Source organism: Macaca thibetana, chromosome Y (assembly GCF_024542745.1).
Source record: "Macaca thibetana thibetana isolate TM-01 chromosome Y, ASM2454274v1, whole genome shotgun sequence".
NCBI classification, from domain to species: Eukaryota; Metazoa; Chordata; class Mammalia; order Primates; family Cercopithecidae; genus Macaca; species Macaca thibetana.
In genome coordinates this window covers 6,114,941-6,187,029 of record NC_065599.1, presented here as the reverse complement: position 1 = coordinate 6,187,029, position 72,089 = coordinate 6,114,941, and positions in this window count along the sequence as shown.

The following is a 72,089-nucleotide window of genomic DNA, read 5'->3' as shown; positions in this document are numbered from 1 at the left end:
ATTTACTTGTCTGTAAAGGATTTTATTTTTCCTTCACCTATGAAACTTAGTTTGGCTGGATATGAAATTCTGGGTCAAAAATTCTTTTCTTTAAGAACGTGGAGTGTTGGCCCCCACTCTCTTCTGGCTTGAAGAGTTTCTGCCGAGAGATCTGCTGTTACTCTGATGGGCTTCCCTTTGTGGGTAACCTGACCTTTCTCTCTGGCTGCCCTTAACATTTTTTCCTTCATTTCAAGTTTGGTGAATCTGACAATTATGTGTCTTGGAGTTGATCTTCTCGAGGAGTATCTTTGTGGTGTTCTCTGTATTTCATGAATTTGAATGTTGGCCTGCCTTAGTAGGTTGTGGAAGTTCTCCTGGATGATATCCTGCAAGTGTTTTCCTACTTGGTTCCATTTTCCCTGTCACTTTCAGACACACCAATCAGATGTAGTTTAGTCTTTTCGCGCAATCCCATATTTCTTGGAGATTTTGTTCATTTCTTTTTACTCTTTTTTCTCTACACTTCTCTTCTTGCTTCATTTCATTCATTTGATCTTCAATCGCTGACACTCTTTCTTCCAGTTGATTAAGTCTGTTACTGAAACTTGTGCACTTTTCACGTAGTTCTCGTGTTATGGTTTTCATATCTATCAGTTCTTTTAAGGACTTATCTGTCTTGGTTATTCTAGTTAGCCATTTGTCAAATCTTCTTTCAATGTTTTTCATTTCTTTGTGCTGGTTATGTGGTTCCTCTTTTATCTCTGAGAAGTTTGATTGACTGAAGCCTTCTTTTCTCAACTCATCAAAGTCATTCTGCATCCAGTTTTGTTTCATTGCTGGCAATGAGCTGCATTCCTTTGGAGGGGGAGATGCACTCGATTTTTTTAATTTCCAGTTTTTCTGCACTGCTTTTTCCCCATTTTTGTGTTTTTTTCTGCCTTTCGTCTTTGATGTTGGTGACGTACTGATGGGGTTTTGGTGTGGCTGTCCTTTCTGTTTGTTACTTTTCCTTCTAACAGTCAGGAACCTCAGCTATAGATATGTTGAAGTTTGCTTGAGGTCCAGTCCAGGCCCTGTTTGCCTGGGTATCAGCAGTGGAGGCTGCAGGAGATAGAATATTGCCGAACAGCAAGTGTTGCTGTCTGATTCTTTCTCTGGAAACTTCGTCTCAAGGGTGTACTCTGCCATGTGAGGTGTGAGGTGTCAGTCTGCACCTAGTGTGGGATGTCTCCCAGAGAGACCCACTTGGGCAGGCAGTCTGTCCATTCTCAGATCTGAACCTCTGTGCTGGGAGATCCACTGCTCTCTTCAAAGCTGTCAGACAGGGGCATTTACCTCTGCTGAGGTTTCTGCTGCCTTTTTTTTAGCTTTGATCTGTACCCAGAGGAGGAGTCTACAGAGGCAGGCTGGCCTTGAGGTGTGGTGGGCTCCACCCAATTCGAGTTCCCCAGGGAGTCTGTTTACCTACTTAAGCCTCAACAATGGTGTGCACCCCTCCCCCAGCCTCGCTGCCACCTTACAGTTAGATCTCAGACTGCTGTGGTAGCAATGAGGGAGGCTCTGTGAGTGTGGGTTAGATCTCAGACTGCTGTGGTAGCAATGAGGGAGGCTCTGTGAGTGTGGGACCCTCTGGGCCAGGTGTGGGATAAAACCTCCTGGTGTGCCATTTGCTAAGACACTTGATTAAACGCAGTATTAGAGAGAGAGTTACACGATTTTCCAGGTGTTGTGTCTCAATTTGCTTTGGCTAGGAAAAGGAATTCCCTTCCACCTTTCACTTCCCAGGTGATGCCTCACCCTGCTTCAGCTCTCACTGGTCGGGCTCCACCTGCAGACCAGCACCAACTGTCCAACATGCCCTAGTGAGAGAAACCCGGTACCTCACTTGAAAATGCAGAAATCACCTGTCAGAATTCTGTTTCGCTCACGCTGGGAACTGGAGACTGGAGCTGTTCCTATTCAGCCATCTTGGGTGTGCCCTCTGCTCTCATTCTTGAGAGTAATATTATGTGTACAGAAACCTGTATTTCAGGAAATGCATATATGTAACATTGAGAAAAGAAATGCAAAACTACTTGTTAGTAGAAACAGATTGAAAAAGTCTACTTGGATAGGTAACATTTCCTGGGTTTTTTTTGTTTTTGTTTTTGTTTTTTTTTTTTGCTTTATAATTTTATTTTATTTTTTATTGTACTTTAGTTTCCAGGGTATATGCACACAATGTTCATGTTTGATAAATAGGTATACGTGTGCCATGTTGGTTTGTTGCACCCATCAACTCATCATTTACATTATGTATTTCTCCTAATCCTATCCCTCCTCCAGGGCCCCACCACCTGACAGACCCTGATGTGTGATGTTCCTCGCCCTGTTTCCAAGTGATCTTATTGTTCACTTCCCATCTATGAGTGAGAACATGTGGGATTTGGTTTTCTGTCCTTGTGATAGTTTGCTGAGAATGACGGTTTCCAACTTCCTCCATGCCCTTGCAAATGACATGAACTCCTTTTTTATGGTTACATAGTATTCTATGGTGTGTATGTGCTACCTGTTTTCTATTTATTTATTTATTTTTGAGACGGAGTCTTACTCTGTCACCTGGGTTGGAGTATAGTGGCACAATCTCGGCTCACTGCAAGTTCCACCTCCTGGCTGCATGCCATTCTCCTGCCTCAGCCTCAGGAGTGGCTGGGACTACAGGGGCCTGCCACAATGCCAGGGTATTTTTTTTGTATTTGTAGTAGAGATAGGGTTTCACCATGTTTGCCAGAATGGTCTCAATCTCCTGAGACCATAAGGAGATGATGATCATCAAATTTCGTGATCCACCAGCCTCTGCCTCCCTGCCACACATTTTCTTAATCCAGTCTATCATTGATGGACATTTGGGTTGGTTCCAAGTCTTTGCTATTGTGAATAGTGCCACAATAAACATTCGTGTGTATGTGTCTTTATAGCAGCACAATTTATAATACTTCGGGTATATACCCAGTAATGAGATTGCTGGGACAAATGGTAATTCTAGTTCTAGATCCTTGAGAAATCATCGCCACATAGTCTGTCATAATGGTTGAACTAATGTACACTTGCACCCAGTGTAAAAGCATTCCTATTTCTCCACATCCTCTCCAGCATCTGTTGTTTCCTGACTTTTTAATGTTTGGCATTCTAACTGGCATGAGATGACATCTCATTGTGGTTCTGATTTGCATTTTTCTGATAACCAGTGATGATGAGCATTTTGTGTGTGTGTGTCTTTTGGCTGTATAGATGTCTTCTTTTGAGAAGTTTCTGTTCATAACCTTTCCCCATATGGAGTTGTTTGTTTTGTTCTTGTAAATTTATTTGAGTTCTTTGTAGATTTTGAATATCAGCCTTTTTTTCAGATGGGTAGATTGCAAAAATTTTTGCTCCTTCTGTAGATTGCCTGTTCACTCTGATGGTAGTTTCTTTTGATGTACAGAAGCTCTTTAGTTTAATTAGATACCATTTATCTGTTTTACCTTTTGTTGCCGTTGCTTTGGTTGTTTTAGTCATGAAGTCTTTGACTATGCTTGTGTTCTGAATGGTATTGACTAGGTTTTCTTCTAGGGTTTTTATGGTTTTAGGTTTAATATTGAGTCTTTAATCCATCTTCAATTAATTTTTGTATAAGGAGTAAGGAAGGGATCGACTTTCAGCTTTCTACATATGGTTAGCCAGTTTTCCCAGCACCATTTATTAACTAGGGAATCCTTTCCCCATTTCTTGTTCTTGTCAGGTTTGTCAAAGATCAGATAGTTGTAGATGTGTGATGTTATTTCTGAGACCTCTGTTTTGTTCCTTTGGTATATATATCTGTTTTGGTTGCTGTAGCTTTGTAGTATAGTTTGAAGTCAGGTAGCATGATGAGCATACTGCCTCCAGCTTTGTTCTTTTTACTTAGGATTGTGTTGGCAATGAGGGCTCTTTTTCAGTTCATATGAACTTTAAAGTATTTTTTCCCAATTCTGTGGAAAATGTCATTGGTAGCTTGAGGGGGACGGCATTGAATCTATAAAGTACTTTGTGCTGTATGGTCATTGTCATGACATTCATTCCACGTATCCATGAGCATGGAATATTCTTCAATTTGTTGATGTCTTCTTTTATTTCATTGAGTAGTAGTTTGAAATTCTCCATGAAGAGATCCTTCACATCCCTGATAAGCTGGATTCCTGGATATTTTATTCTCTTTGTAGCAATTGTGAATGGAATTTCACTCATGATTTGGCTGTCTGTTTTTCTGTTAATGGTATATAGGAATCCATGTGATTTTTGCACATTTATTTTGTATCCTGAGACTTTGAGGAAGTTGCTTATGAGCTTAAGGAGATTTGGGGCTGAAAATGATAGAGCTTTCCAAATATACAATCATGTCATCTCCAAACAGGGATAATTTGACTGTCTGATTTCCTAACTAAGTACACTTTGTTTCTTTCCCTTGACGGATTGTCCTGTCCAGAACATCCAACACTATGTTGAATAACAGTGATGAGAGAGGGCATCCTTGTCTTGTGCTGGTATTCAAAGGGAATGCTTCCAGTTTTTGCCCATTCAGTGTGATATTGGCTTCGGGCTTGTCATAAGTAGCTCTTCTTATTTTGAGATAAGTTCCATCAATACCTAGTTTATTGAGAGTTTTTAGCATGAATGACTCTTGAATTTTTTTGAAGGCCTTTTCTGCATCTATTGAGAAAATCATGTGTTTTTTGGTGTTGGCTCTGTTTATGTGATGGATTATTTTTATTGATTTGTTCATGTTGAACGAGCCTTGCATACCAGGAAAGAAGCCAACTTGATTGTGGTGGATAAGCTTTTTGATGTGGTGCTGGATTTCATTTGCCAGTATTTTATTGAGGATTTTCACGTCAATGTTCATCAGGGATATTGGTCTAAAAGTCTCCTTTTTTGTGGTGTCTGCCAGGTTTTAGTATCAGGATGATGCTGGCCTCATAAAATGAGTTAGGGAGGATTCCCTCCATTTCTATTCATTGAAACAGTTTCAGAAGAAATGGTTCCAACTTGCCTTTGTACCTTCAGTAGAATTGACTATGAATCCGTCGGTCCTGGACGTTGTTTGGTTGATAGACTATTAATTATTGCCTCAATTTCAGAGCCTGCTATTGGTCTATTCAGAGATTCAACTTCTTTCTGGTTTAGGGTTGGAAGGGTGTATGTGTCCAGGAATTTATCCATTTCTTCTAAATTTTCTAATTTCTTTATATAGAGGTGTTTATAGTATTACCTATGGTAGTTTGTATTTCTGTGGGATCAGTGGTGATATACCCTTTATCATTTTTTATTGTGTCTATTTGATTATTCTCTCTTTTCTTCTTTGTTTGTCTTGCTAGCTAGTGGTTTATCAACAGTGTTGATCTTTTCCGGAAAAACCAGCTCCTGAATTCATTGATTTTTTTGAAGGGTTTTTTGTGTCTCTATCTCTTTCAGTTATGCTTTGATCTCAGTTATGTCTTGCCTTCTGCTAACTTTTGAATGTGTTTGCTCTTGCTTCTTCAGTTCTTTTAATTGTGCTTTTAGGGTGTAGATTTTAGATCTTTCCCACTTTCTCTTGTGGGCATTTATTATTATAAATTTCTCTCTACACACTGGTTTAAATGTGTCCCAGAGATTCAAACCAAAACAGATGTTGTGTCTTAGTTCTCATTGGTTTCAAAGAACATATTTATTTCCGCCTTCATTTTGTTATTTACCTAGCCATCATTCAGGAGTAATATGTTCAGTTTCCATGTAGTTGTGTGGTTTTGAGTGAATTTCTTAATCCTGATTTCTAATTTGTTTGCACTGTAGTCTGAGAGAGAGTTTGTTGTGATTTCTGTTCTTTTACATTTGGGAAGGAGTGCTTTATTTCCACTTATGAGTTCAATTTTAAAGTAAGTGTGATGTGATGCTGAGTAGAATGTATGTTCTGTTGAGTTGGGGTGGAGAGTCCTTTAGATGTCTATTAGGTCAGCTTGTTGCAGAGCTGAGTTCAAGACCTGGATATCCTTGTTAAGCTTATGTCTTATTGATCTGTCTAATAATGACAGTGGGGTGATAAAAATCTCCCAGTATTATTATGTGGGAGTCTCAGACTCTTTCTAGGTATCTAATGACTAGCATCATGAATCTGAGTGCCAGTGTATTGGGTGCATATATATTTATCCCTTTACCATTATGTAATGACCTTCTTTGTCTCTTTTGATCTGTTTTGGTTTAAAGTCTGTTTTATCAGAGGCTAGGATTGCAACCTCTGCTTTTTTTTCTTTTTCTTTCTATTTTCTTGGTAGATTTGCCTCCATCCCTTTATTTTGAGCCCATGTGCATCTCTGTACATGAGATGGGTCTCCTGAATGCAGCACACTGATGAGTCCTGACTCTATCCAATTTTTGTGTCTGTGTCTTTTAATTGAGATATTTAACCCATTTACATTTAAGGTTAATGTTGTTATGTGTGAATTTTCCCCTTTCATTATGATGTTGACCGGTTATTTTGCTCATTAATTGATGCAGTTTCTTCATAGCATTGATGGTTTTTACAATTTGGCATGTTTTTGTAGTAGCTAGTCCAGGTTGTTTCTTTCCACATTTAGTGCTTCCTTCAGGAGTTCTTGTAAGACAGGTCTAGTGGTGACAAAAATCCTTCAGTTTTTGCTTGTCTGTAAATAGTTTGTTTTTTTTTTTTTTTTTTTTTTTTTTTTTTCTCTTTCACTTATGAAACTTAGTTTCGCTGGATATGAAATTCTGGGTTGAAAACTCTTTTCCTTAAGAATATTGAATATTGGCCCCAACTGTGTTCTGGTTTATAGGGTTTTTGCCAAGAGATCTGATGTTAGTCTGATGGGCTTCTGTTTGTGGTAATCTGACCTTTCTCTCTGGCTGCCCTTAACACTTTTTCCCTCATTTCAACCTTGGTGAATCTGACAATTATGTGTCTTGGGGTTGCTCTTCTCAAGGAGTACCTTTACAAAGTTCTCTATATTTCCTGAATTTGAATGTTGCCCTGCCTTGCTATTTTGGGAAAGTTCTCCTGGATAATATCCTGAAGAGTGTTTTCCAATTTGGTTCTATTCTTCCCAACAATTTTAGGTACACCAATCAAATATATATTTAGTCTTTTCACATAGTTCCATATTTCTCGGGGCTTTGTTCATTTCTTTTTATTCTTTTTTGCCTGTAACATTGTTTTCTCACTTTATTTTATTAATTTGGTCTTCAACCACTGATAGCCTTTCCTCCGTTTGATTGAATTGGCTATTGAAGTTTAGGCTTGTATCACAAAGTTCTTGTGCCATGATTTACAGCTCGATCAGGTCATTTAGTGTTTTCTCTACATTGTTTATCCTAGTCAGCCATTCATCTTAATCTTTTTTCAAGGTTTTTAGCTTCCTTGAGATGAATTTGAACATCCTCCTTTAGCTCAGAGACGTTTGTTATTACTGACCTTTTAAAGCGTACTTCTGTCAACTCATCAAAGTCATTTTCTGTCCAGTTTTGTTCTGTTGCTGGTAAGGAGCTCAAATCCTTTGAAGGAGAAGAGGTTCTGTGATTTTTAGGATTTTTAGCTTTTCTGCTCTGGTATCTTTCTATCTTTGTCATTTTATCTACCTTTGGTCTTTGATGTGGATGACCCACAGATGGAGTTTTCGTGTAGATGACTTTTTTGTTGATGTTGATTTTTCTTTCTGTTCATTAGTTTTCCTTCTAACATTCAGGTCCCTGAGCTGCAGGTCTGTTGGAGTTTGCTGGAGGTCTACTCCAGACACTGTTTTCCTGGGTATCACTAGCAGAGACTGCAGAACAGCAAATATTGCTAACTGATCCTTCCTTTGAAAGTTTTGTCCCAGAAGGATAGATGCCTATATGAGGTGTCTGTTGGCACCTCCTCTGAGGGGTCTCCCATTTAGGCTACATAGGGGTCAGGGACCAACTTGAGGAGGCAGTCTATCTGTTCTCAGAGCTTGAACACCAGTGCTGGGAGAACCACTGCTCTCTTCAGGGCTGTCAGACAGGAATGTTTAAATCTGCAGAAGTTGTCTGTGGCCTTTCATTCAGCTACGCCCTGCCCAGAGAGGTGGAGCCTAGAGGCAGTAGGCCTTGGTGAGCTGCAGAGGGCTCTGCCCAGTTCAAGCTTACCAGCCACTTTGTTTACCTACTCAAGCCTCAGCAAGGGTGGATGCCCATCCCCCAGCCAGGCTGCTGCCTAGAAGATTGATCTCATACTGCTGTTGTAGCAGTGAGTAAGGCTCCTTGGGTGTGGGACCGACCTGCTGAGCCAGGCACAGGAGAGAATTTTCTTCTTTGCCGATGGCTAAGACCTTGGGAAAAGTGCATTATTTGCGTGGGAGTGTCCATTTTTCCAGGTAGTCTGTCACAGTGTCCCTTGGCTAGGAAAGGGAAATTCCCCGACCGTGTCATGTTCCCAGTAAGGGGATGCCCTGCCCTGTTTCAGCTCACCCTCCGTGGGTTGTACCCACTGCCCAACCAATCTCAGTAAGATGAACCAGTTGCGTTAGTTGGAAATGCAGAAATCACCCATATTCTGCATCAATCATGCTGGCAGATGCAGACCAGAACTGTTCCTATGCAGCCATTTTGGAACACCTCCTCTTGGATGCCTAGCATTTCTATTCCTCGAGTCAAATACTTTTTTTTAATGTTAGATACTGATGGTTTGTCGCCTCATAGTTTTCCCCAGTACTTTAGCGTCCTCCACTGCTCACTTTCTGTCTGCAAAAGTTCAAAACTAACGTTACATGTACAGTCACTCATGACCATTCAATTTCAATCAAGGAAAAATAAAAGTAACCACTCAAAAGATGTACACACATGTTAAAAGCAGCATTGTTTGTGAGATCTCAAAAGTAGAAAAAAATTCAGTGTGATTGTTGGATGAATGCCAACACAGAAGTTAGTCTATCCACTCAAGGGAATATTATTCAGGTATGCCTGGGCATGGATCACTAATACATATTACAACATGGACTTTGAAAACACTACATGAAGCAAAAGAAGTGTCATGAAAGGCCATATATTACATGATTTCATTTACATGAAATGTCCAGGAAAGGCCAATCCACAGACAGTAAGTAGATTAGTGATTACTAGGAACTGGGGAAAGGTAAATGTGAATAGACTGCTAATGGTTATTGAGTTTCTCTTTGGGATGATGAAAAGTGTTCTGTAACTAGAGAGTGGGGTTGGGTGCACAATATTGTGAACACAATAAAAACTGCTGTACTGTGCAATTTGAAATAGTGGCATGTATGGTTTGTGAGTTAAATTTCACTTTAAAAATGCATGATTATAGAAAAATAGATTAAGGTTTATTAGGTTGAAGAATTCTAAATCCATCCAAATTCAGGGAAGTCAGAAAAATTATGAATTTTTATTGACTTCAACATAATAAAAAGGCATGTTTTAATTTCAAGAAGATTGAGTTGAGTAATGGCAAAAAAAAGAAAAAGAAAAAAAACCTTGTAAAACAAACTAGCAAATGGCTAAAAAAGTATGAATATGAACTTTGAGAAAAAAATAAAAATTATTGATAGAAGCTATTGCACAGCAGAAGAAGAAACAAAACACAGGCAAGAAAACACATAATAATCAAATAATAATATAATAAAACAAATAATACAATTAATAATATAATACATAGGTAATATGCTTAATTCAAATATGTCAGTAATTATGCTAGATGTTAGTTATCTGATAATTCAAAATTTATTTTAAATATTTTCATAGTAGATTAAAAAGAAAACTATGATTTTATGCTGCTTACTAGAGAAATATATTAAACATGAAGGCAACACAACATTTTGAGTAGAATAGAAAAATATGTTTAATGTCATATAAACATTAACCAAGTCAGATTGGAATAATTATTTTAATGTTGTTCTATTAGACTAGAAAGCAAAATTGCCAAAAAAAAAAAAATTAAAAATTCATAGGAAATTCAGTACAGACATAATGATTTTTATTCAAATGACAAACCTCCAAAAATCATGATTGACCAAAACAAAAGGTAGATATATCCAAAATCAGAGTGATTGATCCTAACACAGAAACTGATATACATTTACCAAAAACAAGACAAAAACCAGTAAGGATAAAGACAATTTTAACAACATGATTAACAAAACTGGTCAGTATGCATTCATTTTCACCATACTTGGAACATCTGCTTAGTTTGATTATATGCTGGAACACAATTCAAGGTTAGGCAATTCTCAAAATGCTGAATTTACAGTGAACCATCTCTGGTCTCAGTAAAATTAACTTAGAAACAAACCAGATAAAACTAAATACCCAATTATTTGAAAATTAAACAATGCTATTCCAGATAACTTACTGATCAAATAAGAAATTACAATGCAAATTAGAAAAAAAAAAAAAAGAACTGTATAATAATAAAAAATAAAATGTGTCCATGCAGGTGTTATGAAGCTCCAATGGAATTTAATGAAAATGTATGGATGCTAATAGATACATCAGAAAAAAAGGAAAAGTCAAAAAACAAGTATGAATTATCTATATCATGCATGGGGAAGAAATTCTAGCAGATAGTATGCAAAGAAAGCAAAAGGGAGAACATATATTGTAGTTAAGAGGAGATATTAAACAAATAATAAACTGTCCAAATAATGGTGTGAAACAACAGTGCAATAAGTTTTGTCTTTGCATAAAGTAATATAACATAAGCTTCCTATAAGGCTATCACTAGAAAAAAATAGAGATGACCCCATTAATAAACTAAGAAATCAAACAACATGATTTTACATTAAACTACTTTAAAAGAATCCATGTATAAATACGTGGTTATTTAGTAAAAATCTAGATGACATGGACAAATTCTTTTATAATTTTATAATTCTTTCTATTTATTCTGGCCTGAGGATTCTTTTTGGTGTTTTAAAAGTTTTATTTTGTTTTAAATTAACAAACAACAGTTTGATGTATTCATGGGGTACAGTGTCATGTTTTTGCACACATAGACATTGTATAATGGAACAGTATACATTATTGTGGACTATAGTCACCCTACTGTGCAGGAGAATACAAGAACTTATTTTTCCTATTTGTAATTTTGTGCTCAAGACCAATCTCTCTTCCTCCCACCTCCCTTGCCTAGTAGTTATGTGCATATCTACTGTTCTATTCTCTGCTTCAATGAACTCAACTTTTTTAGTTTCCACATGTTAGTGAGATACTGCAGTATTTGACCTTCTGTGCTTTGTTTCGCTTAACGTAATACCCTGCATGTTAATCCATGTTACTTCCAGGGACAAGAATTAATTCTTTTTTATGGCTGAATACTATTCTGTGGTGTACATACACCACATTTTCTTCATTCATACTCATTGATGGACACTTAGGTTGATGCCATATCTTTGCTGTTGTGAATAGTGCTGTAATAAGCATGAGAGTGCAAGTATTCCTTTGACACAATCATTTCTTATTCTTTTGATAAATGTCCAGTAATAGGATTGCTGAATCAAATGGTAGTTGTATTCTTAATGTCTTGTGGAACCACCATATTGTTGTCCATAGTGGCTCTGTTAACGTTTATTCCCATGAATAGTGTGAAAGAGTTTTTATTTCTTACAGGTTCTTTCTTTGAGTTTTCTTTCTTACAGATTCTTTCTTTGATAAAGTGATGGTTTTAAAGCAGAGGTGAGTTTTTCAGGCTGAATATGATCTGGGTCATATACGCATGTTTCTTTTTTCTTTCTCTGACTCGTATATAATTTACCAAAAGACAAAAATCATCATTAGCTCAGGAACAAACAAAAGTGGACCATGGGCTTGATTTGACCCATATGATGTAAATTTTTGACAATGATTTAAAAGTTGTGGGTTTTATGTATGTCATCACATTTGTTTGATTATTTAGTATATTTAATGCATGTAGGATCTGTAAGAATAGCCTGTGTCTCACTTCTGATATTGCTAATTGATGTTTTATGTGTTTATATAGATTAACAACTATAATTATATAAATTTTTTTGGATAAACTTGGATTTCAACATTGAACTGATATTTTAGTAGCTATTTTTTAGTACTATATCAGTGGGATTACACCAAAATTGGAAAAACTATAGGCCTCAGGTCAGCTCTAGCCTACTGCCTGTTTTGCAAAAAATAAAAATAAAATTATTAGAAAAAAGCCAAACCATGAAACTGTATTGACATGCAATTTGTATGATTAGTAATGAGCATCCATGACCTATGATCCATTTGAATAGCTGTATTACAGAACTTCTGATCTATAGACACACGCACATACACACAGACATGTACATCATATATATGTATATTTATTGCTACAGAATGAGTATATAATGTATATATTTCTGAATTAATAAATAAAATGAATATCTTATCTGGAATCAGTATATGCATATATGGTTCCAAATGAAATTTACTATTTATAGAAGCCATCATTGCCTATATAGGAAATTCAAAAGAATCTTTAAACAATTTACAATAACTTAGAAAGGTTTCTAGACACAAAGAAATATGAAAACATCAACTTTAATAGACAGAAAACAAGTCAGTTTAAATTCAATTGTGAAAAAATTATTACAATATCAAACATATCATATATTTGAAAATTTTAATGAGATACACTCACCATTTACACTCTACATTGTAAAATACTTTGAAGAATTAAAAAATCTAAATCAGAAGAATGTATCATGTTCATGAATAAGGATGTCATTTCTTATCAAATTTGTAGATTTAGCATGATCACTACAAAAATCTCAGCAGTTTATCACTAATATATACCGTCCAATATATACAAACAAATTATTTCAAACCTTTTATGGAAACATAAAGGAAAATGCACAGCTAAGATATCTTGAAATTGAAGAACGGGGCCGGGCGCGGTGGCTCAAGCCTGTAATCCCAGCACTTTGGGAGGCCGAGACGGGCGGATCACGAGGTCAGGAGATCGAGACCATCTTGGCTAATGCGGTGAAACCCCGTCTCTACTAAAAAATACAAAAAACTAGCCGGGCGCGGTGGCGGGCGCCTGTAGTCCCAGCTACTCGGGAGGCTGAGGCAGGAGAATGGCGTAAACCCGGGAGGCGGAGCTTGCAGTGAGCTGAGATCCGGCCACTGCACTCCAGCCTGGGCGACAGAGGGAGACTCCGTCTTAAAAAAAAAAAAAAAAAGAAAAAGAAATTGAAGAACAATACTTGCAGATATTCAGTACCACATATTACTCTGTAATGAGGAATATAGCCTTTACAATAAATGGTACTAATTCTATTGGACATCTGTTAGAGGGAATATGCATATTTTACTTACAGTTAAGATCATGTACACAAATTCTTTCTAGGTGTATTGTACACTTAAATGGAAAATATGAAATAATAATGATTTTAGGAAAAAAACAGAAAATATCTTCAAGGCGTTAATTAAGCAAAAATACTTAAATAGGATAATATCTTTCTATCTGTAGAAGGAAACATTGACAAATTGATATAAAATTAAACTCTTCCATCTATCAAAAGATACCATGAAAAATTAGAATGAAAAATACAAGTTCATTAAATATGTCAAAGAATTCATATCTGTCATATTTCTCTGTCATCTATTTATTATATCTATCATATCTGTCATCCATATAACCTATCAATTATATATGTCATTTATGTATCTAATTGATCTAGTCACGCATTGAACTATCATTTGTCTATATCCGCCTCATCTATTTGTCTGCCTTTCTGTCTATTCATCCATGCGTGTTAACTATTGATCCATCATCCCTATTAAACACTTCATGAAGAAACAGACATTTTAATGATTATATTTAAATGAACAACTAAATTGTAATCATATTCTTAACATTACAAAGAAATGAAATCAAAACAAAATGTAATATCACTGTACTCACCAAAGACTAAGAATAGAATGCCAGGAGGCTGGGCATGATGGCTCACACCTGTAATCCCAGCACTTTGGGAGACTGAGGCAGGTGGATGACGAGGTTAGGAGATCGAGTCCATCCTGGCTAACACAGTGAAACCCCTTCTCTACTAAAAAATATGAAAAAATTAGCCAGACGTGGTGGCAGGCAGCTGTAGTCCCAGCTACTTGGGATGCTGAGGCAGGAGAATGATGTGAACCCGAGAGGTGGAACTGGCAGTGAGCCGAGATCATGCCACTGTACTATAACCTGGGTGACAGAGTGAGACTTCATCTCAAAAACAAAAACAAAACAAAACAAAACAAAACAAAATAGACAAACAAAGAAAGAAAGAAAGAAAAAAAGAATAGAATGGCAGGAAATACCGAGTATTGATAACCCTGTAGATCAACTTTTTTACACAACTAGAAGAAGTGTCATAAGGTGCAGGCACTGTGTAAAACTTTTGTTTTGAATTTGTAATCCAAAAATTCCACCCTTAAGTAGACACTCACTAGAAGTGAATAACACAGGCATAAGAATCTGCTTAGTAGTACTTGTTCAAAATAGTCCTGTGTCAGAAAGAAGCCAGACACTGGAAATAACAGAAATTCCCATCAATATCAGAATGAAAAACAGTTGTAAATTCATATATTAGATGATTTTATATTACACCCAACTGCATACAAAATGAATGAATCTCACACACATAATGAAATCATCCACTTACAAAAAAATTATGTTCCACATGGTTTCAATTTAACAAGATTGTGAAACAGGCCAAATGATACTCTAGTGTTAAAATTATACTCTTGTCTTAAAACTATACTCCAGTGTTGAAACTATAGATTCTACACTAAGGGGTGAGGCTACCTAACAACAACAACAACAACAACAAAATAATAGGCCAGACACAGTGATCCACACCTGTAAACCCAGCAATTTGGGAGGCTGAGGCAGGAGGATTGCTTAAGCTCAGGAATCTGAGACCAACCTGTGTGAAACCACACCTCTGAAAAAAAAAAAAAAAAAAAAATTAGCTGAGCATGGCATCCTGCACCTTATAGTCCCAGCTACTTGAGAGGTTGAGATAGGAAGGTCACTTGAGCCCAGGAGGATGAGACCCCAGTGAGCCATGATTGTGCCACTGCACTCCCTCCTGGGCAACAAAGTGACACCCTGTCTCAAAACAAACAAGAAACAATAACAACAACAACAAAAGAAGAATTCTCTATGAATAATTATTTACAAGATTGCCAGAAACCCACTTTAAATGACATTTAAAAATAAATGCAGTGATGTTTCTATAAGGGTAATTCATATGAGAGAACCATGTCCCTTGCTTCAGGGTAGTTAAGAGTAATGATACAAACCCTAACTTTTAACTCTTGACCTATCCTAACAAAAGAAGTTTCCTGGTGATAAAAATGATGGCTTAAAATAAAGGTCATAATTTCAAAGCTGAAAAAAAAAAATGATTACATAAAGGAAAAGTGCCATGTTTTTTTCTGAGAGTACAATTCTGCAATGAAGTCTGCACAACAGGTACAAACGTTATTCGATGTTTTCTTCTTTCTGAAACACATCCTTTAGGAGTTCTAAATCACCATGTCTTCGAATTCCCATGGATAGCGTCTCATCATTAATGAATACTTAATGATGATGAACCACAATTTGCAGCACATACTTTTATTCTGACACATCGTTCCTTCCAAATAGCATAGGAGGTGCGGATATCAGAGTTGTTGAATAGGGCAGGGCCGTGACATTGTGGTTCAAGAGAGAGAACTGAGATCATCAGATGTCCTGATTCTATGAGGAGCAGGGTCACCTATGCATTAATGATCAACTGCACATCTATGTCTGTGGGGGACCTCACCAAGCCTGGAAAAACAAACAGATGCAGAGTGTACCCTGGCTTCACTGTGACATTAACAGTTACTCAGCTTGAGTGCTCCTGATGGAGTCCTGTGGAGGAGGTAATTTTGGAAGCTGTCTTAATTGGATGAGACCACCAGATGACCATTTGGGGCACTGTCACTTGAAGTCATTTTCCATAAAACTTACCTAAGATTAAGTATTTTTGCTTAATTAATGTCATGAAGATATTTTCTGTTTGTTCCCCTAAAATCATTATTTCATATTTTCCATTTAAATGTACAATACACCTAGAAAGAATGTGTGTAAATTATGTTAACTGTAAGTAAATATGTGTGTTGCTTCTAAAAGATGTCCCACTGAACTAGCACCATGGCCTTAATGGCCTGAAAAAGTTAATTCATCTCTCACATCACCCCTGTTACTGGGACAGAACCATGTATTGAAATAATTGGTTCCCTGTATCTTTCACAGAAGCAAAAGAAATACCAATATCACTTGCTATTTATTAAAGGCCTTGGCCCAACAGATGTGCAGTGTCCAAAACTAATTTAGTGGTTTCAGGTCTGCTTCAGGGACAATCATATGGGAATTTTAAAGCCATGGACAGAAAGAAGCTCCTCAACTTGCTCTACTGGAAAATCAAAATAGAGATCTGGCCTCAGTAGCCAGCTTCTTTCTCAAGGTTGGTTTCTCATTTCCCAAGTGGAAATGAGGTTTTCTTCTATTGCTATCCTGAAGACATGGTAGAAGTTTAATAAATAGTAGCAATTATTCACCAAGTATTTTTGGACACTTACTGATATGGTTTTGCTCTTTGTCCCCACCCAATTCTCAATTGAATTGTAATTCCTAATGTTGGGGGAGCGACATGGTGGGAAGTGATTGGGTCAAGGGAGCAGATTTCCCACATACTGCTCTCATGATAATGAATGAGTTCTAATAAGATCTGATGGTTTATTTAACAGTGGGTGTCACATCCATCCTCATTCACTCTCTCTCTCCTGCTCCACCATGGTAAAACATTCCTGCTTCCCTTTTGCCCTCCACCATAATTATAAGTTTCCTGAGGCTTTCCAGTTATACTTCCTGTGTGCCTGCAGAACTGCGAGTCAATTAAGCTTCTTTTCCTCATAAATAACCCAGTCTCAGGTAGTTCTTTATAGCATTTAGGAAATGGACTGATACATTACTATTACTGTCAGACTCTTGTTGTATAATCATTTTAGAAGATAACTAATGTAGCATCCATTACAATAGCTCAGATTTAGGGGGGTGGTTTGTTCCCATTCATGTGTCATTTGGCAATTCCAGAGACATCTTTTGTTGTCACAATGGAAGCACGGGATGTTACTGGAGTCTACTGGGTAAAAGCAAGGAATGCTGCTAAACCTTCTAGAGTACAAAGAAATATTAAAAGTCACCATTGAAAATCTCTAGAATTTGCAACCCCTCAATTGTTTTTGAGGCTGTTGAAAGAAAGCAGGGAGGGATATAAGTCAAGTTTTGAAGATGCTGGAAAGTGTTCTGAAAGTCAGACTTTGAACCAGAACAAATGAAATATAGCATTCAAATATTTGTGCAAGAAACCTGGCAAACAAGTAGTGGAAACCAGATAAATAGTTGATTTTTTGTAGCCTCAAGAGTTTGTAAAAAGAATAGGCAAACTGAGAATTTAAACTATTTCCATGAAACCATTCTTAAGCTTGCTCATGGAAGGCAGAACTGTAGAAAATGGGGGTCTCTTCTCTTGTGTTTGGAGCCCTCCTGCCTCTGTCTCTGTACACGGCAGCTTCTTCCATCTATCTTTTCCTTTCTTTCTTGCCTATTAAACTCTCCACTCCTTAAAACCAGTTGACCTGTCTCTGTGTCATTTTATTTACTTCATGTGAGACAAGAGTCCTGGTGTTTCTCTACTCATTGGAGGCATATCATTTTAGTGTGTTGACTGGAAATCCAAGGTACAGCCTTGTTGGAGTTGTTAGTAGGAGAGAAAGCTCAAAATCTGTTCCATTGTTTCAAGGCACCCTTAACCTCTATATTAAAATAAATAAAATGAATCAATGGGCATTCATCAGTCTAGTACATATATTTAGCACTGGCTACCATACTAAAGCCTCGGATGTGAGATTTGCTAGAGAGAACATGGAGAATCCCTTGTTACCCACGGGTATTGGGAATGTTGGCCATGTTTGAAATAGCTTCTTTTCATGGGAGACTTCACCATCATGTGAGGCTGGGAAAAGTTCTGAGGCAACTGAGAATTTCTGATCAGGGCACAGCCTGGCATGATTCAGAGGCCTCTGGACTGGACACATCCTCCAACAGCCCATTCTGGCTGTTGGCAGGCAATCCTCAGCTATCTGTGGCCAAATATTCTTTCTCTCTCTATCCACAGTCTCCTACTTTATCTGTGTGTGTCTGATGTGCAGGAATTCTTACAGTTCAGGGAAACAGGTCTGTTAGAAAACATTGCAAATTGTGGCAGGCAATAACTCAATGAACACCTCTCTCAGTAGTTTATCTGGAGAGGGCATGGTATTTCTAAGCTACTTAATGGAAATAAATATCCTCTTTATGAGACACATTGCTGGTTCTCCACAGTACATTGAAGCTTTACAACTTTTCAATTTTGCACTTTTCTACTGGTATTTCTCTGGATGGGAAAGCTCTGCTTTTAACAGTTAATAGTAAAAAGTCTTCCACAACCAGGCTTTAATTTTGATATTGTCCCACTGGCAGGAATATGGGCATTTAGTTCTTGTGTTCCTTTAAGGTACCTATTATGTTTTTTATTGAGATGGTACTTAATTAGTAAGGAGATTTTAAGTCCAGAAGTTAACCAGAATGATTTTCTATGGCTAAATGCTTTAATACAGGCCATAATAGCAGGACAGAGAGTTCAATCTAACACACCCCTTCCCTTAAAGGACCTTGTTTAACTTCGCGATTTTTCTTAAAATCCATTTATTTGATTTATTTAATTTAATTTATTATTATTATTATTTTAAGTTTTTTGTTTTTTGTTTTTTGTTTTTTTAGGAAGGCACACAGGCTTCACATGTTTAGGAGGTCAAAAAGAAATAAACGGCAGAAGACTAAGACAGTTTGGGGAAAATGTGACTCAACCTTAAAATGTTGACAGCCTTAAAATGTTGACTAAGACAGTTTGGGGAAAATGTGACTCAGCCTTAAAATGTTGGGCTTACATTTGAGCTAGGAATTAGGTTCCTGGCTTCTCTTTCCTTGTGCAAAATGGTAAAAGGGATAATAAGTGTCATTGTTTATTGTCTCTGTAAATTTATAATTAATGCAAAAGGATGTGCGAGGTTGGTCTTAAGCTGTAAACAATTTGGTATGCTTTGCATGTCTTTCTATATGGTTCTCTCGAAAAAAGGGTATCTTAGGTCAGGAGGTAGACCCAGGAACCCATAAGCCTGCTCTTCAGTCCAGCCCAATAAAATGGTCAGTAACAAACTTAGCGACAGGTCCCATCTTGTTTCATGTCCCTGGGAATATATTCTGTAACCGCATGACAGTACTTTGTTTTCTTCTCTACGATTTTACAATGGTACCGTCTTCTTGTGCTAAGTCAGTTCCTCAGTGAAGGCCACAAAATCTGATAAGTCAGTTTGTCAATCTGGGTGGTACCAGCTGATCTGTCAAGGGCAGGGTTTACAAAATAACTTAAGCAGTGATCTTGCAAGCAATTTAGGGAGGGTCAAAATCCTGTTACCTTCAGCTGCATAACTCCTAAGCCATGGTTTCCAATTTTATGACTAGTTTCTTAATCTGGTCCCTAAGCAAAGGAAAGTATATCCTAAGAAGGGGCTGTTACAATCTTTGTTTTATTTTTTTTATTTTTATTATTATTATTATACTTTGAGTTCTAGAGTACACGTGCATAACGTGCAGGTTTGTTACATATGTATACTTGTGCCATGTTGGTGTGCTGCACCCATCAACTCGTCAGCACCCATCCACTCGTCAATTACATCAGGTATAACTCCCAATGCAATCCCTCCCCCCTTCCCCTCTCCATTATAGGCCCTGGTGTGTGATGTTCCCCTTCCTGAGTCCAAGTGATCTCATTGTTCAGTTCCCACCTATGAGTGAGAACATGCGGTGTTTGGTTTTCTGTTCTTGTGATAGTTGGCTAAGAATGATGGTTTCCAGCTGCATCCATGTCCCTACAAAGGACACAAACTCATCCTTTTTGATGGCTGCATAGTATTCCATGGTATATATGTGCCACATTTTCTTAATCCAGTGTGTCACTGATGGACATTTGGGTTGATTCCAAGTCTTTGCTATTGTGAGTAGTGCCACAATAAACATACATGTGCATGTGTCTTTATAACAGCATGATTTATAATCCTTTGGGTATATCCCCAGTAATGGGATGGCTGGGTCATATGGTACTTCTAGTTCTAGATCCTTGAGGAATCGCCATAGTGTTTTCCATAATGGTTGAACTAGTTTACAATCCCACCAACAGTGTAAAAGTGTTCCTATTTCTCCACATCCACTCTAGCACCTGTTGTTTCCTCACTTTTTAATGATCGCCATTCTAACTGGTGTGAGATGGTATCTCATTGTGGTTTTGATTTGCATTTTTCTGATGGCCAGTGATGATGAGCATTTTTTCATATGTCTGCTGGCTGTATGAATGTCTTCTTTTGAGAAATGTCTGTTCGTATCCTTTGCTCGCTTTTTGATGGGGTTGTTTGTATTTTTCTTGTAAATTTGTTTGAGTTCTTTGTAGGTTCTGGATATTAGCTCTTTGTCAGATGAGTAGATTGCAAAAATTTTCTCCCATTCTGTAGGTTGCCTGTGCACTCTGATGGTAGTTTCTTTTGCTGTGCAGAAGCTCTTTAGTTTAATTAGATCCCATTTGTCAATTTTAGCCTTTGCTGCCGTTGCTTTTGGTGTTTTAGACCTGAAGTCTTTGCCCATGCCTATGTCCTAAATGGTACTACCTAGGTTTTCCTCTAGGATTTTTATGGTATTAGGTCTAACATTTAAGTCTCTAATCCATCTTGAATTAATTTTTGTATAAGGAGTAAGGAAAGGATCCAGTTTCAGCTTTCTACTTATGGCTAGCCAATTTTCCCAGCACCATTTATTAAATAGGGAATCCTTTCCCCATTTCTTGTTTCTCTCAGGTTTGTCAAAGATCAGATGGCTGTAGATGTGTGGTATTATTTCTGACGTTTCTGTTCGGTTCCATTGGTCTATATCTCTGTTTTGGTACCACTACCATGCTGTTTTGGTTACTGTAGCCTTGCAGTATAGTTTGAAGTCAGGTAGCGTGATGCTTCCAGCTTTGTTCTTTTGACTTAGGATTGTCTTGGAGATGCGGGCTCTTTTTTAGTTCCATATGAACTTTAAAGCAGTTTTTTCCAATTCTGTGAAGAAAGTCATTGGTAGCTTGATGGGGATGGCATTGAATATATAAATAACCTTGGGCAGTGTGGCCATTTTCACAATATTGATTCTTCCTATCCATGAGCATGGTGTGTTCTTCCATTTGTTTGTGTCCTCTTTTATTTCACTGAGCAGTGGTTTGTAGTTCTTCTTGAAGAGATCCGTTACATCTGTTGTAAGTTGGATTCCTAGGTATTTTATTCTCTTTGAAGCAATTGTGAATGGAAGTTCATTCATGATTTGGCTCTCTGTTTGTCTGTTCCTGGTGTATAAGAATGCTTGTGATTTTTGCACATTAATTTTGTATCCTGAGACTTTGCTGAAGTTGCTTATCAGCTTAAGGAGATTTTGGGCTGAGAAAATGCGGTTTTCTAAATAGACACTCATGTCATCTGCAAAGAGGGAAAATTTGACTTCTTCTTTCCCTAACTGAATACCCTTGATTTCTTTCTCTTGCCTGATTGCCCTAGCCAGAACTTCCAACACTATGTTGAATAGGAGTGGTGAGAGAGGGCATCCCTGTCTTGTGCCACTTTTCAAAGGGAATTTTTCCAGTTTTTGCCCATTCAGTATGATATTGGCTGTGGGTTTGTCATAAATAGCTCTTATTATTTTGAGGTACGTTCCATCAATACCGAATTTATTGAACGTTTTTAGCATGAAGGGCTGTTGAATTTTGTCAAAAGCCTTTTCTGCATCTATTGAGATAATCACGTGGTTCTTGCCTTTGGTTCCGTTTATATGCTATATTATGTATGTTGATTTGCGAATGTTGAACCAGCCTTGCATCCCAGGAATGAAGCCCACTTGATCATGGTGGATAAGCTTTTTGATGTGTTGCTGAATCCGGTTTGCCAGTATTTTATTGAGGATTTTTGCATGGATGTTCATCAGGGATATTGGTCCAAAATTCTCTTTTTTTGTTGTGTCTCTGTGAGGCTTTGGTATCAGGATGATGTTGGCCTCATAAAATGAGTTAGGATTCCCTCTTTTTCTATTGATTGGAATAGTTTCAGAAGGAATGGTACCAGCTCCTCCTTGTACCTCTGGTAGAATTCAGCTGTGAATCCATCTGGTCCTGGACTTTTTTTGGTTGGTAGGCTATTAATTATTGCCTCAATTTCAGAGCCTGCTATTGGTCTATTCAGGGATTCAACTTCTTCCTGGTTTAGTCTTGGAAGAGTGTAAGTGTCCAGGAAATTATCCATTTCTTCTAGATTTTCCAGTTTATTTGTGTAGAGGTGTTTATAGTATTCTCTGATGGTAGTTTGTATTTCTGTGGGGTCGGTGGTGATATCCCCTTTATCATTTTTTATTGCGTCAATTTGATTCTTCTCTCTTTTCTTCTTTATTAGTCTTGCTAGTGGTCTGTCAATTTTGTTGATCTTTTCAAAAAACCAACTCCTGGATTCATTGATTTGTTGGAGGGTTTTTTGTGTCTCTATCTCCTTCAGTTCTGCTCTGATCTTAATTATTTCTTGCCTTCTGCTAGCTGTCGAATGTGTTTGCTCTTGCTTCTCTAGTTCTTTTAATTGCGATGTTAGAGTGTCAATTTTAGATCTTTCCTGCTTTCTCTTGTGGGCATTTAGTGCTATCAATTTCCCTCTACACACTGCTTTAAATGTGTCCAGAGATTCTGGTATGTTGTATCTTTGTTCTCATTGGTCTCAAAGAACATCTTTATTTCTGCTGTCATTTCGTTATGTACCCAGTAGTCATTCAGGAGCAGGTTGTTCAGTTTCCATATAGTTGAGCGGTTTTGATTGAGTTTCTTATTCCTGACTTCTAGTTTGATTGGACTGTGGTCTGAGAGACAGTTTGTTATAATTTCTGTTCTTGTACATTTGCTGAGGAGTGCTTTACTTCCAATTATGTGGTCAATTTTGGAGTAAGTGCGATGTGGTGCTGAGACGAATGTATATTCTATTGATTTGGGGTGGAGAGTTCTATAAATGTCTATTAGGTCTGCTTGCTGCGGAGACGAGTTCAATTCCTGGATATCCTTGTTAACTTTCTGTCTCGTTGATCTGTCTAATGTTGACAGTGGAGTGTTGAAGTCTCCCATTATTATTGTATGGGAGTCTAAGTCTCTTTGTATGTCTCTAAGGACTTGCTTTATGAATCTGGGTGCTCCTGTATTGGGTGCATATATATTTAGGATAGTTAGCTCTTCCTGTTGAATTGATCCCTTTACCATTATGTAAAGGCCTCTTTGTCTCTTTTGATTTTTGATGTTTTAAAGTATGTTTTATCAGAGACTAGTATTGCAACCCCCGCTTTTTTTTGTTCTCCATTTGCTTGGTAAATCTTCCTCCATCCCTTTCTTTTGAGCCTATGTATGTGTCTGCATGTGAGATGGGTCTCCTGAATACAGCAGACTGATGGGTCTTGACTCTTTATCCAGTTTGCCAGTCTGTGTCTTTTAATTGGAGCATTTAGTCCATTTACATTTAAGGTTAAGATTGTTATGTGTGAACTTGATCCTGTCATTATGATATTAACTGGTTATTTTGCTCGTTAGTTGATGCAGTTTCTTCCTGGCCCCGATGGTCTTTACATTTTGGCATGTTTTTGCAATGGCTAGTACCGGTTGTTCCTTTCCATGTTTAGCGCTTCATTCAGGATCTCTTGTAGGGCAGGCCTAGTGGTGACAAAATCTCTAAGCATTTGCTTATCTGTAAAGGATTTTATTTCTCCCTCACTTATGAAACTTAGTTTGGCTGGATATGAAATTCTGGGTTTAAAATTCTTTTTTTAAAAAATGTTGAATATTGGTCCCCATTCTCTTCTGGCTTGTAGAGTTTCTGCCGATAGATCTGCTGTTAGTCCGATGGGCTTCCCTTTGTGGGTAACCCAACCTTTCTCTCTGGCTGCCCTTAGGATTTTTTCCTTCATTTCAACTTTGGTGAATCTGGCAATTACGTGTCTTGGAGTTGCTCTTCTTGAGGAGTATCTTTGTGGCGTTCTCTGTATTTCCTGGATTTGAATGTTGGCCTGCCCTACTAGGTTGGAGAAGTTCTCCTGGATGATATCCTGAAGAGTGTTTTCCAACTTGGTTCCATTTTCCCTCTCACTTTCAGGCACCCCAATCAGATGTAGATTTGGTCTTTTTACATAATCCCATACTTCTTGCAGGCTTTGTTCATTTCTTTTTCTTCTTTTTTTTTTTTTGGTTTCTCTTCTCGCTTCATTTCATTCATTTGATCCTCAATCGCTGATACTCTTTCTTCCAGTTGATCGAGTCAGTTACTGAAGCTTGTGCATTTGTCACGTATTTCTCGTGTCATGGTTTTCATCTCTTTCATTTCGTTTATGGCCTTCTCTGCATTAATTACTCTAGCCATGAATTCTTCCACTTTTTATCAAGATTTTTAGTTTCTTTGCTCTGGGTACGTAATTCCTCCTTTAGCTCTGAGAAGTTTGATGGAATGAAGCCTTCTCCTCTCCTCTCATCAAAGTCATTCTCCGTCCAGCTTTGATCCATTGCTGGCGATGAGCTGCACTCCTTTGCTGGGGGAGATGTGCTCTCGTTTTTTGAATTTCCCGCTTTTCTGCCCTGCTTTTTCCCCATCTTGGTTTTATCTGCCTCTGGTCTTTTATGATGGTGACGTACTGATGGGGTTTTGTTGTAGGTGTCCTTCCTGTTTTTTAGTTTTCCTTCTAACAATCAGGACCCTCAGCTGTTAGTCTGTTGGAGATTGCTTGAGGTCCACTCCAGACCCTGTTTGCCTGGGTATCAGCAGCAGAGGCTGCAGAAGATAGAATATTGCTGAACAGCGAGTGTACCTGTCTGATTCTTGCTTTGGAGGCTTCCTCTCAGGGGTGTACTCCACCCTGTGAGGTCAGGGGTGTCTGACTGCCCCTAGTGGGGGATGTCTCCCAGTTAGGCTACCCAGGGGTCAGTGACCCACTTGAGCAGGCAGTCTGTCTCTTCTCAGATCTCAACCTCCATGTTGGGAGATCCACTGCTCTCTTCAAAGCTGTCAGACAGAGTTGTTTATGTCTGCAGAGGTTTCTGCTGCATTTGTTATTGTTTACTGTGCCCTGTCCCCAGAGGTGGAGTCTATGGAGACAGACAGGTTTCCTTGAGCTGCTGTGAGCTCCACCCAGTTCGAGCTTCCCAGTGGCTTTGTTTACCTACTTAAGCCTCAGCAATGGCGGGTGCCCCTCTCCCAGCCTTGCTGCTGCCTTGCCGGTAGATCACAGACTGCTGTGCTAGCAATGAGGGAGGCTCCGTGGCTGTGGGACCCTCCCGGCCAGGTGTGGGATATAATCTCCTGGTGTGCCCGTTTGCTTAAAGCACAGTATTGGGGTGGGAGTTACCCAATTTTCCAGGTGTTGTGTGTCTCAGTTCCCCTGGCTAGGAAAAGGGATTCCGTCCCCCTTGCACTTCCCAGATGAGGCGATGCCTCACCCTGCTTCAGCTCTCACAGGTTGGGCTGCAGCAGCTGACCAGCAGCGATTGTCCGGCACTCCCTAGTGAGATGAACCCAGTACCTCAGTTGAAAATGCAGAAATCACCGGTCTTCTGTGTCGCTCGCACTGGGAGTTGGAGACTGGAGCTGTTCCTATTCAGCCATCTTGCTCTGCCCTTTGTTTTAGACTATAAACTGTAAGCCAAGCTCTTCCCAAAGTTGTTTCAGCCTACACCCATGTATAGGCAAGGGCAGCTTGAATGCTGGAAACAAAATGGTGTTGTTTGGGTCAGAGTTCTTTCACTCTCTCAGTCAGTTTTGCAATGACATATTGAAAAGCTACTATTTAAAAGTACCTTGGACACTCACAGTTAAGTCATAACCTTATTAAGGCTCATTGGTTTTGTCTGTGAGGTTACTTTTTGTGAAGTTCAAAAGCTGAAAATCTTAATTGCTTGGCATGGCTAAAGGATTTTCTTAGAGAGTTCCACTTAATTAAAACTGGATATTCAAGTTGTAGGTATATTTAAAAGGCCATTATATTTTTCTATTTTGAATCTTGCTTTTTGGGAAAAGATTCTTTCCTTCCTAGATGACAGAACTACTTCTCTCATTTTTTTTTTTTTTTTTTTTTTTTTTTTTTTTTTTTTTTGTTCTCAATCACTCTTAATGCATTCATAAGAAGCCCTAAGATAACTTCTGGTAGCATGGGACTCCTTGAGAAAAACAGAGAAGGTGCCACAGGCCCTTTTTGGGGGTGGAGGGGAACTGTTTTCCTCCTGAAACTCCCAAAATTAAAAGCAGATAGTTCCCTCCCAAAATCAAAGGCTCTGTTCTGTTATGTATTCTGTTGTCTACCATTTTGAGTTTTGGGGGTATCAAATTACTTCACTTCATAAGAGAGTTTTGGTGTGTAATAACTAGGTAGAAAATACACTCTAAGGGATGGCTAATGGTTGATACAATTCACAAAAGCAAGCTCTTGGCCTCCTAAATATATGGACGTATCCCCACTCCCCACCTAAAAATATAGAAACATCCCTATTCCTCACTAAGAAATAAGACTCCCATGGGTGATGGGCTAATTGTCTTCAGCTATGTCTGCTTATTAGACCTTAAAAATGCATGTTACCTGAACCCCTTCCTCCAAGGGCACCACACTGAAACCACTAATCCAATGAAGAAACTGGAAAATGAAAAATCTTAACAAGTGCTAAACCTTCTGTCTGATTGTGTTGCTATATATATGTGTTGGGTGTAATGTCTATATAAGAGTTCTAGTTGATTGACTTAAAGAAAAATAAGCACTTAAATCAACTATTGTTTAATTCATGTGACTTTAAGAAATAAAAATAGTCTTAAGGATTGGTAAAACGCAGGTGTCATCCATATGCAAATAGGTGGTCTAAATCATACAACTTAAATGCTAGGGTTGCTAACAGTTCCAAGGTTGTATACTGCCTGCTTTACAAATAGTAAGGCCTGGGAAGAGCCAGATGCTGAAAAGTCAGACTTTATCTGCAGTTCTGCCTGTGTCCTAGAATCCACACTTGGTATATAATTAAAATTGCTTACTAACAAGATTTTTTACCAGAAATAAAAATGGAAGGGTAAAGTTATTGTAAACCATGGGGATAAATAAATTTCTTTGTTAGTCATGTTTTTAACTGTAACTTTTTAATCTGGAAATTTTGTCATAAGCAAATAATTTTTGTCTTGGTTTTTTTCTTCTCAAAAGACAGTTTATAATCACGCTACTTTAAGGACTTCACCAGGTGTTCTCAAATGCAGGTTTTTAATAGTTTTGAAGATTGTAATATTGGAATAGAGAAAAAATTATGGGACTCATAAAGAATGGACATGTTCACAAATATCAAACAAAACAAGAGTTAACTAAATGGACTGCACTCAGAAAGTTAAAACAACATTTTAACTTTTGCTTAAAATATTGCTGATTCTGGTTTCATTTTTCAGAGCCAAGGAAACTTATTTTGAACTATTTATGGTCTTTAATAATTGAGTAAATTATACTTTTGTGAACAAAATTTGGAGCAGGTTTGTTCTTCTTTGCCTGGTTCCTCTAGAATTTGGAGACTATCTGTGAGCACTCTTAACTTATGGATATATAGCTATTTACATCAGTGCAAATTATCAATTTTTATTTGTCAATATGACACAATTGGAAAAACTGGTTATTTCACCAAGGCTTTAACTGACAAGATGTGTTTCTCTTTAAAGAATCAAGCTTAACATTCAGAGTAAATAAAAGCCCCTAGGGGGCAGGAACTTGCCTCATACCTTTTCTACACAGTTCCTGCACAGGGTTCCTAACCTGTGATTATTAAAGATTGTCACTTTTCAACAGGTCTGGGAGCTCCAAGTTTATCTTAATACCTCAAGAGAATAGGATCACCCAACTCACAATTATTTGAGGATACAAACCCATGGCTGGGCTCAGTCTTAAAGGTATTATCTGAAATTCCTTGTGGAAGGGAGTTTTGTTAAAGCCAATCCAAAAGGCCCATGTAGAAATAACCATTTTTGCTACACTTTACACAAATAATCAGGCCAAGTATAAGGCTAAAGTTTATTCTAAAAACAATACACATTATCCTATAATAATTTATTTTTACCAAAACTGAAGACTGGTGAGAAAAAGAGTGCTTCAAACTTATTGTACATTTGTGATTAAATCCTAGTCTCATTAATTTTTTTTAAACTTTTTGCCACCTTTTTAGCAAACCCTGTTTATTACTGTGAATCAATTGGTGAGTTCCTGCAGCTTGGAAGAAAGAAAACGTGATGGATAATGTAAAAATCTGGATCAATATGTTAGTTCTTTGTGATTATCTTGCAAATTCTGTCAGGTAATGAAAGGGAGTAGGCTGCCCATAACCCAGATATTTCTTCAGGAAAATAAAGCTAAGGAACTTCATAAACCCCCAAAGGGAAATTCTGTATCTTGGTAAGCAAAATTTTAGATGGACATTATCTACTACACCACATTTGTGGGAATTGGTATACTCACTCTACTATTTGCAGTAGAGTTATATATGGTAGGACATTCTAACACAAATATTGGACAGATAGTTTCCATTGCTGCAGTTTTTTGCTTCATTATTATCCTTATAGTAGGGATAATAGTTAATGACAAAAAGGAAGTGTAAAAGTTTTACTACCACTGAGTCTTCTATGACATTTTATTGGGTTTAGTGATGCACTTTTAAATGAAAAATGCTGCTTCTGAATTAACACCTCTACTAAAGTAGAGGAAAATCTACAAGTACATAAAGATCAAATCATAATCATTGACAGGCTCAGAAACATGCAGTCTTCAGCCCTGGGGCGCTACAACCCCTCTTTAATGAATTCCAGTCTTCTTTATGGAACTGGTTAATCCCTTATTAAGCCCTCTCTTTCTTATAAGGCTTGTATTAATATTTGAACCTTGTATATTCAATACTGTAACTCAAATTTTTTCCTCTCACTTAGAAACAATCAAACTCCAAATGTTGCTACAAACTGAACAATACATAGATATGCCATTCTTCTGAGGAACCGTAAATAGACCCCAGGAGGAGTCTCAGCTGCTTTTATGTCCCTTTTTCAGCAGCCAGTAGTGAGAAATAGTTGTCACCCAAAATCCCCTAACAGCAGTTAAGGTAATATCTCTGCAGGGGGAAATGTTACGGAAGCTATTAAGAAGTTATTTTAGGCAGACAGAGAAAAAGTGGTCCTTGGAAAATTATTTGTTTTAAAATGGCTCCAGAAATGTTTTTGTTTAGCAGGAAAGCCCTAGGTCTTGAAGCTAGGCTGGCAACCTTTGATATGCAAATGAAGACTATTAGGAGATGGGTCCACCCAAACATGGCTATCCCCACCGTCTTTTTCTTGTCCTTGCCCCTACATGTGTCTGGCAACATGGGTGCCCCCTACATATCCCTATGTGTGTAGAACATAGCACTGCCTTTGCACATCAAAAGGCTAGGGTGGGAGGGCCAGGTATTCTGCAGGATATGTGAGTGACATGTCTGGTCAAACCAGTCCCTTAAGTTCTATGCAGACACCAAGTCCTCCAGCCTCCTCATATAAGCTGCCACTTTTCTGCTGCACATGGGATCTCCTCTCTTGGCTTTGGAGCCACCCCTCTCTGTATCTTTGTACAGGAGCACTTCTTCATTCTTTCTTTTCTCTTCTTTCTTACCTATTAAACTCTCTGCTTCTTAAAACTACAAAAGAAAAAAAGAAAAAGAAAAGAAAAAAAGAAGGAGAGAGGAGAGAGATATTTATCCACTTCTGAACTTATGGATATTGGCAAAAGAGTACGAGTTAAGTCCACAGTGATGATTTTAACGACAGATTTTAACAAAAGAACTCCTTATCATGGTCTTAGGTTTTATAATTGAAGGATGTCAATTTCTGATTCATTCCTCATCTGGCAGATCAAAAAGTCAATTTCTTGATGTAATGGATTGAATTGTTTTCTCTTAAAAAAATCAGTGAAAGTCCTAATCCCTCCTATTGTAAATCTAATCTTACTGGGAAATACGATCTCTGCAGATGGAATCAAGTTAAGATGAGGTCATAGAAGATTAAGATAGGCCCTAAATCCAATGACTGGTGTTCTCATAAAAAGAAATATTTGGACACAGTCCTGCACACAGAAAAGTGTTGTGTAATGACAGAGGCAGAGTTTGGAGTGATGCAGTTGCAAACCAAGACACTCTCAGAGAAAGCACAGGCTTGCTGACACTTCAGTTAGGAACCTCTGGCCTCCTGACCTGTGAAACAAAGTATTTCAGTTTCAAGATATAGGGTTTGTGATGTATTCTTACAGTAGCCCTAGGAAATTAATGCGCTTAATTTCTTTTTGTCTTAAAAGTCAGTAATGTTTCATTTTTTAATACAAATTATTTGTATTAAGGTTTTTCTCACTACTTTAATTAAAACAGATTTTTTTATATACATTCTAGGGTACATGTGCACAAAGAACAGGTTTGTTACATGTGTATACATGTGCCATGTTGGTGTGCTGCACCCATTAACTTGTCATTTACATTAGGTATACCTCCTAATGCTATCCCTCACCCCTCCCCACACTCCGCGACAGGCCAATGACATCTGGCTGCTGGTTTCTTGTTGTTAATAGCAGGAATAGTAAAAACCAATTTCTCAAAATTGGAATCTGCTAGAGGAATATTAAAAAAGCAATCCTTCAAATCTACAATAACTAATGGATAGTCTCCTAGGCATCATGGTGGGGGATGGAAGTCCTGGCAGCAGAACCCCAGCAGCTTAAACTTAAGGGGAATTCATGTACATACTGCTGGAGTGGACTCTAATTGGCAGGGAGAAATTCAAATTGTTATCTCCTCTCTTGTTGCCTGGAGTTCTAATCCAGATGACAAAATAGCTCAACTGTTGCTTTTACCATATGTTAAGTTAGGAGAAAGCTCAGAAAAAAGAACAGGAGGATTCAGAAGCACAAATTCATCAGGCAAGGCTGCCTATTGGGTAAATCAATTCTTTGACAGTAGACCTATTTGTATGGTCACTATTCAAGAAAAATAATTTGAGGGTCTGGGCAACAAAGAGCAGATGTGTCTATCATAGCTCTTTATCAATGGCCAAAAAACTGGCCCAAACAAAAGGCCCCAATGGATCTTATTGGGGTCAAAACTGCTTCAGAAGTTTTCCAAAGTACTTTTATCTTAGCATATCTTGGCCCAGAAGAACAGGAAGACACTATACAACCTCTAATTACAACCATTCCTGCTAACTTGTGGGAGAGAGATCTACTTCGTCTATGGGGCACAGAAATCTCAATCCCTCCTCCCTAGTACAGTCAAACTCATCAAATAATAAGGTCAAAGTGAGCTACATTCCCTGAAAAGGCCCAAGAAAACAGGAGACAGACATTATTGAACCAATACAGGTTATTATAAAAAATGACCAAAAAGGATTAGGTTACCATTTTTAGGGGCAGTCATTGTTGAGTCTCCAAGTCCTATTCCCTCAGTGCCAGGCATTACAACTGCCACATGAACAGACAGGCTCCTCCTGAAACCCACTCCCACCCATTTTAGTCCTGATGAGTTAAAGATCTTAAGTAGTTTAGACACACGCCTTTGCTCAAGGAACTTCACAGAAACTGCCACTGCTATACATCTTATTGAATAACTCACAAGTTCTCCTTCACCAATTAATCCTTTTCCTCTTCTCTTTCTCCCCTCCCATCTGCCTTAAGAACAATAAGCTTGTAAACCAATAAATTAGGCAGAGTCCAAGGGCTCTGGACCGTGAGCAAGCCTCCAATGCTCCGGTCCCCTGGACACATATTTAAAACCTATTCCATCTCTTTCTAACTCCTTTTTCTCCACCGGAATTGGAGTACCCAACGGGTGGTGTGGGGCTGGCTTCCCCAACAGTTAGCTTTCTTCCACTGGGTTACAACATACTCCTTTACCTTGGAGGAGTTTGTTGTCACCCACCTTCTGAAGCCTACTTCTATCAATTTGTAAATTTTCTGTGTCCAGTTTTGTGTCCTTGCTCGAGAGAAGTTGCAATCATTTGGAGGAGAAGAGGCATTCTTGCTTTGGAAATCTTTAGCATTTTTGCACTATTTTTTTCTTTTTTTCTCATCCTCATGGATTCAGTTCATGATTGCAACACTGTTGTGTAGTTGCAACAGAGACAGCATGTCTTGAAACATTGAAAATATTTACCATGTTCCCCTTTACAGGGAAAAAAAGAGTTCACCCTGTTATATATTAAAGTAGCTTATTGATTTTCATAATACACTGAAAAACTATACGCAATTTATCAATGTGTGACTTAGAATTCCATATTTTATCATCTAACTTGAATGCTCAGTATATATCCATTTATTTTATGCACTACGTTTATGTCTTAGCATGTAATCATACACCAGAATTTACAGAAAACACTATGGAGAGTAATAAGGTTGATTATCTAGTTGGTCTAAAGAAAAGGAATACATATGTTCACAGAAGTGAATGTGAAGTTTCTATTTTTACAATTTTGAAATTTGGAGCTGTTTTCTACTTCCTGGCCTAGTTTTGAAACAAATCAAATATCTTACTGGTTCCCTGTTAGTTATCACACAGAACCTAAGGTAGGTTGTTCTAAAAAGAAAAAAAAAAACACCAATTTTATTTTTTATTTTTTCTGCCAAGAGTTTCAAAGAAACTACAGGATTACGGCTACAATATTCTTTCTTAATGCAATGAAATTTCAACAAACTACAATGGACATCATCAAATGATTTAATAATATGTAGCATGATGTCTTTGAGAGAATGTTTTTAAATTATTAATTTTTAAATTATGTTACCTAATAAAAGGTATCAAGGATCACTGCTTTATGTATATTTACTTTAAAACATTTTATTAATTTACTAATTATAGATTACATTTTTCTCCTCTTATTTGAAAATATTTTATGTAAAATTTATTTAAAACAATCAAATGATTCCAACATTCAGCACAAAAATAAGAGAATTTTTAAAATAATGCTTGCTTTGTAGTAATTTACATTTGATAGTCTTGAAAATATACCTAACACCTGTAGAAGTACTTTCTTGATGAAGTCTGTGAATATGATAACACACATTCATACATGTTATAATCTCATCAAAAATTAGTATTAATCGGGGGGGGGGGCGGAGCAAGATGGCCGAATAGGAACAGCTCCAGTCTCCAACTCCCAGCGCGAGCAACACAGAAGACCTGTGATTTCTGCATTTCAACTGAGGTACTGGGTTAATCTCACTGGGGAGTGCCGGACTATCTGTGCGAGTCAGCTGCTGCAGCCCGACCAGTGAGAGTTGAAGCAGGGCGAGGCATTGCCTCACCTGGGAAGCGCAAGGGGGAAGGGAATCCCTTTTCCTAGCCAGGGTAACTGAGACACACAACACCTGGAAAATCGGGTAACTCCCACCCCAATACTGCGCTTTAAGCAAACAGGCGCACCAGGAGATCATATCCCACACCTGGCCAGGAGGGTCCCACACCCACAGAGCCTCCTCATTGCTAGCACAGCAGTCTGTGATCTATCAGCAAGGCAGCAGCAAGGCTGGGGGAGGGGCGCCTGCCATTGCTGAGGCTTAAGTAGGTAAACAAAGCTGCTGGGAAGCTCTAACTGGGTGGAGCTCACAGCAGCTCAAGGAAACCTGCCTGTCTCTGTAGACTCCACCTCTGGAGACAGGGCACACTAAACAATAACAAACGACTCTGTCTGACAGCTTTGAAGAGAGCAGTGGATCTCCCAACATGGAGGTTGAGATCTGAGAAGGGACAGACTCCCTGCTCAAGTGGGTCCCTGACGCCTGAGTGGCCTAACTGGGAGACATCCCCCACTAGGGGCAGTCTGACACCCCTGACCTCACAGGGTGGAGCACACCCCTGAGAGGAAGCTTCCAAAGCAAAAATCAGACAGGTACACTCGGTGTTCAGCAAGATTCTATCTTCTGCAGCCTCTGCTGCTGATACCCAGGCAAACAGGGTCTGGAGTGGACCTCAAGCAATCTCCAACAGACCTACAGCTGATGGTCCTGACCATTAGAAGGAAAACTATCAAACAGGAAGGACACCTACACCAAAACCCCATCAGTACATCACCATCATCAAAGACCAGAGGCAGATAAAACCACAAAGATGGGGAAAAAGCAGGGCAGAAAAGCTGGAAATTCAAAAAATAAGAGTGCATCTCCCCCGGCAAAGGAGCGCAGCTCATCGCCAGCAATGGATCAAAGCTGGACAGAGAATGATTTTGATGAAATGAGAGAAGAAGGCTTCAGTCCATCAAATTTCTCAGAGCTAAAGGAGGAATTACGTACCCAGAGCAAAGAAACTAAAAATCTTGAAAAAAAAAGTGGAAGAATTGATGGCTAGAGTAATTAATGCAGAGAAGGCCATAAACGAAATGAAAGAGATGAAAATCATGACACGAAAAATACGTGACAAATGCACAAGCTTCAGTAACTGACTTGATCAACTGGAAGAAAGAGTATCAGCGATTGAGGATCAAATGAATGAAATGAAGCGAGAAGAGAAACCAAAAGAAAAAAGAAGAAAAAGAAATGAACAAAGCCTGCAAGAAGTATGGGATTATGTAAAAAGACCAAATCTACGTCTGATTGGGGTGCCTGAAAGTGAGAGGGAAAATGGAACCAAGTTGGAAAACACTCTTCAGGATATCATCCAGGAGAACTTCCCCAACCTAGTAGGGCAGGCCAACATTCAAATCCAGGAAATACAGAGAACGCCACAAAGATACTCCTCGAGAAGAGCAACTCCAAGACACAGAATTGCCAGATTCACCAAAGTTGAAATGAAGGAAAAAATCTTAAGGGCAGCCAGAGAGAAAGGTCGGGTTACCCACAAAGGGAAGCCCATCATACTAACAGCAGATCTCTCGGCAGAAACTCTACAAGCCAGAAGAGAGTGGGGGCCAATATTCAACATTCTTAAAGAAAAGAATTTTCAACCCAGAATTTCATATCCAGCCAAACTAAGTTTCATAAGTGAAGGAGAAATAAAATCCTTTACAGATAAGAAAATGCTTAGAGATATTGTCACCACTAGGCCTGCCTTACAAGAGACCCTGAAGGAAGCACTAAACATGGAAAGGAACAACCGGTACCAGCCATTGCAAAAACATGCCAAAATGTAAAGACCATCGAGGCTAGGAAGAAACTGCATCAACTAACGAGCAAAATAACCAGTTAATATCATAATGACAGGATCAAGTTCACACATAACAATATTAACCTTAAAGGTAAATGGACTAAATGGTCCAATTTAAAGACACAGACTGGCCAACTAGATAAAGAGTCAAGACCCATCAATCTGCTGTATTCAGGAGACCCATCTCACATGCAGAGACATACATAGGCTCAAAAGAAAGGGATGGAGGAAGATTTACCAAGCAAATGGAGAACAAAAAAAGCGGGGGTTGCAATACTAGTCTCTCATAAAACAGACTTTTAACTATCAATGATCAAAAGAGACAAAGAAGGCCTTTACATAATGGTAAAGGGATCAATTCAACAGGAAGAGCTAACTATCCTAAATATATATGCACCCAATACAGGAGCACCCAGATTCATAAAGCAAGTCCTTAGAGACTTACAAAGAGACTTAGACTCCCATACAATAATAATGGGAGACTTCAACACTCCACTGTCAACATTAGACAGATCAACGAGACAGAGAGTTAACAAGGATATCCAGGAATTGAACTCATCTCTGCAGCAAGCAGACCTAATAGACATCTATAGAACTCTCCACCACAAATCAACAGAATATACATTCGTCTCAGCACCACATCGTACTTACTCCAAAATTGACCACAGAATTGGAAGCAAAGCACTCCTCAGCAAATGTACAAGAACAGAAATTATAACAAACTGTCTCTCAGACCACAGTGCAATCAAACTAGAACTCAGGACTAAGAAACTCAATCAAAACCGCTCAACTACATGGAAACTGAACAACCTGCTCCTGAATGACTACTGGGTACATAACGAAATGAAAGCAGAAATAAAGATGTTCTTTGAAACCAATGAGAACAAAGATACAACATACCAGAATCTCTGGGACACATTTAAAGCAGTGTGTAGAGGGAAATTGATAGCACTAAATGCCCACAAGAGAAAGCAGGAAAGATCTAAAATTGACACTCTAACATCACAATCAAAAGAACTAGAGAAGCAAGAGCAAACACATTCGAAAGCTAGCAGAAGGCAAGAAATAATTAAGATCAGAGCAGAACTGAAGGAGATAGAGACACAAAAAACCCTCCAACAAATCAATGAATCCAGGAGTTGGTTTTTTGAAAAGATCAACAAAATTGACAGACCACTAGCAAGACTAATAAAGAAGAAAAGAGAGAAGAATCAAATCGACGCAATTAAAAATGATAAAGGGGATATCACCACCGACCCCACAGAAATACAAACTACCATCAGAGAATACTATAAACACCTCTACGCAAATAAACTGGAAAATCTAGAAGAAATGGATAATTTCCTGGACACTTACACTCTTCCAAGACTAAACCAGGAAGAAGTTGAATCCCTGAATAGACCAATAGCAGGCTCTGAAATTGAGGCAATAATTAATAGCCTACCTACCAAAAAAAGTCCAGGACCAGATGGATTCACAGCTGAATTCTACCAGAGGTACAAGGAGGAGTTGGTACCATTCCTTCTGAAACTATTCCAATGAATAGAAAAAGAGGGAATCCTTCCTAACTCATTTTATGAGGCCAACATCATCCTGATACCAAAGCCTGGCAGAGACACAACAAAAAAAGAGAATTTTAGACCAATATCCCTGATGAACATCGATGCAAAAATCCTCAATAAAATACTGGCAAACCGGATTCAGCAACACATCAAAAAGCTTATCCACCATGATCAAGTGGGCTTCATCCCTGGGATGCAAGGCTGTTTCAACATTCGCAAATCAATAAACATAATCCAGCATATAAACAGAACAAAAGACAAGAACCACATGATTATCTCAATAGAAGCAGAAAAGGCTTTTGACAAAATTCAACAGCCCTTCATGCTAAAAACGCTCAATAAATTCCGTATTGATGGAACATACCTCAAAATAATAAGAGCTATTTATGACAAACCCACAGCCAATATCATACTGAATGGGCAAAAACTGGAAAAATTCCCTTTGAAAAGTGGCACAAGACAGGGATGCCCTCTCTCACCACTCCTATTCAACATAGTGTTGGAAGTTTTGGCTAGGGCAATCAGGCAAGAGAAAGAAATCAAGGGTATTCAGTTAGGGAAAGAAGAAGTCAAATTATCCCTCTTTGCAGATGACATGATTGTATATTTAGAAAACCGCATTTTCTCAGCCCAAATTCTCCTTAAGCTGATAAGCAACTTCAGCAAAGTCTCAGGATACAAAATTAATGTGCAAAAATCACAAGCATTCTTACGATTTTTGTCAGTAATAGACAAACAGAGTGCCAAATCAGGAATGAACTTCCATTCACAATTGCTTCAAAGAGAATAAAATACCTAGGAATCCAACTTACAAGGGATGTAAAGGACCTCTTCAAGGAGAACCATAAACCACTGCTCAGTGAAATAAAAGAGGACACAAACAAATGGAAGAACATACCATGCTCATGGATAGGAAGAATCAATATCGTGAAAATGGCCACACTGTCCAAGGTAATTTATAGATTCAATGCCATCCCCATCAAGCTACCAATGACTTTCTTCACAGAATTTGAAAAAACTGCTTTAAAGTTCAGATGGAACCCAAAAAGAGCCCACATTGCCAAGACAATCCTAAGTCAAAAGAACAAAGCTGGAGGCATCACGCTACCTGACTTCAAACTATACTACAAGGCTACAGTAACCAAAACAGCATGGTACTGGTACCAAAACAGAGATATAGACCAATGGAACAGAACAGAGTCCTCAGAAATAATACCACACATCTACAGCCATCTGATCTTTGACAAACCTGAGAGAAACAAGAAATGGGGAAAGGATTCCCTATTTAATAAATGGTGCTGGGAAAATTGGCTAGCCAGAAGTAGAAAGCTGAAACTGGATCCTTTCCTTACTCCTTATACGAAAATTAATTCAAGATGGATTAGAGACTTAAATGTTAGACCTAATACTATAAAAATCCTAGAGGAAAACCTAGGTAGTACCATTCAGGACATAGGCATGGGCAAAGACTTCATGTCTAAAACACCAAAAGCAACAGCAGCAAAAGCCAAAATTGACAAATGGGATCTCATTAAACTAAAGAGCTTCTGCACAGCAAAAGAAACTACCATCAGAGTGAACAGGCAACCTACAGAATGGGAGAAAATTTTTGCAATCTACTCATCTGACAAAGAGCTAATATCCAGAACCTACAAAGAACTCAAACAAATTTACAAGAAAAAAACAAACAACCCCATCAAAAAGTGGGCAAAGGATATGAACGGACATTTCTCAAAAGAAGACATTCATACAGCCAACAGACACATGAAAAAATGCTCATCATCACTGGCCATCAGAAAAATGCAAATCAAACCACAATGAGATATCATTTCACACCAGTTAGAATGGCGATCATTAAAAAGTGAGGAAACAACAGGTGCTGGAGAGGATGTGGAGAAATAGGAACACTTTTACACTGTTGGTGGGATTGTAAACTAGTTCAACCATTATGGAAAACAGTATGGCGATTCCTCAAGGATCTAGAACTAGAAGTACCATATGACCCAGCCATCCCATTACTGGGGATATACCCAAAGGATTATAAATTATGCTGCTATAAAGACACATGCACACGTATGTTTATTGCGGCACTATTCACAAGAGCAAAGACTTGGAATCAACCCAAATGTCCATCAGTGACAGATTGGATTAAGAAAATGTGGCACATATACACCATGGAATACTATGCAGCCATCAAAAAGCATGAGTTTGTGTCCTTTGTAGGGACATGGATGCAGCTGGAAACCATCATTCTTAGCCAACTATCACAAGAACAGAAAACCAAACACCGCATGTTCTCACTCATAGGTGGGAACTGAACAATGAGATCACTTGGACTCAGGAAGGGGAACATCACACACCGGGGCCTATCATGGGGAGGGGGCAGGGGGAGGGATTGCACTGGGAGTTATACCTGATGTAAATGACGAGTTGATGGGTGCAGCACACCAACATGGCACAAGTATACATATGTAACAAACCTGCACGTTATGCACATGTACCCTACAACTTAAAGTATAATAATAATAAATAAATTTTAAAAAAATTAGTATTAATCTATGTCTTAACCTACCACTTATTTCTAGTATGAATTCAATTTTGCTTGAAACTTTTATAACTGTGAAGCAAGTAGTAACATCTTTATTCATTTTTTTAATGCCAGTTTCAACTGGGCCATTCAAATAAAGAAAGGCTTTTATTTGGAAAAATTGGTGTGGAAACCTTAAAAAATGGGATCCTTTTTACTACCTGTTAAAAATGGTGAGGTTTTCAATATCAAATAAGCTGTTTTAGATATATTGTATCCAAATGAACACAATAGCAAATGGAGGTGTATTGTTCTGTTCTGTTTTGTTTCGTTTTGTTTTGTTTTTTATAAAGAATTGAAATCGTGGGTGGGATTGTTCAAATATACAAAGTTGAAGTAAACTTGACACAAGAGGTATTAATAAAAGTGGTCACATAATTTGTTTTATCCCAAATGCTTAGCTTATTATGAATATTATTCTAAGTTTTATTGAAAAAAAATGAAAAGGGAAAACCATACCTATTTTCCTTTCCTATAAATATTTGCTATCTATTTAAAAATAAGGTAGCATGGTTTATTTCATCAAAGAGCCAGAGAGTAAATAGCTTAGAAATTGTGGATAGATACGGTGCCCTCAGCTTGGCAAACTATTGTTCTCTCTGAAGTTTTCTTTGTTTTGTTTTGTTTTGTTTTGTTTTGTTTTTGGTTTATTTGTTCGTTTTACGTTTTACAGGTTAAAATGTTCAAATCATTCTTAGCTAGCTCACAGCCAAATTTGTCTCTCTTGCTTTCTAACAACAGCTATACAAAGAGGAAGAATGCATGCACACATGAAAATAAGAATAAAGCTGAAGATTCTTACCACAAATGGAAATCCTTCATCTACAATTTTGAAACGGAATTATCTGTGTTCCAGATACCAAAACAAGGAAAGTAAATACAGAGAAGAGGGCAGAAGAGGGGCTTTCTTTCTGTTTTAATTTATATAAAGTTTCCTGCAATTTCTTATACAGCATTTTTCCTTTCACTCCTTTGCCACAACTTAGACCCATAATCTCAGCAAGCAGCAATGCAGACAGGAGCCTGTCTCATTTTGAACTGCTATGTTTGAACTCCATAGCTAAGAAATCTGTGTGTGTCTGTCTGTGTGTGTATGTATGTTTTGTTTGTTTGTTTTCAGATTGCAGAATGAGCATACATGCAATACACAAAACCCTGACTCAGAAATCGTAATTTGGATTTTTATATGATTCTCACATCCAAATTTCTATTTGTTTGATATATTTCTTATAATGGAGTATCCCATTTTTGATTAGGTCTTGTAACTTTTTTGGCAAAGAGACTGTGTTCAGCAGGAGATATTTGAGAGTGGATGCTCACTTGTTATCTTTCTTTGGATAGCTGGGTTTATTTTTAATTTTTGGTCTCAGACTTCCTTGTTTCTCAGCTGGACAGAATTCTCAAAGACACTTTTATTCTTTTCTTGGTGTTATCTCTCTCTGCTTCTTCACTGGCCTTACCTTTTCTATGCCAACTTGAGCAAGCAAAATGTAATATAAACATTTTTTTTTCCAATCGTTGTCCTCGCTGCTATCTACCATAAGCTATCATTTAAACTATCTTACTTTAAATGAGATTAGAGTTTTGGCAGGGATTTGGGGAAGAAAACTTATCTTTTTTCTCTTTCTTTGTCACGATTTAATTGCAGCAAACTGATTTCCCTTGATTTTCATAACCTCTCAAACCATCTCATCTGTACTTATTTTACAATAAACAGATAGGAACAAGATCCTAGAGGATCATTTTTAAAAATGAATGTTATATATTCTGTACTGTACCCTTTAACCAAATTTCACATGACTGGGATTCATTTCAAGAATTCAGTTAATATAAATTTTATTTCTTTAAGTCCAAAATGGATGAGGAAAGTTAGATGTTACATCTTATCTTTAATTCCAAAAGACTCTCTTAAGACCCATTATTATAGTTATTACTATTATCGTTATTTACCATACCCAGTATCTGGACTTCTGTTGCTCAATAGTAGGAATAAAAATGTCGGCTAGATTTAGAATATAGATATAGAAAAACTCTTCTGAGTTTCATACCATGTTTCAATTACTAGATTTCTTTAACCCATTTATGTGTTTGCAAAGAACTGCAAAAATCATAACTACTTATAATTTTATGTTTCTATTTCTTATCTTGTTTATCAAATTCAGACTGAAGCAATTTCTTTGGAACTGCCAATACTTTTGACATTTTGCTGGAATACTTTCTAATTCCCTTTATATTATTTGCAAATCAGATTTAATTTCTAAAAGCCATTTAGTTCAATAGAAAGGAATTCTTTTAACTACACAGAATGCCAACCTAAAATATTCTTATCTCTTTTTTTTTATCTAGAGTTTAAAGAGAAAAATTGAGCAAGATATATTTATATATATTTAAAAAGCACCAAACACACACAGACATTGGCCATGCTGCTGAGGAAAAGAACGAGAGAAAAACTGTGGGATCAAATATGTAATAAGATAGGAACCATATTTTTTATTATTTATAAAATGGGATTTTAGCAATAAGCTCTTCTGTCTGATGGAGACCTGAATTTCTACCCAATTTTGTTCTTCACTCACTCAAGATGAATTCAACCCTGTTACCTCACAGTATAGTTAGAATCCAGGGTCTCAGGGAAATTATGGTGTCTCTTTTCCCTTAACATGGGAAACAGGATTTATGTTCAATGCAGTTCATTAAACTGAGGATGTTCATAAAATCCCTTGGTTTCCAAGTCTACATGGTTTTTCAAATAGCCACTGGACTTCTAAGGATGTCCCTCTGGATTTAGTGTGGACCTACTCGGAGAAGGGTAGGTAAATCGTTATCTCCAAGAATTCTGAACAGGCTGACTTCATCATCATCATCATCATCCTTGGGCATAGATGAATACTGAACTGTGGTCTTTAAGAATTACGAATAGTTATTTTCATCATTAGTAATTTGTATACAATAATATCTATAAAATTCACATTTAAAAATGTAGTATTTGATAGATTCTGAGAAATGTATGTATACATGTAAAAATCATCACAGCCAAGGTATAGGCCAATTCCATAACTCAAAAATATTGTATGGGCCCAGTTCGGTGGCTCACACCTGTAATCTCAGCATTTTGAGTGGCTGATGCAGGAGGATCACTTGAATCCATGAGGTTAACACCAGCCTGGGAAACAAATTGAGGTGCTGTCTCTACAAAACTAAAATCTAGGCATGCTGGCACATGTCTGTAGTTCCAGCTATTTGGGAGACTGAGGTGGGAGAATTGCTTGAGTCCAGGAAATCAGGGCTGCACTGAGTCATGACAACACCACTGCACTACAACCTGGGTGCCAGAGCAAGACCCTGTCCCAAAAATAGCCTTCTAGTCTGCAACAATTATTGAGTCCCAAGTCACTAGTTTTTGTTTGTCAAGGATCTCATATTGATGGAATGAATCACTCTTTCTGCCTGCCAGGTAAATTTCACTTAGCATAGTGTTTTTGTGTGTGATCCATATTGGCATGGATCTGAGTACTTAGTTCTTTTTATCATTGAAGAGGATTTCATCTTACAGATGTACTCACCAGTTGATTGACATTTGGATTTTTTCCCCAAGTTTCTGCTTAATACATCTTCAACTGACCTGAACCTTCACATGCTGGTCACTGAGTAGAAGACAAATGAAAAGAAGAATCATTGCAGTGTGATATGTCAAGCTGATATTGAACTTTACCAAAAAAATGTCAAATATTTTTCCCAAGGTAACTTGCTAATATTACATTTAAAAATTGCATGTGTGAGTTATAAAAGGCTCTAAAAGACTTTGTTTGTCTTCCATTTCTGAGTTGGTGGCTGTCTTGGTTCCATAGAATCATGCAGAGACCCAAGCTATGAATAGCTTTGCCATTTTCAACTACATTTTTATCAAGCCACACTTGTTAATGATTCCAGTCAAGCTGGGGGTTGGGAAGGGATATAAAGGAGGTCTCCAGCTGTTTACATACCCAATATAAGACCTTTATATACCCCATGTCAGCAAGCTCCTTTGTCTTCCATAATCTCGGTGGTGGCTGGATCAGTCCCAAAGAGTGATGCAGGAACCCAGGTTATTTAGAGCTTTGTCCATTTCAACTATATCCTTCCAAAATGTCACTTGTGCTTGATTCTAGTTAATTTAGAGGTGGAAAAGGCATAAACAGGAGGTACTCCAGTTATTTACATATCCCATATCAGCTCTTTATATACCTCATGTCCTTTGTCTTCCATAGTCTGGGTTGGTGGCTGGCTTACTTCCACAGAGTGTTGCATGGCTCCAGGCTTTAATAACTGCTAATTTCAACTACGACTTTTCCAAAGCCTCACTTGAGTTTGATCCTGGTCAATCTAGGGGATAGGAAATGCATAAATAGGAAGGACTGGTGCTGCTTATATACCCCGTATAAGTCCTTTATATATGTCATGTCTGTACATTCCTTTGTCTTCCACAATCTGGGTCTTTGGCTGTCTTGGTTCCACAGAGTAATGTAGGACCCTGGAATACTAATAGCTTTGCCATTTTAAACAACATATTTACTAAGCCCTACTTGTGTTGATTCCATTTAATTGCGGGGTAAGGCACAGGTTGCAGAAACTCCAGTTCTTCATGTAACTCATGGTAGCTCTTTGTAGACTCCATGTCTATCAGTTTCTTTGTCTGAGTTGATGGCTTCCTGAGTTCCACAGAGTGATGCAGGACTCCATGGTAAACTGATGGCTTTATCCATTCCAACTACATCTTTTTCCACAACATCAGTGTGATTGATTCCGTTCAGTCTGGGGAAGAGGCAGAGGTAGGAGAAACTCTAGCTCTTTCTATAACCCCATGTCAGCAAAGAGACACATCACTTCCACTTGTAATTAATTAGAGAGATCTTAATCACTCAAATAACTGCAAGATGAACTCTGGCAATTTAATTTTTGCCTTTTAACAACCATATGCAGCTCTCAGATGATAATTAGAAACGGAAGAAATGGTTTTACTTTATTTAGAACAGGCAGTTCTTTGCCACAGAAGGAACAACCTGTGAAATGAAGTACCTAAAACCAGAAAACTTTCTTTGGAGGTATATTTAATTTGGGGGGGGGTGGGTAATTCAAGTATAATATGATTACCATAGAACTTCAACAAATCAATTTATTTTTAAAAGAATATCACAATCTGATATGGTTTGGATCTCTGTCCCTGCCCAAATCTCTTCTTGAATTGTAATCCCTAATGTTGAAGGTGGGACCTAGTGAGAACTGACTGGATCGTGGAGGTGGATTTCTTCCTTGGTACTGGGTCATGACAGTGAGTGAGTTCTCATGAGATCTGGCTATTTGCAAATGTGTGGCACTTTTCCCCTTCTTTCCTTTCCTCCTGCTGCTCTGGCCATGTAAGATAGATCTGCTCCCCTTTTGCCTTTCACCATAATTATTAATTTCCTGAGGCCTCCCCAGAAGTAGAAGCCATCCTGTGTCCTCTTCAGCCAGCAGAACTGTGACCCAATTAAAAATTTTTCCTTTATAAATCACCCAGTCTCAGAAATTTCTTCATAGCAATATGAGAGCAGACTAATATATAATCAAACTGTGAAAAAAATCTGTAAAAGTGTATCCATTGGCACATGGTTTGTAGTCTGTGTGAATCTCAATAGCATAATCTACATCAAGGTTGAAATAACAGCTTCCTGAGTAAGCTTTCTGTGTTTACTTATGACAACACCAAAACTTCATGGTTACATTTTTAAGAAGTAATACTTAGAAAGGACATGTCTGATTTTAACCTTTTCGGAAGGAATTCATTACATAAAAGTTTCATTACAATTCACAAAGCAAATGAACAAAAAAATGATTTCAAATACTGCAATTTTACCAACTGTGTTCATTTTGTTTTCTTTTATTATAGCAAAGAACCCATGGAAAACATGGCATTGAGTCTCTGTCATATCAATTATAAAGTTGAAAGCTCTTTACCAACTTGATTAATAGGGCAGTCTTTTTCTGTCCAAATCTTTTTAAATGCAGTAACTGTAATATGTTTCTGACAACTGCTATGGAGTCCTATAAACCAATCATAAAGGATGTTTCATAAAAATGAATAACTCATCTCATCTTTGGCTGTTGTTTCTTCAAAACGTTCTTTCAAAGCAATGTATTATTTTTAAAGGGAATGTAAAAGTCAATAAAGATTCCCTGAAAATGGAGTGATGCTTTCTTTCTTTTTCAATGTAATAATGTTTCCTTCTGTGAAAACAGAATTGATTTATAACTGAATTGAGTTATAAGAAGCTGCATCGGCCGGGCGCGGTGGCTCAAGACTGTAATCCCAGCACTTTGGGAGGCCGAGACGGGTGGATCACGAGGTCAGGAGATCGAGACCATCCTGGCTAACACGATGAAACCCCGTCTCTACTAAGAAATACAAAAAACTAGCCGGGCGAGGTGGCGGGTGCCTGTAGTCCCAGCTACTCCGGAGGCTGAGGCAGGAGAATGGCGTGAACCCGGGAGGCGGAGCTTGCAGTGAGCTGAGATCCGGCCACTGCACTCCAGCCTGGGCTACAGAGCGAGACTCCTCTCAAAAAAAAAAAAAAAAAAAAAAAAAAAAGAAGCTGCATCTACTGTGTCAAAACTGCACCTCTTGTGCAAGACAGACTGAACATCTAAATAAAAGCCAGAAGTTCAGAGGTGTTCTTTGAAGTTATGACCAGTTTTATTTCCCTGCTACATAAATAATTGTGACACAATCTTTAAGAGTTTATATCTTTTATAATTAAATTGCCCTGAAGGGAGTTCTCTGTAATGATCTCCATTCTTATTTTTCTGCAATGAAGCACAATTAAGAATAAAGGATGCATCTTAACATAGTGAAAATGCCAAAATTTCTTAAAGGTAAAACTTGTGTTTCAAAACTCATATATTAATTATACTTTGAAGAACTGTCCTTTCTAAGTGACACTATTTTTATTTTGAACAACATCTAAATTAAGGGGAAAAAAAATCAACCACTTTTAAAGACTATTTTTAGTTGAGCTGCTTTCTTGGCCCAGTTTCTGATCAGAGGCTCTGCTATAAATTGAATGTTTGTGTTCCCCTGAAATTCGTGTGTTAAAATCTTAACCCCTAAAGTGATAATGTTAGAAGGAGGGGACTCTAGGAAGTTATGAGGTCATATGAGGGTAAAGCCTCATGAATGGGAGGAGTGTTCTTATAAAAGGGACACCAGAGAACTCCTTTAACCCTTCCACCATGTGAGGACACAGGGAGAAGGTGCCAGTTATGAGCTGGGAAGTGGGTCTTCACCAGACACTGAATCTCCCATGCCTTGATCTTAGACTTCCAGACTCCAGAACTGTGACAAATAAATGCCTGTAATTTATAAGCCACCCAGTCAATGGTAGTTTATTATAGCACCCCAAACAGACTAAGACAGGTTCTCATACAATTTTTCAAATATTCTTTATCCACAATAGACTGATGCAAAACTAATGCATTAACAATGGAGAAAAGGGGAGATTGACACAAAAGACCAAAAAAAGTTTGTCTGATTCCTGTTAGAATGTTGCTAATTTTCCCCTGTAGTTTTTTCAATGCTTATATCCTTAATAATCTCTCTCTCTCTTCCTCATTCCCTGTTTCTCTTGCTCTCTCTCTTTCTCACTGTCTCTTTTTTCTTTTTTCTTTTTTTTGAAATGGAGTATCACTCTGTCACACAGACTGGAGTGTAGTGGCACAGTCTCGGCTCACTGAAACCTCTGCATCCCGGGTTCAAGTGATTCTCCTGTCTCAGTCTCCAGAGTAGCTGGGACTACAGGTGTGCACCACCACACCCAGCTAATTTTTGTATTTTTACTAGAGACAGGGTTTACCATATTGGCCAGGATGGTCTCGATCTCTTAACCATCCCCTGCCTCTCTTTCTTATATATCTGCTGCTGCTATATCTATATATACACTTAAATAATTTGGACCATATTATATTAAATGTTTTGTACCAGGCATTTTCACCGAAAATATCATGTGATAAAACCCTATTTTAATGTGTTTATCATTGAGGATTTAAGTGACTTTTAGATGATTATAATTTCAGAATGCTGTAAACATCCTCTTATACTAAATACAATTTGTTTCTTTGATTAATTATTTAGAATATATTCTTAAGACTGAAATTCATTTAAGAATGTGAGCCAGGTGTGGTGGCTCATGACTGTAATCCCAGCACTTTGGGAGGCTGAGGTAGGAGGATCACTTGACATCAATTCAAAAGCAGCCTGATCAACATGGTGAAACACACTATCTACTAAAAATACAAAAAAAATTAGCTGGCCATGGTGGCAGGTGCCTGTAATCCTAGCTACTTGGGACACCAAGGCACAGGAATTGCTTGCACCCAGGATATGGAGATCCATGTGAGCTGAGATTGGACCCCTGAACTCCAGCCTGGGTGTCAGAGCAAGATTCCATCTCAGAGAAAACGAAAACGAAAAAAAAAAACAAACCGAAACAGAATGTGAATGTTTTAAGATATTCATTACATATTGTGAATTATTCTAAAAACTGTTTGCATTGGCTGGACCCAGTGGCTAACACCTATAACCCCAGCACTTTGGGAGGCCTAGGCAAGAGGGTGGCTTGAGGCCAGAAGTTCAAAACTGGCATGAACAACAGAGCAAGACTCCATCTCTACAATAAACTAAAAATTTAAAAATTTAGCTAGGTGTCGCAGTGCATGCCTGTAGTCCTAATTACTCAGGAACCTAATGTGGAAGGATCTCCTGAGACCAGGAGGTCAAGGCTGTAGTCAACTATGAATATACTCTTGCAATACAGCCTAGTCAACAAAATGAGATCCCATCTCTTAAATAAATAAGTAGAATTTTTAGAAAAAGTTTCAGCAGTGCAGATTTCTTTGCGTAGTAATGTAGTTGTATTGGTTCACCATTTTTTGCAACTATAGTAATTAGTATTTTTAATAAACTCATTTAAAAATAGATTTTAAGCACTTGAAAGTAAAAATTTTAAAAAAGCATATTACGTTGTTGAAAATTAAAGTGTTACCTTAGTTCTTTGTGTTGAGGGTGAATATTATCATATTTGGAGGCCTTTTACACTTTTCTGTCTTATATGTGTTCGTTTGGGTAACAGATAGTTCACGTTAAGGATTCTGTCTCCAACTTTTACTTCTTTATTGTAGGTGTTCATCAGGATGGTGGAGAAAATTGCAAAATAAGCCTTCTTCCAAAGCAGGAAGGTTTTCGCAAAAGCCTCAGGAATAGAGTTATGACTGAAGTCAGCCTAATCCCCGTTGAGCTATAGCAAGGGTAATTAACATAGAAATGTGAGGAATCGATCTAAATAGCTTGTTTACTCATGTGTTCCTTAGACTAACATTTGACCATCTGCAGGTGCATGATTGCTGTCTACTCAGTGGGGGCAGGACACAGTGCTGGCAACAGCAATTACATCCTAGTGGTGTTTACTTGACACTTGTCATTTAATGTGTGCTGCATAAATTCTGGGAAGGCCAGTGAGTCAGGGCCACAGCTGCAACTCTTTACAGCACTTTCCTGGGAATCTGTAAGTGGCCCAGACTCTCAGCCGAACTGACAAGCATAGTATTTATGTCAGCGTACATCTGTCAGTTGGTCAGGATCTGTGGGATGGACCCTGCATTTGATAAAATACCAAATTTGATTTTCTTGTTTGTGTGATTTTTAGGTATACGAAAATTATACAAATATGTGTGTATGTATAAATACATATATATTTACTTCCCATAAGAGCACAATATGATTTATTCTTTTTCTTCTTATAGCAATGTTGTGGTTTCAGAGAAATATCTTTGGTCTTTGATATGGTTTGACTCTATGTGCTCATCCAAATCACATCTCAAATTGCAATCCCCAAGTGCTGAAGGTGGGGACTGGTGGGAGGTGACTGGATCATGGGAGTGGTTTTTAATGGTTTAACATCATCCTTCTCATACTGTCATGTCATAGAGTTCTCATGACATATGGTTGGTTTAAAGTGTGTGGCACCTTCTCCCCTCACTCTGTCTCTCCTGCTGCCATAAAAGACATGCCTTGCTTCCCCTTCACCTTCTACCATAATTATATGTTTCCTGAGGCCTCTCCAGCCACGTAAAACTGTGAGTCATTTAAACCTCTTTTCTTTATAAATTACCCAGTGTCAGGCAGTTCTTTATAGTGGCATGAAAATGGACTAATGCAGTCTCACCTCTATTTTGTAGAAATATAGCATCAATAATTCATAAAACTTGTACACTGAAGCTAACTGGAATCAAGATTACTGCTTTCAGCTGATGAAAAGTGAATCTTAGTAAAAAACAACAACAAAATACACAGCAGTGATACAGATTATGAGAGCTGGAGGGGATAATTTTAGTGGGGAAAATGGATTGTTTAATAATGAGATCTAGAACATCTATGAGATGTTTGAAATGTACTGTGAGAATATTTGAAATGTACTCTTTATCAAAAGAAATAAATTAACTGAAATTATTTCAATGAAGTAATTAATTTTTAAAATTTATTTGTTTTGCACAGTAAGGAATCATATTTGGCAGGCTGCTGTCAATGATGTAAAAAAAAAAATTATCTATTTTAGTTTTTGTTGCCATTGCTTTTGGTATTGTAGTCTTAAAGTCCTTTACCATGCCTATGCCCTGAATGGTATTGCCTAGGTTTTCTTCCAGGGTTTTTATGGTTTTAGGTCTAACACTTAAGTCTTTAATCCATCTTAATTAATTTTTGTATAAGGTGTAATGAAAGGATCCAGTTTCTGCTTTCTACATATGGCTAGTCAATTTTCTCAGCACCATTTGTTTATTAGGGAATCCTTTCGACATTTCTTATTTTTGTCAGGTTTGTCAAAGATTGGATGGTTGTAGATGTGTGGTGTTATTTCTGAGAATTCTGTTCTGTGTCATTGGTCTATATCTCTGTTTTGGTACCAGTACCATGCCATTTGGGTTACTGTAGCCTTGTAGCATAATTTGAGTCAGGTAGCTTGATGCCTCCAGCTTTTTTTTCTTTTTTATTTTTTTATTTTTGCTTAGGATTGTCTTGGAAATGTGGTCTTTTTTTGATTCCATATGAATTTTAAAGCAGTTTTTTGTTTGTTTGTTTGTTTGTTTTTTCCCCAATTCTGTGAAGAAAGTCATTCATAGCTTGATGGGGATGACAATGAATCTATAAATTACCTTGGTCAGTACAGCCATTTTTACAATATTGATTCTTCCTGTCCATGAGCATGGAATGTTCTTCCATTTGCTTGTGTCCTCTTTTATTTAATTGAGCAGTACTTTGTAGTTCTGCTTGAAGAGATCCTTCACATGCCATGTAAGTTGGATTCCTAGGTACTTTATTCTCTTTGTAGCAATTGTGAATGGGAGTTCACTCATAGTTTGGCCCTCCGTTTGTCTGTTAGTGGTGTATGTGAATGTTTGTGATTTCTGCACATTGATTTTGTATCCTGAAGACTTTGCTGAAGTTGTTTATCAGCTTAAGACCTTCTGCACAGCAAAAGAAACTACCATCAGAGTAAACAGGCAATCTACAGAATGGGAGAAACTTTTTGCAATCTACCCATTTGACAAAGGGTTAATATCCAGAATCTACAAGGAACTTCAATAAATTTAGAAGAAAAAAAAATGAAAAGATGGGCAAAGGATATGAATTGTCACTTCTCAAAAGAAAACATTTACACAGCCAACAGATACAGGAAGAAATGCTCATTATAACTGGCCATCAGAGAAATGCAAACCAAACCACAATGAGGTACCATATCATACCAGTTTGAATGGCAATCATTAAGAAGTCAGGAAACAACAGATACCAGAGAGGGTGAGGAGAAATAAGAATGCTTTTACATTGTTATATTGTTGGTGGGAGTGTAAACTAGTTCAACCATTGTGAAACATAGTGTGTCAATTCCTTAAGGATAAAACTAGAAATACCATTTGACCTAGTGATACCATTACTTGGCATATACCCAAAGGATTATAAATCATTTGGGTATACACAAACACACGTATGTTTAATGCAGTACTATTCACAATAGCAAAGACTTAGAACCAACCCAAATCTCCATCAGTGATAGATTGGATTAAGAAAATGTGGCACATATATACCATCGAATACTATACATTAAAAAGTTGAGTTTATGTCCTTTTCAGGGACATGAATGAAGCTGGAAATGATCATTCTCAGGAAACTATCACAAGCACAGAAAACCAAACACTGCATGTTCTCACTCACAGGTGCGAATTGAAAAATGAGAACACCTGGACACAGGGTAGGGAACGTCACACACCAGGGCCTGTCATGGGTTGGGGGCTGGGGCAGGAACATCTTCAGAAATACCTAATGTAAATAATGAGTTAATGGATACAGCAAACCAACATGGCACATGTGTACCTATGTAACAAATCTGCACATTGTGCACATGTACCCTAGAACTTAAAGTATAATGATTAAAGAAAAAGATTTCTTTGTACAAAAAAAAAAAAAAAAGAAAGAAACACCAATAGCTATCAGACTAGTTGTATTTGCATATACACAATTTGTGTTAGTTCAACATCAATATCCTCAATATAGTCTTATGAACAATTAAGGGACTCAGAATTTCCTTGATGCTGGACTCTGTTACGTGGTGTCTCCCACAAACCTGTTTTAATTTGCATCCCATTATCTTTAACATACAAAGAAACTTCTTTGCCCTGTGGAACTTGCAACATCAGGGAGCCTCAGTTTTCATTCTAACACTGCCACTTCAAGGAGTGCCATACTTTCCACTAAATATCATTGATTCTACTATTTTAATAAAAATATTCAATCTTAGTTCAGAAGAATACTAAAAAGTCATTTTATAGTTCTTATTTCTTATCTTTTTGTTATTGTTAATTTTTGCTAGGTTATATTTTAATTCATTTCTAGAACTATATTTTCCTTTAAACTGTAACTTTCTTGGCTATGTTTTATATTACTTTTTATTACACATAATTTATAATAATATCTTCACTATAGAAATAACTAAATAATTCAAAGCAATATAAAATCGAAGACTTTCCTTTTTCTTGTTCCTAATGAATTTCAGAGATGATTCCTCTAATCAACTAAGATTTTAGCTAGGTATCATACTATTTCCTTTATTGACATACATCTCTCTCTATATATACACACAATTAGTTGTTTAAAAGTAAATAGAATTCTGATGGCAAAATTTTTGTGCCAGTTGGCCGAGCTGTAGTGCCCAGTTGTTTGGTGAAACAATAGTCTAGACATTGATTTGAAGGTATTTTTGTAGATGGGATTAAGATTTACCAACAGTAGACTTTAAGTAAGAAAGGTAACCCTTGATAATGTGGTTGGATTTCCTCTGATTGGGAACAAAACATGAAGATTCTTGAAAAAGAAGAAATTCCACCTCAGGACTGCAACATAAGAATTCAGTCTGAGTTTCCAGTTTGTCTTGTAGATTTTGGACGCAAGGTAACAATTTCAAGTCCTGCCTGAATTCCCAGTCTGCAGAGCTGCCCCACCTGATGCAGACTTGCCAACCCCCGCAATCACATGGGCCAACTGCTTAAAATGTGTCTTTTTCTTAGTTCTGTTTTTATGACAAACCTGGACTAATACAGGAATCATTGCATGCTTACTCTCTGTGACATTTTTGTACTTTATGTATTGTATGGCAGGATTCTATGTTATTACAGAAAGAGGTATGTCTTTTCTCTATTGTAAAGAATTTATAGAATTCCTCTGTTTAGGGGCACCACACACATACTTATTCATTTATATCTGGATGAATATTTTGGTTGTGGTTAACTTTTCTTCAATAAACAAGATGCTCAAGTAGTTTATTCATGAGTGCTGTCATTTTCTAAGTCATTTTACGGACAGACTGCAACAGGAGCTAGTAATGGAAAAGAAGCCTAGTGAGAAAGACTATAATCTGTGTAATCTTTCTAAATATGATTAAAAAAAAAAAAAAAACCAGTCTGGGCATGGTGGCTCACACCTGTAATCCCAACATTGTGGGAGGCTGAGGTGGGTAGATCACCTGAGGTCAGGAGTTGGAGACCAGCCTGGCCAATATAGTGAAACCCTGTCTACTAAAAATACAAAAATAAAAACAAAACAAATACTTGGGCATAGTGGATCATGCTTGTAATCCCAGCTACTCAGGAGGCTGAGGCAGGAGAATTGCTTATACTCAGGAGGGAGAGGTTACCATGAGCCAAGATCACACTATTGTGTTGTGGGATAATTTAGCAATCAGAGACCAAGGGGTTGAGGAAGATTTATTATTTAGGTGCACCGGCCAAGTCTCATTAACATCCAAAAGGACTGAGCCCCAAATAAAGAGTCAAGTTAACTTTTAAACATTTCACAGGGCGGGGGGAGGTCTGTGCAGGAGAATCATATTACAGAAGTGAGAAACAAAGACAGTTATTCAATTAATTGAGACATGTATTACATCAGTTCTTATTTTTCAAGGAATAACATGTTTTGCGACTTGAGTGTATCTGTCTAGCGACCTTGCAGCTGCACAGCTAGAGAACCAGGGTCTTCACCATGACTGGGAAAGGAGGAGAGATAAGACTCACTAGCCACAGAAAAACAGGCAGTTAATTTTTAAAGGGCTCCAGCTCTTTCTCTTTCTTGGGGGAATAGGGTTTTCTTACATACAACTGAGTTTTTGCTTACACATTCTTTAATTTCTTTTAATTCTTATTCCAAATGCACTCCAGCCTGGGCAACAAGAAGGAGGCGCCATCTCAAAAAAAAAAAAAAAAAAAAATCAAACAAACAAATGATAACCCCCTCACACACACATGAAAAAAACCCCACAATTTCTATGAAGTTGTGACTGACTGTTTTTCTTATGTACAAAAATACAGTGTAGTGAATAAGGTAATAGCCAGTGAATATGACCTAGTAGCCATAAGTATGATAGGATTAGTCTAATGAACAGCATTTTTTTTTAATTTAACAATTTAATAATAATCAAAACAGTAGACTTGGAATGTTCTCAACACAAATGATAAATGTTTGAGGTGAGAGATACCCCAATTATTCTGATTTGATCATTACACACTATCTGCCTGTATCAAAACATTACATGTACTCCATAAATATGTACAGCCATTATGTCAACATAATAATTAAAAATTCAAACTTTAAATGAAAAAGTATATATTTAATAAAATACTTTAAAATTCTATTTCAAATCTATATGTTGACTGTTATCTCAAGTTTGTCATTTCTATATATCCAAATTTAGCATGATCCAAAGAGAACTCTTGATTCTCATCCCCCAGAACTGCCTTTTCTTCAGTTTTACTATTTGTCCATATGTCACCACTTAGTCTTCAACGCCAACAATGAAAGGATTGTATGAGATTCCTATTTTCCCTAACCCTGTGCAACAAATGCATCAGCGAGTTCCGTTGGCTACTTCCAAATGGCCACCCACTTCCATCATACTGTCAACTTTTATTCCCACCTGACATTGATTTCAAACATGTTCAGCTTCCCACTTGGTCTCTCTTCTGCTGGGAGGGCAAAATTCACCATATTATTGCATTCTTCTCTTATGCAAAATGTGTCCAGTGGTTTTCCATTTCGTGTAAAATTAAACCCAAAACTAACCAGTCTTGTTTTTGCTGTGGGCATATGCCTGTACTATTCTCTTCGCAAAGTTGGTGGTTGCCTTCTTCAATCTTCCCATAATTGTCCTTTGCATTTTGGGAGTCTGCACTGAAATACAGCCTTCTCTGACCATAAAATTCTGAACATAACATTTGAAGAAAACACGGAAACCTGTCACATGCTAATTTCGCACACATATCTTCAGATGATTTCTCTGTACGGTTAACTCAACATTCTTCTTGAAGTAGCTTGGGATTAGACTTCAGGATCCCATTTTCCTCCTCATCACTACACTGGAAAGGAAATAAATAGAAATCATCCAGCACTGATAAGGTGATCATATCTAAACCACTGCAGAGAAGAAAAATCGCACAGCTACGAAAGCAATTTGGTCTGCAAAAAGGCAGGCTTTATATTTTCCCAGAGGCTTATCATCCTGGACATATAATTTAAGAAAAAGTACTTGAATGAAAGATGCACTGGCGGTTGTTCAGAGAACAAGAGAATGAAATTGACTCTCATCTATGTGAAATGGATCTCCAGGACAATAATCAGTCTCTTCTGCTCCTAAACTTTGAGTAATGAAATAAAAGTAAACGCTGTGTCTCCCTATGAGATGTGGAAGTTGGTTTCTTTGGCTTTGTGTATTATAATAATTAAGATTAATGAGGATTTCACATTTATATTTCCATAGTTAGACTTATGCAACATGTTTGTCTCTAGACATAATCATCTCTTGAATTGACAGCAATGATATATGAAACTTTACATGGTAGAGAGTGTAGGGAATTCTCTGCTATATCAACAGATGTTTTAAATTGCTAAATTCCATCATTTTAGTGTAATAAATATTGACTGAGGGCTTATTTTAGCCAGAGTGTGCTCTAGCCTTGGGTATATTCAGTGCTAAATAAAATACAGTCCTTACCATCCTGATAGTTGCTATCTAATGAAGGGATTTGGGATATAACATTAATTGTTAACAACAGTGACTGTTAATAAATGGTAGTTTTGCTTCCTCTCTCCAGGGAACATTTGGCAATGTCTGGAGATGCTTTGCTTCTCACCAGCAAAGGGGAGAAGATTCTACCAGTACCAAGTGCAGAGACACCAGGGATGCTGCTATAGTATCCGATAATTCCCAGGACAGCCACTCACAGCAGAAATATACAGCCTCAAATTCCAACAGCACTGAAGTTTGAGAAATCCTATTTTACAACTTAAGGGAAACAACGCATGAATGTAATGGACTTTTAAATCCTATATTGCTATGGGTATGTGTATTAGTTCATTCTCACACTGCTCATAAACACATACCCAGGACTTGGTAATTTATAAAGAAAAGGGGTTTAATTGACTCACCGTTCAGTATGGCAGGGGATGCCTCAGGGATTGTGATAGTCATGGCAGAAGGAGAAGCAAACATGACTTTCTTCACATGGTGGTAGCAAGGAGAAGTGCCAAGAAAAGGGGGAAAGGCCTTTCGTAAATCTCTCAGATCTCATGGGAACTCACTCATTATCATGAGAACAGGATAGGGAAAACTGCCCCGTTATTCAATTATCTCCCACTAGGTCCATCCCATGACAGGTGGGGATTATGAGAACTACAATTAAAGATGAGATTTGGGTGGGGACACACCCAAGCCATATTAGTATGTTAGCAGCGAAAGTTATCCAAGTCGCATGGCACCAAAATATGTTGGTGGTAGCCAGTTCATATAAGTCTGCAACAACTTAATTCTTGCATCCTCAGAAGAAAGAATTTAACCGAGAAGCACAAGGTAGAAGGAGAGACTGAGGCAAATTTGAGAGCAAGAGTGAAAGTTTATTGAAATGCTTTAGAAAAAGAATGAAAGGAAATAGAGTATACTTGGAAAAGGGCCAAACGAGTGACTTGAGAGATTCAAGGGCACAGTTTGACATTTGGACTTGGGGTTTTATACATTGGCATGCTTCCATGGTCTTTTATTACTTCTCTCCTGATTCTTCCCTTGGGGTGGTTGGTCTGTATTTGCAGTGACCTGCTAGTATTTGGGAGGTAGGCATGCTCATTGTGTTTATGAAAGGCTGTGCACATGCTCACTTGAAGCATTCTTCCTTACCAGTCAAATGTCCCAGAAACTCATATATTCATTAAACTCTGCCATTTTGCCTCTTAATGTGCATGCATGAGCCCACTAGTCCAACTCCAGAGATCTTGTTGGAAAGCTGCTGATCACCCAATTCAGATGTTTACTATTGGGAGACTGCCTTTCCCTAGCACTGACTGATGAATGATTTTTTTAGAGAGATACTTAACAATGACCGGACCATCACCTGATGGTCACCTGACATTCTGCTATATTTATGAAGACTGTGAGGGCTACTAGAGAAAGGAAATACAATTGTATTTGTATTTTACATTTATCGCCTTGAAAGAGTAGCCTGTATTTTATGAAAAGACTGGTATTTGGCTGGGGCAGTGGCTCACGACTGTAATCCTAGCACTCTGGGAGATCGAGGCAGGCAAATCACAAGGTCAGGAGATCGAGACCATCCTGGCTAACATGGTGAAACTCCATGTCTACTAAAAATACACACACACACACAAAAAAAAAAAAAAAAAAGCCGGGCATGGTGATGGGTGCCTGTAGTCCCAGCTACTCGGGAGGCTGAGACAGGAGAATGTCATGAACCTGGGAGGCGGAGCTTGCAGTGAGCCAAGATCCTGCCACTTCACTCCAGCCTGGGTGACAGAATAAGACTCCATCTCAAAAACAAAAAGAAAAGAAAAGGAAAGGAAAGAAGAGGAGAGGAGAGGAGAGGAGAGGAGAGGAGAGGAGAGGAGAGGAGAGGAGAGGAGAGGAGAGGAGAGGGAAAAGAAAAGAAAAGAAAAGAAAAGAAAAGAAAAGAAAAGAAAAGAAAAGACTGGTATTTAATGCAAGGAACTCTGGAGTTAGATACCTAGTATCTGACTAAGGCAGTGACAGGCTGCCTTAGTTTGAGCAGGAAGTTATATGTGCAGTTTGAGGCATCTTGGAAGCTGGATGGCAGCTCATTTCTACTACTGACATCCAACACTGAGAGCTGTGGCTTGTGAGAAATCACAGATAAAGATAACATTGCATTGAATGACCACCTTTGAAACTAACAACACCCTCAGGTCATATTCTAGGCTTTCTGTGTTCAAAATCTCTTCTTTAAGTAATAAGGTATAGTTAGGGCATGGCAATTTTACTAGAGTCTTATTGTGCTTTACAGTAACTTGAATATGAACTGAAGGGCTGCTAAGTTCATTCAAGCTTTGTCTCTTATCATTACTGGAAAGCAGTCCAAGTGGTTAGAGCTTCAAATAGCTCTGCATTTATATTGCATGTGTCCTAAGTCAAGTGGGAAGAATACTTCTGTTGAACAAACATGTTCACATTCTTTGGATATATGTGAGTTTCTCCTATCTAGTGTATAAATTTAGTATTGCTGATCTATAATAAGTTCATGTCAAATGACAATACTCTTCAAGGTAATTATGTACGTTCTGAACATCATACAGTGCCCAGTTTACAAGAAAAGGAAAATATGGGGCAATGAGTGAGGGTTACTCCCCAACCCCAGGTTCTGGAAGCTTGTGTTGATAAGAATTGACATGGCTGAGAGAGAGTACAAGAGCTATTATTCTTTGTGAAATCATCATTCTCTGTGGCAAATTGGTTTGAGACATGACATGCCTTTGCAAGATAGATGCTACATAAATATATGGAGTCATCCTAGGTTCCCAAAAATTGTGGACTGACTGAAGAAAGTGTGGTCCATATATACCTGGAATACTATCCAGCCAGAAAAAAAGGAATAAATTACATCCTTTGCAGCAACACAGATGCAGCTGGAAGCCATTATCCTAAGTGAACTAATGCAGAAAAAGAAATCCACATATCTCATGTTGTCACTTATAAGTGGGAGATAAACCTTGGGTACTTAGGGATATAAACGTGGTAACAGTAGATACCGAGATCTCTAGAGCAAGGAATGAGGGAAGGGAACAAGAACTGAAAAACTACCTACTGGCTACTATGTTCAGTTCCCGGGTGACAGGTTAATTTGTACTCCAAACCTCAGCATGATGCAATATTCCCATGTAACAAATTTGCACATGAAACTCCAAATCTAAATTCAAATTCAAAATACAATGCTATATAGGACAATAAATACTCTAAGTTTTGTCACCACCATAAAATACCCAAAGTCCAATGTACAAAAACCCACCTCCATCTCCATGCCAACTCTTAGAGAGTGTTTAAATGCATCCTGCTTAATTTCAGCATACATTTATTTATAAAATCTAGAGTATACTCCAGAGAATGGGTTTTATGTAATCAGTTAATGTGTTTGATTCTATGCACAATATTCTGAAGACCCTTTGGTGAAGATCTATATACAATCACAATAGTTCTCTCATACAGTATTAAAAGAGAAGCAATTCTTTCTTTAAAGGGTGACTTTCTCTAGCTCCATTTGGGGATATAGATATAGAGCTTCAAAACTCTTTTTTTGTTTGTTTTGTTTTTGTTTTTGATTTATGCATAGAGGCAATCTGCTTTTTTTCTTTTTTTGAGACAGGGTCTTGCTGTCTTGCCCAGGCTACTGGAGTGCAGTGGTGTGATCATGGCTTACTGCAGCCTCAACCCCCAAGAATCAAATATTCCTTCCTCCTCAGCCTCCCTAGTAGCTAGACATACAGGCATGAACCACCATGTCTGGCTAATGTTTTCTTTTAAATTTTTGTAGACACGAGATTTGTTGCCCAGGCTGGTCTCAAACTCCTGGGCTCAAGCCCTCCAGCCTCCTTGGCCTCCCAAAGTGCTAGGATTATAGGCATGAGCCACCACACCTGGCCAGATCTGCTTTTAATGATACATGAGAAAATCTTCCAACTTATCTTTGATTTCTACATTATCACTAAACAAATCTATACATATGCTAAAACCCGCGCTACAGGATATAAACCATATACTTGTGTGTTATAATGGAATTTTAATCTATAAGTATCTCATCAGTTCCATAGACCCCCAACACCACCACCTTTTACACAACCTGGATGTTTATTTTAGTTAAGAATAGCGAAGGAAGAGCTTAATTTCAATTTCTTCACAATTGAGAATTGTTGAAATTCATCAGATAATATGACTAAGGAGAATAGTTTTACCGTATTTTAGGAACTTTGATACTGTCTTCCTCTTGATCATCTCAGCATTAACTTCACTTCTACAGGGTCTGACTGTCTGTGATTTTGATGAAAGCAAAATTCTGATGAAAGCAAAATTTGATGAAAGCAAAAATTCTTTTGAAATTTGAAGATGTTTATACTAAACTATAAAAATCAGTAAATGGATACAATTGCATGAAAGATCCTACTAAAAGTGAATTGACAATTTGGAATCTCATCTAGAATAAATGTATTGCTTAAAAGAAAAACCAGATAGAAAGTATAGGAGGGAGAAAGGAAAGATAGATTTTGTACACTATATACTTACAAAAGTATTTGGAGGAAAAAAATGGGATTAATTTTGGAGAAGAAATAATAAATTTTAAAAAGGAGAAACTATTTGAGCCAATGATAGCTTAAGTTATCAGAGCAAATGTGCCCAGCAAACACTTTGAGGAAACACTGAATTAGATAACAGAGAATCAATAATTAGGAAAACAAGAGAAAACTTTCTTGAGCTTAAGATGAACTTGAGGTATTAAAGTAAAACTGGACAAAAAGAATGTTACTGGATGAGAAGTTAAAAAATATGACTATAGATGTTTCCTTGCCAAAATTATGTAAATAAAAGAACCCAATATTCTAGAAATAAGTGGTTACATAGATGAGAAAGAGATTCAAACTAACATAGGATTTCTCCATGGTAATCATAAGCCCCAAGAAGTAATCAAATAGTTTTGAGAGAGTCCTGGAGAACAGTGTGTATACAAAGGTATTGATTTAGCATATAAAATTTACATAGCATATAAAATTAATTAACAAATATATTTATGTGAAACATGTTTTCCAGTTGCCTTTTCTCACATAAACACATTAAACTATGTTACAAGTTGCACCTCTTTCATAAAAAATTACTGTGACATCTTTTCCTTTGGACAAAAATTTATAATCATTCTGGCTTTCTACAAACTATAGCATTATAATACAAAGTTTTAGGAAGAAACTCCAAAAGTATGTTAAAAAATGTAAGTAGAACTTAAAATGGAAGTAAGCACGCTATATCATATTTATGTGCTTGGACACATTTAAAACTGATTTGCAATTGATAGCAAACCATGTACATTAATTTAAAACATGATGTATATATTTTATAAATGCAAACATTTAATCAAGTATGATGTGAGAACATAGAACTTAACCATAATTAAAAGAATAAAGTTGAGAGCTGCAGTGGCTCAGGCTGGTTGACCTGGCACATAAGGAGGTAAGGCTTATCATTCGAGGCCAACCCGGGCAACATAAAAATCTTTCATTCATTAGAAGAATAATGTTTTTATGTATCTGTATATACATATATATACACAGATGTATGTACATATATATACACACACATATACATATTTGCATGTCAGTAGAAAACAGTTTATATATGATATTCAATAACTTATTAACTATAACACACACATACCTACAAATATACAGTATTCACAGGGCACCATCTTTTTAGTTCTATAATTTGCTTTTTCCACTGAATTAAAATTACAGTCTTATAGTTGTGTATATTCCCAAAAACAGAAATGATTGTATATATATAGTTTATATATATCACACGTATATATGTGTGTGTGTGTGAATGTACTGTCATTTTTTCTACAGGAATTCTGCTGTAAGGTGATCAAATGAAAAAATTAATCTATTTTTTATAGGCACAATCTAAACATTTAGGTAAAAGGTACACTATAAAATAAATATTATATTTCTGTGAAAAAATGTGAAAGAGAGTTTTCTATCTATACCTCTTCTCAAATAATGTTAGGTAGACAACATTAATCTGAGCTTCCTTTCTCTATATATTGCTAAGGTTTCCCAGTGCTGGAATATTTCTTTGAAGCAATGTTTAAGTAAGAGCTTTATGCTTTTCCAGCTTTTGTGTGTGTGTGTGTGTGTGTCATTTAATTATCACACTTACTTTCCACTAGAAAGAAACTGTAATGTCAGTACTCAGTGACAGTTATCACATCCCTTTCACTATCTTTCCAGGTAGGAGACAAGTCATCAGGTGATTATTACGTATTCAACATTGTTTGAAAGTTGTCCTGCTTGTAACAAATACTTTCATTCATTAAGCTTCTCCAATAACACCAAACATCTTGAGATTTCTTTAAAAGGAGTATGTTCAGATTACATGATTTCAACATCTTCACTGAAATGAGTAAAAATAATTAGGTAATAAATATCACATTGTATTCCTGATAGTATCTCCAGTAATTGTGAAGCACGGTTAGTTTTCTGTGCTGAGTTCCAACAAGTACCATGTGTTTTCCTCTGAGATCAGCAGTTCAAAGCAGAAGAGCCTATAATCTATTGTTCCTTTCCATTATAGTAAGTTTTTATGTGCCTCTAATCCCAGCTAGTTGGGAGGCTGAGGCAGCAGAATCACTTGAGCCCAGGAGGCTGCAGTGAGCCAGGATCGCACCACTGCACTCCAGCATGAGCAGCAAAAAAATAAAAATACAAAATAAAAAAAATAAGTTTTTTATGGAAGGTAGGCAAATTTTAAAGATAATTAGAATATACAATCCTCCTTGTGTTATCCTCCTTGATGTACACATGTAGATATACACTTGATATTTTGATGAAAAATTCATTTATTCAAAGGGCATATTCTCATGCAAATTTCCAAATCCATTCCCAGGATACATAGAAAATGGTAGTAATTCTCATTGAGAGTTTCTACTTGACACTATTTTTCTTGTATGCACTTAAAAGAAAGATAGACAAAAGAAATTTGCAGTCTAGAAAAGGCTGCTTGCTTTTCATAATTTAACACTTTTCCAGAGATACTTCCCTCTCCTTTAAAAATTACCAAGCAAATACTCTATATCAGACAATTAACAAGCTGATGATGTATGGTGAGCAAATACAGATTTCACAAGATTGCCAATGCCCAAATGACAAGTCTACTCCATTAGTGTGCTCCTTTGAGGCAGTGCTAGACATGGTCATCCCCATGGGATACAACCAGTTTTTACAAGCAAGGCCACTAAAACTTATCTGGCTTAGTAGCTGAAAAATCATGTGTCAAGTTACTTCAGTAAAAAGATTAAAATATAAATTTTAGAAACTTCTACTTTTTCTAAAATTACTGTTAGAGTATTTCTTTCTTTTTTTTTTTTTTTTTTTTTTTTTTTTTTTTTTTTGGCTATTTGTTTTAGAAATGGAGCCTCACTCTGTCACCCAAGTTGATGTGCAGTGGTGCAGTCTCAGCTCCTGCAACCTTCACCTTGCTGGTTCAAGACATTTTCATGCTGGTTCAAGATGTTCTTGTGCCTCAGGCTCCTGAGTAGGTGAGATTACAAGTGTCCACCACCACTCTCAGCTAATTTTTGTATTTTTAGTAGAGACAAGGTTTTATCATGTTCCCAGGCTGGTCTTGAACTCATGATCCCAAATGATTCACCTGATTTGGCTTCCCAACATGCTGGGGTTGCAGTCTTGAGCCAATGCACCTGGCCCTGTCAGAGGATTTCTATCAAGCTTTAGCACATACTAGAAAGCAGAGTTAAGTGAATATCCCATGCGACTCACAAATTATAAAAAAAAAAAAAAAAAACTTAATAACACAATTTCAATTTTTCCAAAAGCTGTATATTTTTCCTAATCCTTGTCTGAAATCCAGGTTATCACATGAGGCCAGCTTCAGTTACGAAAAAAAAAAAAAAAGGAATCTATCCAGATGATATGATTTGACTCTATTCCCACCAAGATCTCTTCTTGAATGGTATTTCCCATAATTCCCATATGTTATGGGAAGGACTTGGTGGGAGGTAATAGAATAATAGGAACAGGTACCTGCCTGCTGTTCTTAAGTTCTCAAAAGATTGAATGGTTTTATAAGAGATTTTCCTTCTTGACTTGGCACATTTCTCTCCTGCCACCATGTGAATAAAAGATGTGTTTTCTTCCACTTCCAGTATGATTGTGGGTTCCCTGAGGCCTCTCTAGCCATGCAAAACTGTGAGTCAATTAAACCTTTTTGCTTTACAAATAAAACAAAGTCAGATATGTCTTTATTAGCAGCATGGGAATGGACTAACACCTCAGAAACCCTGAAGGTTACAGTTGCCTAATATTTCCAATAGGATTCCTAGACATGACTAAATTTTTATTTTAGGAAGTATATGTAAAAATAAACAAATTCTATTTACCATTAATCTTTTTAAAGATAAATCTGGCAACTAAGGTACAAAGTCAAGGTCCTTTCCACCTGTCTCCTCCATAGAGAACTTTCTCCTCCCTCTGAGAACCAAGTTCTGATTTTTTTTTTTTTTTAATCTTGCCAAATTCCTATCTAAAGTTTCTGGAGAGGCATGCCCTACAAACCATAAATTTGCATCAGATGGGTTTTATTTAACCCTGTATATTTTAACTTACTTTCCAATCTGACTCTGGCATAACAAGGGAGAAAATAAAAATGTTTTACACCACAATATCCTCCTTGCCATACCTTGAAATTGTCATGCAAAGTCTCTTTTGGGAAAAATCAGCATTCTATAGCGAATTCGCTTTCCCCTTTGTTTTCCTGACATCTTTTCCAGATCCAGGAGAAACTGAGATATAGCCTAAGGTTTTTGTGTGGTGTATTGATGTATGCTGCTTGTGAGAAGGACACCACAGTGTGTTACCACTGAGCCATTTCTGCATTTCTGCCTCTTACATGTTTCAGCTTGTAATCAACTAAGACCCAGGTACCCTTTTAAGTGTGATAAGAAACATTTTACAACCTAATCTCTCTGAAGTCTGCCATCTGAGATCTTTGTCTGCAGAATAAAACTTGGTCTTCACAATTTTTTATCTTAACCTGAACATATCCTTTCTATAATCCCAGGTCTTCAGATAAACTCAACCAATTATCAATCAGGAAATATATAAATTTACCTATAGCTTGGAAGACCCTAGTTTAAGTTTTCCCACTTTCTTAAACAAACCAATATTATTTCAAAATGTGGTTAATTGATGTTTCATACCTCTCTAAAGTATATAAACCGAACTCTACCCTGACTACCTTGGACGCTTGTTCTCAGGATCTCCTGAGGGCTTTGTCATGGGCCATGATAACCCAGTCAGAATATATCTCTTAAAAAATTTGACAGAGTTTGACTCTTTACAATAATTTTGTGCCCACTGTGGGGACTCAGGGAAGACCTAGGTCCTGAAGGAGTGGCCTGAACTCAGAGCTAAGCTACCAGAATGACCCATTGAAGCGTACACACTTCAAGCTTCTCCTCCGGTGGAACTGGTAAGTCCTCCTGAACCCTGAACCTCACTAAGGTTGATATATGCCACGTGGAAATATTTCACTTCCAAACTACATGAAAAAGCTCCAATTAAGTAATTTAAAAATGTTAAGTGTTTATCAGATTGGGAAAATCTAGTACAAAGGCCTTTTAATTTACATAAACTTGGTAATCTTTGATAAAAATCAATTTAGTAAATTTAATCTCAAAACTCTCCAGTAATTTAAAAATCTTAAAGTCACTTAAAAATCTTTAACTCAATCTTAAAACAACCATCAGGTTGTTTTTACACCGTTGGAAATTTGTATTACTAAAAATTAAAAATTGTAGAAGGGTAAAATATATTTTTGTTTAAATTTTATAAGCACAGGATGTCGATTTTCAAAAACAAGTAAGGTTTTTGTGGTTAAGAAACTATTTATTGTTTCCCAAAATGTTGATAAAATAAAAATGGTTTTCATAAAATTTGCTACCTAATAAGCAGAGAACGTCTTTTCTAGGGGTAATTGTCCAGAGCTGCTAAATTCTATTGTGCCTAATAGCTCTCATGGGCTGTTAGATTTGTAAGTATCTTTTCCAAGGTAATAAACATCTTATTTTTAAAAAAGGTTGCTGTGGTTAAGGACAGTTGAAGAAAAACTTTTTCTTTAAAGCTATCTGGGGGCGGGGCTTGGTGGCTCCCAGCACTTTGGGAGGCCAAGGTGGGCAGATCACGAGGTCAGGAGATCGAGACCACCCTGGCTAACACGGAAAAACCCCATCTCTTCTAAATATACAAAAAATTAGCTGGGCATGGTGGTGGGTGCCTGTAGTCCCAGTTATTTCAGAGACTGTGGCAGGAGAATGGCATGAACCCAGGAGGCGGAGCTTGCAGTGAGCTGAGATCATGCACCTGCACTCCAGCCTGGGAAACAGCTAGATTCAGTCATAAATAAATAAATAAATAAATAAATAAATAAATAAATAAATAAATAAAATAAAGCTGTTTCGGTATTTTTTTTGCAAGCAAATTTACCTTTCTAAATTCTTAAAAATTTAGATTTTAATTTTATGATAATATAGTTGTCTTCATACATTCAATAATAGTTTTTTAAAAGAATTGAAGTCCCATCAGGGAGAGCTGTCTGGAATTTTAGGATCACTCCTCAGACAAAAAGGATGTACTCATCAAGTCTGAAGCTATCAAGTTAACACGCACAAAAAAAATGAATAAAATCAACTTCTATATACAAAGTTGTTGAAGTTAAAGATCTAAATAAAAAATTAATTCTATGTTCCTAAACTAATAGGCTTAATATTTTTAAGATAGCAATAGTTTTTCCAATAATCTACAGATTCAATGAAATTCCCACCAGATTCCTGGCTGTCTACCTTCAAAAAAATTAAATTTTATGCTGAAATTTATATGAAATTGTAAGGGACTCAGTATAGCACAACAATCTTCAAAAAGAGCATGGTAGAAAAACTCACACTAAATGCTATCCCTCTCCCTTATCCGCTCCCCACAATTCCTAATGTAAATGATGAGTTAACGGGTGCAGCACACCAACATGGCACACGTATATATATGTAACAAACCTGCACGTTGTGCACATGTACCCTAGAACTTAAAGTATGATAATTAATAAATAAATAAATAAGAAAAACTCACACTTCACAATTTCAAAATTGCATCAGAGCAACAGTAAATAAATGTGTAGTAATGGCACAAGATAAATTATTTAGATTATCTGAGTAAAAAGGATTCCAGGGAATGAGAGAGCAAAAATAGTGCAGAATGAGCCAATTCAAATACCTGCCTCTCCAAAGAAACACAAAAAAAGCAGAATTGTTAGAAATAATTTCATCAAAATTCTTGAAAACTGACAAAGTTTTACAGCAAATATGTAAATATAGATTTCTTAAAAAGCAATAAAAAAGCAGAATGCATATGAAGATTTTTAAAATTTTCTTGTCCTAACCCCTTCCCCACATAATGTCCCTGAAGACAGAATTCCAGGTTCCCAGTGTGAAACTTTGCCAGTGGTTCCAGAAGGAGGCAATCTAGTCTTTAAGTTACTTAATACTTATGTTAAAAATTTTTCTGGGAGCTACGTGAATATCAAAGTTATCTTCTATCTTCTGTCTATGGCAGAAGCTAATAAGTCTGAAAAACTGGGAAGAATGGTTTGAAAATATTAAATAAAAAGCCTGCAGCTGTGTAGAATAAGATTATGGTTGACACATTACACCACTTAAAGCCCAGAAGGACAACTGATATTCAAATGTCTTTCAAGAATTAGAGTACTCAAAAAAAAAATGGGTAAGCTAAAAAAGTAACAATCTGGCTGGAGAAAGTTTTTTAAAGAGGCATGAGAAGATCCTCATTTTTAGCTCTGGCCAAATTTTAAGCTGAGTTCAGCAGGAAATGAAGTTTAAAGCAAAGTTTAAACAGTCTGGTTATAAATTTAAAAACATTTTGAGCACAGAGCTATCTACAAAAGCTGGAGGAGGTAAGGTTTTCTTTCTTCTTATTTTTCTTTTATATATCCTGGAATTTAAGGAAATCTCTGTGAAAACACTAGCAGTACACACCCTAATGAATGGGGCTTCACTGACTACCTACAAGAGTAATACAGTCTCTTTTAAATTACTTTGGAAAAGACAATAAACAAACGAACAACTACAGTTTTCAACAAGAATAGCAAATGACAGAAAATTGGGTGAAATTAATTTCTAGAATTATCCTATTAAAATATGCAAATGTGTCACTACTAACAAAATATTAAAATAATACAGAAAAATAGAAAAGCATAATTCATCAATGCCAAAAAAATTTGCCTTGTGCTAAAAAATTACTGAGAACACCAGACATTATAATATTATGACAAAGCCTTTAAATCAACTTTCTCAAATCTTTAATATGTATGCACCAGAAAAGGAGAGTAAAAACACACAAGGCAAAAAACTATAAAACTACAGAACATGGAGAAATAAAAAAAAGTAGTGAGAAAAAAACCACTTATATCAGTAATTCATTGATTAAGTAGTTGAAAAGTCAGTAATGGCATCACTTAACAGTAACATCAATCAACTGAATTTAACTGATTTTTATAGAGTAATATAACAACAGCAAAAGGCACATTTTTGTCAGGATTACATGGCAAATTCACTAAGATAGAGATTACATTCTGAGACAGAAAACAGACCTTATAAATCTAAAGAAAAAAAACTAATATATACTCTGAAAATATATTAAAATTAAACTTGAAATCAATAGTAAAAACAGTTGAAACACTTTCACATAATTAAAGATTAAAACAAGTTCTGAGGCCGGGCGCGGTGGCTCAAGCCTGTAATCCCAGCACTTTGGGAGGCCGAGACGGGCGATCACGAGGTCGGGAGATCAAGACCATCCTGGCTAACACGGTGAAACCCCGTCTCTACTAAAAAAATACAAAAAACTAGCCGGGCGAGGCGGCGGGCGCCTGTAGTCCCAGCTACTTGGGAGGCTGAGGCAGGAGAATGGTGTGAACCCGGGAGGCGGAGCTTGCAGTGAGCTGAGATCCGGCCACTGCACTCCAGCCTGGGTGACAGAGCCAGACTCCGTCTCAAAAAAAAAAAAAAAAAAAAAAAAAAAAAAAAACAAGTTCTGAGTAACACATGGGTTAAAAAAGTGTTGAGAAAAATGTAAATATTTTGATGGTAATTAAACAAAGATACATCTGATAAAAATCTGTGGAATGTAGCAAAAGACATACTTAAAGAAAATTTAAAATTTGAATGCATGTGCCAGAAAAAAAAAGATCTAAGAAAGAATAGCATAACCCTTCACTAAAAAAGAATAAAAACTGTCAATGTAAATCTAAATGAAACACAGAATAAAAGTTATAGAAGACATCAACAAAATTACAAACAGCAAGTCAATAGAGAAAATCAACAATGAGAAAGACATTCTTTACAAACATCTGTAAAATTGATAAATTCATAATCACACTAGGAAAGAGAAGATATAAAAATTACTGATTAAAAATAAAAAAGATGTCATTACTCTTAATCCTATGAACATCAAAAGGAGTGTAATACATACAAAAAACTATCTCATGAAAACAACTTTGATAACTTCATAAAATAAACAAATTATGTAAAAGAAATAATCTCCCACAACAGACACTGAAGGACAGAGAAAGAATATAAATAGGCCTATCTGTATTAAAAAAATTGAATTAATACACTAAAGAGCTGTTCAAAAGAAAAAATAAATAAATAAATAAATAAATAAATAAATAAATAAATAAATAAATAAATAAATTACAAAAAAGGAAAAGAAAAAGGACCAGATGGTTAAATGCTGAATTAAAAATTATATATTTAAGAAAGAATTATTGTTAACACTTTACAATATCTTCCCAAATATAGAAAAATAGTGCCTACTTTCTAATTTTCTATGAGGGCAATATTGATATAGTATGAAAACTGTAGTAATACAATTCATAAAACAGAAACTACAGACCAAGATTCTCAAAATCATTGATGTAAAAATGTCAATGTAGAAGTGTATAATAAAATTATATACCCCAACCAAATGGAAATTGTTACATGTAGGACAGACTTACTTCAAAAGCAAAAATCAATTGATGCAATTTATCACATTAACAAATTAAATAACAAAGGTCAAATTGCTTTTATCAATGGTTGCAGAAGAGCAATGAGGCAAGACAAAAAAATGAGATTGAGAAAATACTGAAATCACTTTGTATGTGGATAAAATTATCATCCTTTTTTTCTACAAATGACATGAGTGTTCACGTACAACATATTAAAGAACCAACAAAAGTCTTGTGGAAAATTATACCAAAGTTGTACAATAAAGCATTAGTATTTAAGTCATGTAATTATGTATTAGACAGGAAAAATTGTATTTCACTTTAGAAAGACACCACCTCTGATATACCACAATAAGAGAAAAATCTATGTGACAAAGACTACAAATTTCTTTTTTTTTTTATAATTATTACACTTTAAGTTCTAGGGTACATGTGCTCAATGTGCAGGTTTGTTACATATGTATACATGTGCCATGTTGGTGTGCTGCACCCATCAACTCGCAGTATCCATCAACTCATCATTTACATCAGGTATAACTCCCAATGCCATCCCTTCCCACTTCCCCTTCCCCACAATAGGCCCCGGTGCATGATGTTCCCCTTCCTGTGTCCAAGTGATCTCATTGTTCAATTCCCACCTATGAGTGAGAACATGCATTGTTTGGTTTTCTGTTCTTGCGATAGTTTGCTAAGAATGATGGTTTCTAGCTGCATCCATGTCCCTACGAAAGACACGAGCTCATCCTTTTTTACGGCTGCATAATATTCCATGGTATAAAATAAATGAATCCAGGAGCTGGTTTTTTGAAGAGATCAACAAAATTGATAGACCACCAGCAAGACTAACAGAGAAGAAAGGAGAGAAGAATCAAATAGACGCAATAAAAAATGATAAAGAGGATATCACCACCGACCCCACAGAAATACAAACTACCATCAGAGAATACTATAAACACCTCTATGCAGATAAACTAGAAAACCTAGAAGAAATGGATAATTTCCTGGACAGTTACACTCTCCCAAGACTAAACCAGGAATAACATGAATCCCTAAATAGATCAATAACAGGCTCTGGAATCGAGGCAATAATTAATAGCCTACCAACAAAAAAAAAGTATAGGACCAGATGGATTCAAACCCGAATTCTACCAGAGGTACAAGGAGGAGCTGGTACCATTCCTTCTGAAACTATTGCAAATAATCAAAAAAGAGGGAATCCTCCCTAACTCATTTTATGAGGCCAACATCATCCTGATACCAAAGCCTGGCAGAGACACAACAAAAAAAGAGAATTTTAGACCAATATCCCTGACGAACATCGATAAAAAAATTCGCAATAAAATACTGGCAAATTGAATCCAGCAGCACATCAAAAAGCTTATCCACCATGATCAAATGGGCTTCATTTCTGGGATGCAAGGCTGGTTCAACATACGCAAATCAATCAACGTAATCCAGCATATAAACAGAACTAAAGACAAAAACCACATGTTATCTCAATAGATGCCCAAAAGGCCTTTGACAAAATTCAACAGCCTTTCATGCTAAAAACTCTCAATAAATTCGGTATTGATGGAACATACCTGAAAATAATAAGAGCTATTTATGACAAACCCACAGCCAATATCATACTGAATGGTCAAAAACTGGACGCATTCCCTTTGAAAACTGGCACAAGACAGGGATGCCCTCTCTCACCACTCCTATTCAACGTAGTGTTGGAAGTTCTGTCTAGGGCAATCAGGCAAGAGAAATAAATAAAGGGTATTCAGTTAAGAAAAGAAGAAGTCAAATTGTCCCTGTTTGCAGATGACATGATTGTATATTTAGAAAACCCCATCGTCTCAGCCCAAAATGTCTTTAA